The sequence below is a fragment of the Chrysemys picta genome, chromosome 22 (genome assembly GCF_011386835.1).
Source record: "Chrysemys picta bellii isolate R12L10 chromosome 22, ASM1138683v2, whole genome shotgun sequence".
Classification (NCBI taxonomy): domain Eukaryota; kingdom Metazoa; phylum Chordata; order Testudines; family Emydidae; genus Chrysemys; species Chrysemys picta.
Genome location: NC_088812.1, coordinates 21,098,495 through 21,169,746, shown reverse-complemented (window position 1 = coordinate 21,169,746; position 71,252 = coordinate 21,098,495). Strand labels below are relative to the sequence as shown.

At 47.5% G+C, this 71,252-nt stretch overlaps 1 protein-coding gene and 1 long non-coding RNA gene across 4 annotated transcripts; one reads left to right on the top strand and one right to left on the bottom strand.

Annotated features, from left to right (window-relative positions):
• Positions 1–23,715: 23,715 nt before the first annotated feature.
• On the bottom strand, positions 23,716–57,991 carry LOC101937528 (adhesion G protein-coupled receptor E3-like). Of its 3 annotated transcripts, none has more exons than XM_065576413.1 (16): positions 57,842–57,991; positions 47,110–47,175; positions 42,861–44,114; positions 40,730–40,806; positions 40,054–40,143; positions 39,342–39,525; positions 37,464–37,583; positions 36,349–36,548; positions 34,514–34,684; positions 30,655–30,849; positions 29,703–29,938; positions 28,917–28,983; positions 27,446–27,537; positions 25,063–25,231; positions 24,848–24,952; positions 23,716–24,594 (listed from the first exon to the last, which is right to left on the bottom strand). In XM_065576413.1, the coding sequence occupies exons 1-16, from the start codon at positions 57,870–57,872 to the stop codon at positions 24,526–24,528; spliced, it is 3,126 nt and encodes a 1,041-aa protein (XP_065432485.1). In that variant the 5' UTR covers positions 57,873–57,991; the 3' UTR covers positions 23,716–24,525. The 3 variants fall into 3 exon arrangements, with proteins under 3 accessions (XP_065432485.1, XP_065432486.1, XP_065432484.1); XM_065576414.1 differs by lacking the exon at positions 57,842–57,991 and adding an exon at positions 49,297–49,711; XM_065576412.1 differs by lacking the exon at positions 57,842–57,991 and having other exon boundaries at positions 47,110–47,305.
• On the top strand, positions 50,569–66,366 carry LOC135977145 (uncharacterized). The gene is made up of 2 exons (XR_010594501.1): positions 50,569–50,665; positions 63,462–66,366. It is a non-coding gene; the product is annotated as an uncharacterized LOC135977145 (long non-coding RNA).
• The last annotated feature ends 4,886 nt before the right edge of the window (positions 66,367–71,252 follow it).

The following is a 71,252-nucleotide window of genomic DNA, read 5'->3' as shown; positions in this document are numbered from 1 at the left end:
CAGATGGTGCAATGAAGTTTGAGAACTGCTGAGCTGAATCAAATCTAGCTTGGCTATTCCTGCCTCCTGATTGCAGTGTAGACATTCCCTGAGGGGTGCAGGCAAGAGGGTTTGAAGGGGTGTTGGCCTAGTAGATGTGCTCACAAAGACACATGGTATGGGTAGTACAGAAGACCAGAAGCTGCAAACTTGGGAGTGGGCAAGCAGTCATCTCCTGAAAATACAAGGAGAGAAGAATTTTAAGGTCTTCTTTCCCCATAGAAGACAACTAGAGGTAAGATGTCTTCCAGATCCCTAATAGAAATCTTTGTGCTCCACCACTGAGCAATGAGGAGTGGAGGGGAGAGTCCTGTATAACCAGAGCCCAAACTAACAAGGGCGCACAGGGAAAGACCTGTCTCATCCTCAAAACACGCAGTGCTGGGAGAATGAAAAATCACTCAGACCCAGGCCCCTAAGCAATATCAGAGGATGAGACCTGAATGAAAAAAATCGAGTGTCTGGGCTTTAGTCCCCTGTCATTTACATCGGGCTTTTACTGGAAATACTCCTGATCTTATTTACACTGGTATAAATCTGAATGACCTCAGTAACATCGGAGCAACCCCATTGTTTTCAAAAGGTTTTCCCAAATCTAACCTTGTCTACACTAGGAAGGATTTGCTGGTATAACTATTTTAAAGAATCTGTGAGGCTCCTTAGAATGGTACCCGTATAATGTATTTAGGGCTGCCAACGTTCTAATAGCACAAAACCGAACACCCTAACCCCACCCACTGCCCCGCCCCTGCCCTGAGGCCCTGCCCCTGTCCTGCCCCTTCTCCAAGGCCCTGCCTCTCATTCACTCCATGCCCCCGCTCTCTGTCGCTCGCTCTCTCCCACCCTCACTCATTTGCTCATTTCACCAGGCTGGGGCAGGGAGTTGGGATGCAGGAGGGGGTGAGGGCTCCAGCTGGGGGTGTGGTCTCTCGGGCAGGGCCAGAAATGAGGGGTTCAGGGTGCGGGAGGGAGCTCCGGGCTGGGCCAAGGGGTTGGGTGCTGGAGGGAGTGGGAACTCCAGCTGGAGATGTGGGCTGTGGGGTGGGACCAGGGGAGAGTGGTTTGGAGTGAATGAGGGGGCTCCGGGCTGGGGCTGAGGAGTTCGGAGTGCAGTAGGGGATTCTGATCTGGAGCAGGGGATTGGGGTATGGGAGGGGTACGGGATGCGGGCTCCAACTTCCTGGTACAAGTGCTGGAGGAACCGACTAGGAGCCGTGCTCCTCTTGACCTGCTGCTTACAAACAGGAAAGAATTGGTAGAGGAAGTAGAAGTGGGTGGCAACCTAGGCAGCAGTGACCATGAGATGGTTGAGTTCAGGATCCTGAAAAAAGGAAGAAAGGAAATTAGCAAAATACGGACCTTGGACTTCAGAAAAGCAGACTTAGACTCCCTTAGGGAACTGATGGGCAGGGTCCCCTGGGAGGCTAATATGAGGGGGAAAGGAGTCCAGGAGAGCTAGCTGTATTTTAAAGAAGCCTACTAAGGGTGCAAGAACAAACCATCCCAAAGTGCAGAAAGAATAGCAAATATGGCAGGCAACCAGCCTGGCTTAACAGTGAAATCTTCGGTGAGCTTAAACTCAAAAAGGAAGCTTACAAGAAGTGGAAATTTGGACAGATGACTAGGGAGGAGTATAAAAATATTGCTCGAGCATGCAGGGGTGTATTCAGGAAGGCCAAGATACAATTGGAGTTGCAGCTAGCAGGGGATGTGAAGGGTAACAAGAAGTGTTTCTACAAATATATTAGCAACAAGAAGGAGGTCAGGGAAACTGTGGGACCCTTACTGAATGGGGAAGGCAATATAGTGACAGATGATGTGGAGAAAGCTGAAGTACTCCATGCTTTTTTTTGCCTCGGTCTGCACAGACAAGGTCAGTCCCCAGACTGCTGCACTGGAAGCATGGTGTGGGGAGGAGGTGAGCAGCCCTCAGTGGTGAAAGAACAGGTTAAGGACTGTTTAGAAAAGCTGGACATGCCCATGTCCCTGGGTCCAAATCTAATCCATCCGAGGGTGCTGAGTGAGTTGGCGGATGTGATTGCAGAGCCACTGGCCATTATCTTTGAAAACTCATGGCGATCTGGGGGGAGGTCCCGGATGATTGGAAAAGTGTGCTCTTGTTGCCAAGAAGGCTAACGGCATTTTGGGCTGTATAAGTAGGGGCATTGCCAGCAGATCGAGGAATGTGATCGTTCCCCTTTATTCGACATTGGTGAGGCCTCATCTGGAATACTGTGTCCAGTTTTGGGCCCCACACTACAAGAAGGATGTGGAAAAATTGGAAAGAGTCCAGCGGAGGGCAACAAAAATGATTAGGGGTCTGGAGCATATGACTTATGAGGAGAGGCTGAGAGAACTGGGATTGTTTAGTCTCCAGAAGAGAAGAATGAGGGGGGATTTGATAGCAGCCTTCAACTACCTGAAGGGGGGTTCCAAAGAGGATGGAGCTCGGCTGTTCTCAGTGGTGGCAGATGACAGAACAAGGAGCAATGGTCTCAAGTTGCGGTGGGGGAAGTCCAGGTTGGATATCAGGAAAAACTATTTCACTAGGAGGGTGGTGAAACACTGGAATGCGTTACCTAGGGAGGTGGTGGAGTCTCCTTCCTTGGAGGTTTTTAAGGCCCGGCTTGACAAAGCCCTGGCTGGGATGATTTAGCTGGGAATTGGTCCTGCTTTGAGCAGGGGGTTGGACTAGATGACCTCTTGAGGTCCCTTCCAACTCTGATATTCTATGATTCTATGATTCTATGATTCTATGATTCTTAAAAAGGCAAATATAGTGCCCAGATTTTAAAAAGGGAAAAAAGAGAACCCGGGGAATTACAGATCAGTCAGCTTCACTTCAGTCCCCAGCAAAATCATGGAGCAGGTCCTCCAGGAATCCATTTTGAAGCAATTGGAGGAGAGGAAGGTGATCAGGAATAGTCAATATGGATTCACCAAGGGCAACTCATGCCTGACCAACCTAATTGCCTTCTATGATGAGATAACTGGCTCTGTGGATATGGGGAAAGCAGTGGACGTGAATATACTTTGACTTTAGCAAAGTTTTTGATATGGTCTCCCACAGTATTCTTGCCAGCAAGTTAAAGAAATATGGACTGGATGAATGGACTATAAGGTGGACTGAAAGCTGGCTAGATTGTTGGGCTCAATGGGTAGTGATCAACGGTTCGATGTCTAGTTGGCAGCCGGTATCAAGCGGAGTGCCCCAGGGCTCGGTCCTGGGCCCAGTTTTGTTCAACATCTTTATTAATGATCTGGATAATGGGATGAATTGCACCCTCAGCAAGTTCGCAGATGACACTAAGCTGGGGAGAGAGGTAGATACGCTGGAGGGTAGGGATAGGATACAGAGTGACCTACACAAATTAGAGGATTGGGCCAAAATGAATCTAATGAGATTCAACAAGGACAAGTGCAGAGTCCTGCACTTAGGAAGGAAGAATCCCATTCACTGGGGACTGACTGGCTAAGCAGCAGTTCTGCAGAAAAGGACCTGGGAATTACAGTGGACTAGAAGCTGGTTGCATCCCTTCCACCTTCCACTAGGGTCGGGAACTGGGTACTGAACAAAACCACATGTAAAGGTGAGTTCTCCCGCAGCGGGTATCCAGCAGGTCTGTCTGTGGGGTAGATGGAAACACATCAAGAGGTCTATGAAGCTGGCTTGCAGGTGAGGATGGGGTAAGAATTAGTTTCTTCCACCCTCCCAGACAGGGTGCTCTTTAGCGCTGATGCACAGGCTCAAGGCCACCAGCTCCCTTGTGTTTGTCGGCGGTATGCCTTAAATTCCTTCCATCACCTTGTAAAACACTCTGAGCAGCTGAAGGGAGGCAGAAGACCAGGGTCACATGAGGGATCAAAGGAATAGGAGCAGGGAAAGGGAGACAGGGGAGTGTCAATGGAGGGAGAGAAAGGCAGGGGGAGAAGGGGAGGAAGTTGAGAGGAGTTTTGCAGCAGGCACTTAGTAGACTATTGGCAGCACAGGACTGGCATGGAGTCAGAGGGCAGCCTTCACGGTTGGGAAGATAAGGGGATTTTTCCCCCAGTGTGATCTGATGTAAAAGCTCTAATGTCTGTGCCTCTCTTTCCGTTGCTCCAAGTGCCCATCTTTAACTGCAGCCCTGAGTTTGCGGGAGTCATAGAGAGGTGCAGGAACTTCTCTCTGCAGGTACCTTTGAACTGATGATTCATTTGTTGAGTGTTTTGTTCAGCGTTTCTGCCAACACTATGGAAATGTCTAGACTAAAACTTTGGTATTTGTATTACAGAAGTGCCTAGAAGCACCAGCCAAGATCAGCTCCCACTTCTTCTCCTCGAGCGCTTGCAAACCAAATAGAGGAAGGAGGATTACCCTTGCTTTGATTAAGAGGAAACTGAGGTGCAGAAAGATTACAGTATCTGCCCCGGGGCACCCAGAGTCAACAGCAGAGGCAGGAGCTGAACCCAGATCTCCTAAGTACCAGTCCTGAGCCTTACTCACAAAGCCATTGTCCTTCAGCATGGGCCAGACCTGACATCAGGAATTTAAGATTTGAAAGGTTGAATCGTCACTTGGGCCTCTGGGTTGATGAATTTGGGGTCCACTAAGGATTGGTGGATAGCTGACACCTGTGCTCCAGTGTCCCTCCACACAATAAGCCTTTTCTCGCCTACACTGACAGTTTCCCTTCACTCTGAGGGTATCCGGGAGGCATCTGGGCATGAGGATCTTTGGTGTGAGTCGGTGTAACTAACTGTAATCTGTTGGGGTTCTTGGGGCAGTTGGCCTTCACATGCCCCCAGCTTGTTACATTTAAAACATTGTCCAGCTGACTGGTCACTGGGGTGAGGTGGGTTGCTGGAGATAGGTGTGGTGGGACGATAAGGTGTTTGGGGTTTTCCTTGAGGTGTAGGTGGAGCCCTGGGCTGCCCCCGGTGGTAGGGTGTTGTCTCGTTCCTTCTGTTTTTCTTCAGCTTCCAATCTGGCTAATTCCAGTTTCTTCTGGACCTCACTTTCCGTCATCTTTGCTAACCTTCCTTCCCTTAGCCTAGCCTAGCCTGAGAGCTAGAAAAAAAACAACAGCTTGTGAATTCCCTTGCTGTAACTTAACTACTCTGCTGCTCCAGCTTAAAAAAAAGAACTCCAGCTGCTCTCAGCTTAAAAAAAAAGCGTCTCTAAAAAAAAAACACACCTCCCCAGTTTTCAAGCAGCCAAAACAATGTGTCCTTTTAAAATCCTGAGGTCTGTGCTTCTGATTCAAAATGATCACACCTCTCTGCCACCATGTCAGGGTTCCCACACACACACACTCTGAACTCTGAGGTACAGATGTGGAGCCCAAAGACCCCCTAAGCTTTAAAAGATTTAAAACACAGAGGATTCCCCTCTGGCTTAGTTTCACAGTTACAAAAATGGGAATAAAACTACCTCTTAGCATAGGGAAAATTCACAAGCTAAAACCAAAGATAATCTAACACATTTCCTTGCCCTTACTTACAATTTTTGTAATCTTAGATGGATCATTTCAGGTATGTTTTCAGGAGACATTTTACCTGCCTGGTCTCTCTCTCCATCTGGACAGGGAATAAACAAAGAGAGCACCAACAAAACCTCCCCACTCCCACGATTTGAAAGTATCTTCTTTCCTCATTGGTCCTTCTGGTCAGGTGCCAACCAGGTTATTTGAGCTTCTTAACCCCTTACAGGTAAAGATTGAATATAGCTGACCAGGAGGAATTTTATGCTACCCTTATTTGTATGTTTATGACAGAGGTGTGTGGAGATCCCCTTACTTTCCTCCCTGTCTGGGGCTCACCTACTGAGCGTTTGGATTGTGCTGCCTTTCTGGGCTCCCACTGCGTCTGAGACGCGGAGAGACCTCCTTATTCCTGATGCACTGGGGCTGTTTTACTGGGGGAGGTTACGAGGGTTCGCACTGTGTCACACTGGGTTATGATTCACAGTGGAAAGTGCTCCAGGGTAACAGCTCTGCCTGGCTCACCCCTGATCTAGATTAATATGAAAACAGCTTCCTATAGTTCATGGGGTTCAGGGAATCAGCATGAAACAGTGCTTTCTTTGATACAGAAATGAGCTGAGGGGGCAGTTGTACCTCTGCGGTCTGTTGGATGGAATGAGAAGGGCTCAGCCATGTGCCACATGCCCTCTGGTGCTGCTAGATAACAAGGGCTCTCAGGTAGCTCTAAGTTCTCTCTCCACTGTCATCATAAAATGACCCATGGGCACTGGGTGCTGTGTTGGGAGAGCCATGGGGCACTACGTGCCTTTGGGTTTGTTACTGCATGGGATATACACACAATAACAGAAACAACATTGTCTCAGTGATCTTGTGAGGATGATGATGGTGCTATTGTGTTTCCAGGCAAAGACAGCCAAGGAAGAGGCTCTCTGCATCCACTGGAAATTCATCACTGGAAAAGGCCCCTGGTCTCCAGCTGGCTGCACCATTCTGCACACAAAGAGCACTCACACCACCTGCAGCTGTGACCATCCCTCCAGCTTCGCTCTCCTTATGGGTCCCACCACAGTGGAGGTGTCTCACTCTCAGACTCAGCTCAAAGGGCTGGACCCTGAGCCATTGGTGGCTTTGGTGGGGCAAAGTCTCAGTAGGAACCTCAGGATCTCAGGGCTGAGGGGGCTAGACTGGGGTCACTGGTGATTCTCCTTTTGCTGTGGTACAGGAGAGCAACCCAATGACCCTTTCCCTGCTGTGCCTCCTCCTCGCCATCCTCACCTTCCTCCTGTGCTGTTCCATCTGCAACTTCAGCACCTCCCTCCACCTGCAGCTCTGCCTCTGCCTCTTCCTGGCCGACCTGCTCTTCTTTACCCCGGTGACCTGCACCCGCAGTCAGGTACGGCCTGATTCTCCCCTACTCTGTTCCTCCATTCACAGCAGTTCTGGGGTGTGTGGCTTTGCACCCCTTGTTCTCCCTGGATTCTGAGCTGTGCAGGACACGGGGAGGTTCCCTGGGAGGATGTTTCCATCCCCTGTTAGGCTTCTTCACAATGGGCACAGTTGGCCTCAGTCTCCCCATCCCCAGGAGTGTGGCCTGTTCTATCCCTATGTCACAGGAGAGGAATTGAGGCATAGGGAGACTAAGTGACTTGCCCACTATCACCCAGGGAATCTGTGGCAGGGCTGGGAACAGAACCAGGATCCCCTGAGCCCTGCTCCCCTGCTCTAACCACTAATCTCTGCTCCTTTCCTGCATCAGCAATGTGCAGCCGCAGGACCCTCCATAGACTGAGGAACCTGCCATCTCTGGGTCACGGAGCGCTATAATTGGAGGGCTGTGCTAACAAGAATCCCGGTGTGACCCCCCAGGCAGGTCTCCCCCATACTCAGCATTTCCCTTCCCCACCGCAGTGTCCCTGAGCTCTCTGTCTCCACCAGGTGGTGTGTGCTGTCATTGCTGGCTTCCTACACTACCTCTTCCTGGCCTTCTTCACTCGGATGTTCCTGGAGGGGCTGCACCTCTTCCTCACCATCAGGAACCTGAAGGTCATGAATTACACCAGCGCCAGCCGGTTCAAGAAGAGATTCATGTACCTGTTCGGCTACTGATTCCCAGCCCTGGTGATGGCTATTTCTGCAACATTCAATCCAGATGGCTACAGAACTCCCCGACAGGGAGTTCAGACGCGTCGCCCCTCCCCAGTGACACTAAGCTGCCCTGAGCATCTGCCCTATATCTACAGACCTCATCCCACTAATGATCCCAGCTCGACTCCCAGGTCCCAGGATGGGTTTGTAGTTCTGGTGAATAAGAAACAAATGACCTTCTTCCTGTGTACAAAGTCCTGAGAATCCCCTCTGCCTTCTCCCTCCTCTAAAATGAGGAATTTCCACTAAGAAGGGTGTGGCTTCTTCTAGACACTCCAGGCGAGCTCCTCGGATGGTGTAAATCAGCGTAGTTCCACTGCTTTCAATGCAGCTAAGCCGATTTACATCAGCTGAGTCTCTGGCTCTCCATCAATACTGCACGAATCTGCCAGAGAGAGAGTAATCTGCACACTCCGTTGGCACCAGCAGGCCAGACTTGCTCATATCTCTCTCGCTTTATCCCCCAGGTTCTTATTCCTCACCCATCACCATGGTATCTGAGTGTTTACACCTGTGTAAATCAGGATTAACTCCATGGATTCTTATGGAGTGTCTCTGGATTCACACTGGTACAACTGGGGTCCACACCTGGCTCTGGGACTGTGTTCAAGGTTTTCAGTGTAATCCATTTTTTTTGTTTCAGGACACAATCCCCATCTCTGCTCCAGTGGCTATGTCATAGATATAGAGAGAAGGCTAGTATAAAATCCCTCCTTGACAGCTGTACTGAATCGCTCTACCTGTAAGGGGTTAAATAGGTCAAATAACCTAGTTGGCACCTGACCAGAAGGAACAATGAGGAAAGAAGGTACTTTCAAATCTGGGGGGGTGGGAGGATTTGTTTTTCTCTTTGACCTTGGAACCAAACACGACTTTGGGAAATGTTCCAATCTGGATCAGAACTCCATGATTGTCCCTGATCTCTATAATAGTTTAGAACCAGAATCCTAGATCCAAACACTCATGGAAACACAGAAAAATTTCAGATCCAGATGCACATTTAATGATTTGGACTCAGCTCTAAGAATAATTGTTTACCCTTCCCTAGCACCTCCTGTCTAAGCTCAAAACACTTTACAGACAGACATTAAATAGTTCTCAGTCCCACCAGGAGATCGGTCAATATTACAGTCCCCATTGCACTGAGGGGGAACTAAGGCACAGAGAGGGTTAGGAGTTTGCTCAATGTAACCCCACAAATCAGTAGAAGAACTAAGAATAGAACCCAGATTTCCTGACTCTCAATTTCTTGTGCTTTAACCATTAAAACCTACAACCCTTCCCAGCATTGGGAATAGAACCTTTGTCTGTTGTGTTGATAAGGGCAGGTGCCTTGGGCCTATTGGGCTGAGGTGATAATAAAACCCTTTTGTACTGTTACAACATTAAACAGATAAGTGTGATTTGGGGTCTTGTGTTAAGTTATCACTGGCACCTTCTTCTGTTGCAACCACCACCATTAAATATATATATACAGAGAGAGAGAGAGAGAGAGAGAGAGAGAACCTTTTATTAAACACACATAAGAAACAGATCAATAAAATTACAATTTTAAAAAGTTAAATAAAACTTTCATTTAATGAGTTTCCTTCATTTCCCTTTTAGTTATATAGGGCCAGATCCTCAGCTAGTGTAAATCAGTGTAGCACCACTGACTACAACAGACCTTTGCTGATTTACAACAGATGAGGATTCTGCCCATTACCCCCAGCTGACATCTTTATAAAAAGATCCAGAAACATCGTATCTCCCAGTAAAAATTTTATCCTCACTCCCAGAGCTCGCTCTCTCTGCCCTGAGTGGAAACAAAATTAAGACCAAATGTAATATAGCTTCTCAAATTTCCACTAGCTGAGAATCTGGCTGTCTAGCTTCAGGCCCTTTAATAGGATCAGTGAGGGGAGATACTGTGAAATGCTGGGCCTCCTTCTCCTGTCCCTTACACCATATGATGGCCACTGATTTCAGTGCATTTCTCCTGATTTACACTGATGTATGTGAGAAGAGAATCAGGCCCATCATTCTTAGGCTCAATGGCAGGTGGCGGCAGGGCTGGATTTAGGGGCAGGTGACCCTGGTAACCACCTGGGGTGCCAGGTTTGGGGGGTGCTGGGCTCTGGGTGCTGTTTTTGTTTTTAGCGACAAAAGGGAAACCAGGATGTTTGAAGTAAAATGTTTCAGGTATTCCTCATGTGGATTCATTTTTCACTAGCCTAGAATTTTCTGGACCTTTATAGGATCTCATGGAACCTTCCAGACTTTCTGAGAACTACACTTTCATCCAGCCTCCAAGAATGTTGTCAGCCATGCCCTCGCGAGTATATAAGGAGCTGGGTATCACCTAGGGTTGGCAACATTCTAATTGCACAAAACCGAGCACCCTGGCCCCACTCCTTCCCCAAGGCCCCGCCTCCACTCACTCCAGCCCCCCTCCCTCCACCGCTCGCTCTCCCCCCCGCCACCCAGTCACTTTAACTGGGCTGGGGCAGGGGGTTGGGGTGACGGAGCGGGTGAGTGCTCTGGCTGGTGGTGCAGGCTCTGGGGTTGAGCTAGGGATGAGGGGTTTGGGATGCAGGAGGGGGCTCCAGGCTGGCACCAAAGGGTTTGGAGTGAAGGAGAAGAATCAGGGCTGGAGCAGGACATAGGGGTGCAAAAGGGGATGCGGGCTGGGGGAGGGAGCTTGGGTACAGGATAGGGTACAGGATAGGATAGGTACAACCTGGGATAGGGGGTTCAGCGTGGGGGCTCTGGCCGGGTGGCACTTACCTCAGGCAGCTCCCCATTGGAGCCTGAGCTCCCAGCTCCTGCCTGCCCTGGCTCTGCGCTGCTCCCGGAAGTGGCCGGAATGTTCGGGCCCTAGGCAGAGACGCAGCCAGGTGGCTTTGCACGGTTCCCGCACCCGCAGCTGCCACCCCCAGAGCTCCCATCGGCCACAGTTCCTGGCCAATCAGAGCTGCGGAGCTGGTGTTGGGAGCAGCGGCAGCACTCGGAGCTTCGCTGATCGCCTCTGCACCTATGGGCCGGATATGCCGGCTGCTTCCGGGGAGCTGCGCAGAGCCAGGGCAGGCAGGGAAACTGCCTTAGCCCCACTGCACCGCCGACTGGACTTTTAATGGCCCGGTCAGCAGTGCTGTCGGGAGCTGCCAGGGTCCCTTTTCGACTGGGTGTTCCAGTAAAAAACTAAACGCCTGGCAACCCTAGTATCACCAGCTAGTCTTATGAGACAGGGATAAATCATGCATACAAATCATGCATAAAAGTAATGAAATGGGCTACAAATGCAATAAAAAATATGGTATTTAAAAGTTTAACAATTGGAGGGGTGGGGGCATGCCATTTGATCTAGGTCTGGCCCTGGCTGCCGGTCCTCAATGCCTCTCAGGATTTAGCTCCATCTGTAGGATTTCCCAGTGCTTCTAGTTTCTACATGAAATTGATCGTGATCTCAATTTTCATTTGCAAACCTGTAATACTAACAGCTTCTTAAAGGGGAAACTGTCAAAAGGACAGTCCCAGAGTTACTGCTACTTCATTCTCCCTCACTCCTCTCTGACAGACCTCCAGGTACTGCAGTCCAGTATAGGAAGTCTCCAGCTAACTCTTTCTGGCTTTCATAGACTCATAGACTTTAAGGTCAGAAGGGACCATTATGATCATCTGGTCTGACCCCCTGCATGCTGCAGGCCACAAAACCGTCCCTACCCTTCCCTTGACTCTGCTGATGAAGTCCCCAAATCCTGTGTTTTAGTGACTTCAGTTGGCAGAGACCCTCCTGCTAGCGATCCCTGCCCCATGCTGCGGAGGAAGGCGAAAAACCTCCAGGGCCTCAGCCAATCTACCCTGGAGGAAAATTCCTTCCCAACCCCAAATATGGCGATCAGCAGGACTCCGAGCATGTAGGCAAGAGTCTCCAGCCTGACCCTTGTTAGCCATTATACTATTTACCTGCCATTGCTCGGTATTCCTCAGCTAATATGTTTTACCATTAAACCATTCCCTCCATAAACTTATCTAACTTAATCTTAAAACCAGACAGGTCCCTCGCCCCCACCGTTTCCCTCGGAAGGCCGTTCCAATATTTCACCCCTCTGACGGTCAGAAACCTGCGTCTAATTTCAAGCCTAAACTTCCCCACGGCCAGTTTATATCCATTCGTTCTCGTGTCTACATTAGTACTAAGCTGGAATAATTCCTCTCCCTCCCTGGTATTTATCCCTCTGATATATTTAAAGAGAGCAATCATATCCCCCCACAGCCTTCGTTTTGTCAGACTAAACAACCCGAGCTCCTCTAGTCTCTTTTCATACGACAGGTTTTCCATTCCTCTGATCATCCTAGTGGCCCTTCTCTGCACCCGTTCCAATTTGAGTTCATCTTTTTTAAACATGGGAGACCAGAACTGCACACAGTACTCCAAATGACGTCTCACCAGCGCCTTATACAACGGAAGCAGCACCTCCTTATCCCTACTAGATATACCTCGCCTAATGCATCCCAAGACAGCATTGGCTTTTTTCACCGCCACGTCACATTGTCGACTCATAGTCATCCTCCAGTCTACAAGAACCCCTAGTTCCTTCTCCTCTTCCGTTACTTCTAACCAATGCGTCCCCAGCTTGTAACTAAAATTCTTGTTAGTCATCCCTAAATGCATCACCCTACACTTTTCACTATTAAATTTCATCCTATTTCTGATACTCCAATTCTCAAGCTCATTCAAGTCTCCCTGCAGAATATCCCTATCCTCCTCCAAATTGGCAACGCCTCCCACCTTCGTATCATCCGCAAACTTTATCAGTCCACTCCTGCAATCGATTCCGAGGTCAGTTATAAATAGATTAAATAAAATGGGTCCCAAAACTGAACCTTGAGGAACTCCACTGGTAACCTCCCTCCAACCTGACAGTTCACCCTTCAATACGACCCGCTGCATTCTCCCCATTAACCAATTCCTTATCCACCTCTGGATTTTCATATCGATCCCCATCTTTTCCAGTTTAACCAATAATTCCTCATGGGGTACAGTATCAAACGCTTTACTGAAATCCAGGTATATTAGGTCCACCGCATTTCCCTTATCTAGTAAATCCATTACTTTCTCGAAGAAGGAGATCAGATTCGTTTGGCACGATCTGCCCTTTGTAAAACCATGTTGTAATTTATCGCCCTTGCCATTAACCTCAAGGTCCTCAACTACTTTCTCTTTCAGAATTTTCTCCAGCACCTTACACACTACAGATGTTAAGCTAACAGGCCTGTAGTTACCCGGATCACTTTTTTTCCCTTTCTTGAAAATAGGAACCACATTAGCTATTCTCCTGTTTAACGGAACCACCCCCGAGTTTATAGATTCATTAAATATTATTGCTAATGGGCCTGCTATTTCCCGCGCCAATTCCTTCAATATTCTCGGATGAAGATCGTCCGGTCCTCCTGATTTAGCCCCATTAAGGCATTCGAGTTTTGTTTCTACCTCGGATACGGTAATCCCCCATTCTATATGCCCCTCTGTCACGGTGCTAGTATCCCTAATCCCTTCATTGGTCTCAATAAACACCGATGCAAAATATTCGTTGAGATATTGCGCCATGCCTAGATTATCTTTAATCTCCTCTCCAGCTATAGTCTTCAGCGGTCCCACCTCTTCTTTCTTTGCTTTCTTCCTATTTATATGGCCTAGTGACACTATTAAAAGACCTCTCGATGGGACAAAGCTGCAGAAAGAGGTTCTTGTCCACCATGGGACAGAGTATGAGCAGACAAACTGGAATACCCTAAGGAGTGACAGAGGGAGAAAGAGGGAGTGAATGAATAAACAAACACAGAGAAGGAGGAATTATCCCTGACACCCAATCTTTCCTCTTCTCAAAAGTTTGAGATTTCCATTCAGGGCCTGTTTAGAACCTGAGGTGTATCCACTCCTTTGGGCATTCTGCTACTCTTCATGACCCAGATGCAACGAAGCCCCACATTAGAGTCCAGATAATGCTGCTGAGAGCTGCCAAGCCAATACCAGCTTAATTGCAGATAGTCTATATAGGACTCACTTATTATGGGCACAGAAACTTTACACATGGCATTATCTTTCACTAACTGGAGAATTTACCAATTCTGTTTGTCCTCTGGGCACTTGCTGGTGGTAGAAACCAGAACAGTCCAAGGAGGAAAAACACTTGAGAGAAGATGAACAAAACTTGTTTAAAATCTAAGATATGGCAATAAACAACAGAGGGAGATATTACTAAATAAAGGATTCTAAGCACCTTTGTATGAGTCTGACCCTAATCTCAGTTACACTGGTGTAAATTTGGAATGACTCCATTGATTTACTTTTATTGGAGTTACCCTGGATTTATCCTGGGACTTAGAAAATAAGGATTACGATCAGGGCATCGGACCTCATTGATGTGGGGAGAATGGAAGCTAGGCACTGAATTTTTCTATTCTAGTCTCATCCTTTGATGCTCGGTAGGAGGCATCTGGGAGTCGGGAGTCTGAGTGGCTTCTCAATGCCCTGGGGCAGGGTGTCATGGATTCACAGGGTTTGGTCCATGCAGCAGCCTGTAACCAGTCCCTTTGGAGAGATCCCTGTAGGGTGCTGGACCCCAAGGACCTACACAGTTCCATGGGGGCAGATCCGTGGTCTCCAAAACTAGGCCTTTGGGTGCCAGCAATCCCCGTCATTTTCCATGGCTCCCTGTAGTAAATCCAGCAGAGCCAGATTCCAGTGGGAGGTTTGTTCTTTACTCCTTCAGGGAACAATGCCCTCAGTGAGTATTTGCAGTAATGCCAGGCAGCCTTTTCAAAACAAGGTAAGAATGTATTAGCCACCTGGCCTACAGAATCTGACAGCCCTTACTTTAGCATAGAGGGGCACTAATGATCTGGAGGGTGGCATGGACTGCACCCTCAGCAAGTTTGCAGATGACAGTAAACTGGGAAGAGTGGTAGATGCGCAGGAGGGTAGGGAGAGGATACAGAGGGACCTAGACAAATTAGAGGATTGGGCCAAAAGAAATCTGATGAGGTTCAACCAGGACAAATGCAGAGTCCTGCACTTAAGAAGGAAGAATCCCATGCACCGCTACAGACAAGGGACCAAATGACTAGGCAGCAGTTCTGCAGAAAAGGACCTGGTGTTACAGTGGACAAGAAGCTGGATATGAGTCAACAGTGCGCCCTTGTTGCCAAGAAGGCTAACGGCATTTTGGGCTGTATAAGTAGGGGCATTGCCAGCAGATCGAGGGACATGATCATTCCCTTCAATTCAACATTGGTGAAGTGAGGCCTCTGGAGTACTGTGTCCAGTTTTGGGCCCCACATTACAAGAAGGATGTGGAAAAATTGGAAAAAGTCCAGTAGAGGGCAACAAAAATGCTTAGGGGTCTGGAGCACATGACTTATGAGGAGAGACTGAGGGAACTGGTATTGTTTAGTCTGCAGAAGAGAAGAATATAGGGGGATTTGATAGCTGCTTTCAACTACCTGAAGAGGATGGATCTAGACAGGCCTGCACAACTCGTAAAGTGGCAAGGCCATATTACTCCAAAGAAAATAACTGAGGTCCCAACCGCCCCTGCCCTGCTGAAACACACACCCCCAGCGCCACCCAGCCCCCGTGTAAGCAAGCAGGACGCACCCCGGCGGCGCCTCCTGCTGGTCTTCTCGGGAATTAGCTCATCCAGCCGTTGGAGCGCCCTCTGCAGGCTGGTGTCCCACTGCCGCTGGCCCCATGTCCCTCCCGGACCCTGGTGCCCTTTGATCTGGGGTGCTGCCCCCTGGCAATACCCCCACACTCTGCCTCTAGGTCTCCCCTCTCTGGGGAACCCCCAACCCTCTAATCCCCACCTCACTTCAGTATAAGGCTACTGCCAGTCACCAACTAGCCCCTGCGCCCTGGGGCAGACTGCAGTATAAGCCACTCATCACAGGCAAGGTTAGGTTTGGACCTGCTGCCTCTCTCTATAGCTGGGCTGCCCCTCTCCAGCCCTGGTACTGGTTTTAGGCCCTTAGCTAGCTCTTCCCCTTCAAGAAAGGCTTGAAATGTCCTATGTTTTAGTCCTCTAGAACGGATGTAGTTTACAATGGAAACTACCACTGACATTACATGCTCAAATTTTAAGTCTTTGCTACACAAAACCTGCTGATGTACAATGCAGTGATGTTTAGCTATTTCTCTCCCGATAAATTCTTCAAGAAGAGTAACTGCTCCAACATTTTTTCTGCACATAGCTGGAGCACCATCAGTACAAATGGCCACCAAGTTTGTGAAATCTAATCCCAACTTATCATTCATGCACTTTATCACTTCACTGGAGATTTCTTTTCTGGTTGTGCGACCCGTCATGGAGCACATGCCAACAAGTTCTTCAGTAATTTCTAATAAAAATAAGAAGTTGGGCGGTGTCTTTTATGAATAGCTAGGGAGTAAAAGCAGAATTCACTGACTCTCTGCTTTAACTGATCACTTAGATTGGTAGAAATGTCAGATATTCTTCTCTGGACTGTCATGCGTGAAAAACTGATATTCTCAAATATTCCCCTCTTTTCTGGACATAACTCAGATACAGCAATCAACATACACTTTTTAAAAAACTCGCCTTCTGTGAAGTATTTCCCAGCAGCAGCAATTTCCTTAGAAATTTGAAAGCTTACTTTAGTAACTGTATCGTCCTCAGTGCTCACTTTCTTGAAAGTTTGCTGTTGTCCACTAAGGTTTTTCGCTAAACTGGCTCCTTTAATTATTTTTTCATTTGGGTTCAATTTGGCAAGATTGGGATGTTTCGTTTCAAAGTGCCGCCGAAGGTTGTATTCTTTCGGAACCGCTAACGTTTCGCGACACACGAGGCACAGTATTTTGTCTTTGGAAACAGTACGTAAGTATTTATTCATCCATTCAGTGTTGAAAACTCTGTGCTCTGATTCTCTTTTTCTCTTTTTCTTTTCACTCATGGTAGTCATTATGAAGCTCAAGATTTTGTTGAATAAATTCACATACAAGGGAAACACTCAGTCAGGGCCAGCGTTTCCACTAGGCGACCCTAGGCGGTAGCCTAGGGCGGCAGGATTTGGGGGGGGCGGCATTTTGCTGCCCTCTGCGGAAATTTGGGGGCGGGGGTCCTTCTGCTCCGGGTCTTTGGCGGAAATTCGGCAGTGGGTCCTGCACTCACTCCAGGAGTCCCCGAAGACGCGGAGCGGAAGGACCCCCGCCACCGAATGCTCAGAGGAGGAGCGCTGCCGCCTAGGGTGGCAAAAACCCTGGTGCCTCTCGTGCTCACAGTCACACACAAAGAGACAAGATATCTCACGGCGCGTGGCACACTAGCAAAGCACTGACAGTGTGTGGAAGCTTGTAGAGGGGGAAAGAAACGGCGCGCATAGGGTAACCAGATCACAGCAGTAAAATAGGACCTGCCCCCTCCCTGCTCGGCCCCACCATTACACCGCTCTTCAACCCCACCAGGGGTCACTATATTACTGCACACAGCAGTACCAAAAATTAAAATACTGAGAATGGACGCCTCCCTCCAGCCACCAACTCGCCGCTCGCCTCCTCACCCCCCCCCAAGTATAAAGCCTCGCTGCCACTACCTGCCCACACGCCTGCTCTGTTCGGCATCCCCCCATGAAATAAGGGGAGGGGACAAGGGGGACAGATTGAAGGGATTTTCTGGGGCTATGAACTAAGTTAGGGAGGGGAAAGGGGGGCAGTGTGAAGGGATTGGATGTGACTGTCCAACACACAAACACAGGGAGCCCTGCGGGGGGGCAGTGTGATAGGGGCCAGGGAGAGGTAAGGTCCCTGGACCAGGGAAGGGGGCAGCAGTCGGGGCAGGGCAGGTGCAAAACACACACACACACACACACACGCGTCTCCCCTGGGGATTTCCTGGCTGCCCACAGACAGTTCAACCCCCCCCCCCCATCACTACGGAGGCCGCCCTGGGAGCAACCAGCGCAGTAGCCGCAGGGCCATCCAGAGGATTCAGGGGGTCTGGGGCAAAGCAATTTCAGGGGCCCCTTCCATAAAAAAAAGTTGCAATACTATAGTAATGTATTTGGAAATGTAAAAAATAACTAGTGAAATACATTCAAAAAATAATTTGAAAATATACTAAACACATTATTTAAAAACATTAAATGCTTTAATGGTATGTATACATTTGCAATTACATAATGGGCTGTTTCTGGGTGATGGTTGGTGCCAATGGGCTGTCACTGCCTGGGGGTGGTGCTGCTGTTGCCCAGGGCTGGGTGGGTAGCTGGGCTCTGGGTCGGGGGGTGCCCGGCTCATAGGGGCTGGGCTCGGAGCTGGGGGTCAGGGCTGTGGGGAGGATGGGGTCAGGGGGGTACTCGGCTCAGAGGGGCTGGGCTCGGAGCTGGGGGTCAGGGCTGTGGGGGATGGAGTCGGGGGGGTGCCTGGCCCCTTACCATGCCGCTTACCCCATCTCCAGGAGCCTCAGCGCGCCGCGTCCAGGAGCGGCCCCATGGTGTCTCCAGAGGGGCCTGAGCTCCCACTGCTCGGCCGCAGCTCACAGCCCAGCCCCCTTACCAGCTGAGACGCCAGGGGATGGGAGAAGACGGAGGCGGGGGGAGCCTCTGACATACTCCTGGGGGCCCCTGCGGGGCCCAGGGCAAATTGTCCCACTTGCCCCCCCTCTGGGCGGCCCTGCCATCCAGGCGGCCGGCGCGCGGTGCGTGCGGGGCTGTGAGGTTGGCCCCAACACCCCCCCCCAGCAGGGGGTGAACCCGGCAACTGCGCTTCTGACCGTCCGGGCGGTCGGAGCGCGGCGCGTGCGGGTCTTTGAGGTTGGCCCCCCGCCGGGCAGGGGGCGAACATGGCAGACCCTCCTGCCGCTTGCCCACACAGTTCTCAGTGGTGGCAGATGACAGAACAAGTAGTAATGGTCTCAAGTTGCAGTGGGGGAGGTTTAGGTTGGATATTAGGAAAAACTTTTTCACTAGGAGGGTGGTGAAGCACTGGAATGGGTTACCTAAGGAGGTGGTGGAATCTCCTTCCTTAGAGGTTTTCAACGTCAGGCTTGACAAAGTCCTTGCTGGGATGATTTAGTTGGGGTTGGTCTTGCTTTGAGCAGGGGGTTGGACTTCATGCCTGAGGTCCCTTCCAACCCTGATATTCTATGGCTAGGTCTACACTACCCGCCTGAATCGGCGGGTAGAAATCGATCTCTCGGGGATCGAATTATCGCGTCTCGTCGGGACGCGACAATCAATCCACGAATCGACGCTCTTACTCCACCAGTGGAGGTGGGAGTAAGCGCCATCGACGGGGAGCCGCGGAGGTCGATTTTGCCGCCGTCCTCACAGCGGGGTAAGTCGGCTCCGATACGTCGAATTCAGCTACGCAAATGCGTATCTTAAATCAACCCCCGCCCCCCCCCGTAGTGAAGACCTGCCCTATGATTCTAAGAGGGATTTTATAGCACCTGGCTGGCTGGGTGCCCATAAAAGGGAGCTACCCTCCCGCTTTCATTTATCACAAGGGGTAATAATCCTTTTGCTCTCCCACCTTCTGTCCATCTCGTCTACTTAGCTTGTAAGCTCTTTGGGAGAAGGATTGCCTCTTACTGTATGTATGTACAGCACCAAGCATAATGGGACTGTATGTGCCAAGATAATATAAATAAATACTGGTGAACAGAAGTGGTCTGACACAGTCACTGCTCTCAGTTTGGAGAAGTTTATTACGGAAACATGACATCAGCGAATTTCATAGTTTTGTGGGGAAAGCACACTTTGAAAACAAAAAAAGTGGCAGAGCATTTAGAGCATTGGCCTGCTAAACTCAGGGTTGTGAGTTCAATCCTTGAGGGGACCACTTAGGGATCTGGGGCAAAATCTGTACTTGGTCCTGCTAGTGAAGGCAGGGGACTGGACTTGATGACCTTTCAAGGTCCCTTCCAGTTCTAGGAGATGGGATATCTCCATTAATTATTATTAATAGTGGTGCAGTGACAGTGCTGGAGCTAAAAAATCAATTACAGGCCAGGTCCTCAACTAGTGTAATCTAGTGCATTTGCCCCAGATCCCTAAGTGGCCCCCTCAAGGATTGAACTCACAATGCTGGATTCAGCAAGCCGATGCTCAAACCACTGAGCTATCAATCCCTCCCCTTCAATGAGCCTTCTGGGCCTTTGGAAGCAGACAATGTTATATCAATAAAGACCAACAGGATCTTGTAAGAGGGATAAAGCAAAAGCGCCACATTTATTGCAATACAAAACAATAGTTCATTTATGAAAGGAAGCAAAATACAATCATTTATAAAGACAACCCTCTATCCATACATCCATACATGCACACATACACACACCGCCTGCAAACTGAAGTTGTTATAGTTACCTGCCTAGAGGTTGCTCATGCCAAGTTACTGGCCAGGTAGCCTGGACACAAGGGTGGAGCCGAGTTGTTGTCAGATGCGCATCCGATGCCCCTGGAGGGTGGTTGCAGAACCAGACTCAAAATCCCTGAGTTTTTGGTTCTGTTCTTACAGGATTTTGTCCTTATACAAGGCTATGGGAATCACTTCATCATGCTGATGTTTGTTTGAAGTGATAATCAATCAGCAGATGACGATTGAGTGTTACCTTGTTCTTCGAGTCTTCAGCCCTCCATCGGGGGGAGAGGGGCACTTGGGTGGATTCCGGCTTGCCAAGCGGGGTCATCCGGTTATCTCCGCGCTATGCATTCTTCGGCCATGGGATATCACAGTTATAACTCTTAGGCTGGCAACTTAGATTTGCTAATTATTTATTTGCATCACACGCATTTATTCACATTCATTCTTTATCTTTAAGTCACATCTTGCACTTTTGTTTTACTACCTCCTCTTCCTTGATATCCTTATTTTACAATTTTATTTTTCAGATGTGACAGACTCCCATCAATCTATTTAACTTCTCTGATACAGTAGTAGAAAACAAGCAAGGTAATAAACGAAGGAGGGTAAGGGGGGTTCTGCAAGACCAATTCCAGAGCACAGTTGTTACAACAGCTCTTATCACCTCCTCGAACAGACTCTTTGTCTGTGGATGTGCTAGTGCAATTAGCAAGTTGTCCTTGTAACTTTTCACATAGAGATACAGGGAAGATAGTTTTAATTAGCTTGGTCTTGGTGCTCAAGATCCTATATAGCTTTCTGCTGGCTTGGTTTGATTTGGTTTGGGGCCTAAAAGGGGATATATATGTAACCCTTCTGCCAGGCTGAGTTGATAGCAGCAAGGGCTGGGTTCAGTACATAGGGGTCCCCTCCCAACAGCGTAACACAAAACCAGCTCGAGCCCCCACCCAGTGACCTGGGAAAATCTTACAAACACCCCTGGGCGCCTCGAAGAGGCAATACTTCCCCTCTCACAAGCACAGAGTCTCGGTGTAGCAGAAAATGTTTAATAACGTGAGGTAAACGACATAGCATTAAATTGGGAAAACACCACAACTAGAGTTCATAGACCAAACCATGACCAAAGACCCACCCCAGCAAATTGGGCCGTGTCATAGAATCATAGAATCTCAGAGTTGGAGGGGACCTCAGGAGGTCATCTAGTCCAACCCCCTGCTCAAAGCAGGACCAATTCCCAACTAAATCATCCCAGCCAGGGCTTTGTCAAGCCGGGCCTTAAAAATCTCCAAGGAAGGAGACTCCACCACCTCCCTAGGTAATGTATTCCAGTGCTTCACCACCCTACTAGTGAAAAAGTGTTTCCTAATATCCAACCTGGACCTCCCCCACTGCAACTTGAGACCATTGCTCCTTGTCATCTGCCACCACTGAGAACAGCCAAACTCCATCCTCTTTGGAACCCCCCTTCAGGTAGTTGAAGGCTGCTATCAAATCCCCCCTCATTCTTCTCTTCTGGAGACTAAACAATCCCAGGTCCCTCAGCCTCTCCTCATAAGTCATGTGCTCCAGACCCCTAAGCATTTTTGTTGCCCTCTGCTGGACTCTTTCCAATTTTTTCCACATCCTTCTTGTAGTGTGGGGCCCAAAACTGGACACAGTATTCTAGATGAGGCCTCACCAATGTCGAATAAAGGGGAACGATCACGTTCCTCGATCTGCTGGCAATGCCCCTACTTATACAGCCCAAAATGCCATTAGCCTTCTTGGCAACAAGAGCACACTGTTGACTCATATCCAGCTTCTCATCCACTGTGACCCCTAGGTCCTTTTCTGCAGAACTGCTACCTAGCCATTCGGTCCCTAGTCTGTAGCAGTGCATGGGATTCTTCCGTCCTAAGTGCAGGACTCTGCACTTGTCCTTGTTGAACCTCATCAGGTTTTTTTTGGCCCAATCCTCAAATTTGTCTAGGTCACTCTGTATCCGATCCCTACCCTCTAGTGTATCTACTACTCCTCCCAGTTTAGTGTCATCTGCAAACTTGCTGGGAGTGCAGTCCACACCATCCTCCAGATCATTAAACAAAACAGGCCCCAGGACCGACCCTTGGGGCACTCCGCTTGAAACCGGCTGCCAACTAGACATGGAGCCATTGATCACTACCTGTTGAGCCCGACGATCTAGCCAGCTTTCTATCCACCTTACAGTCCATTCATCCAGCCCATACTTCCTTAACTTGGCGGCAATAATACTGTGGGAGACCGTATCAAAAGCTTTGCTAAAGTCAAGGAATAACACATCCACTGCTTTCCCCTCATCCACAGAGCCAGTTATCTCATCATAGAAGGCAATTAGGTTAGTCGGGCATGACTTCCCCTTGGTGAATCCATTAGTTCTTGAAACCAGCAACCCAAAAATCACCCAAAGTCCCAAAAGTCCAACAACCCCCAAAGTTTCTGTCCTTGGTCAGTGCAGCCCCAGAATTCGGGGGGGAGGCGCACAAGGTGTTAAGGGGCACCTTATGTGATCCGAGGCCGACCGGCCACTTCTCCGTGGGGTTCTGCCGCAGCCTTCACCACAAGCCGCTTCACTCCACCAGCCGTCCCGTGAGCCGCTCCTGCCATCCCATGAACTGCTCTGCTCTACCAGTTGCTCCGCTCCGCTCACCGACCTGTGAGCCGGATCCAGCCATCCCCACACATGGCTCTGCCCGCCGTTCCTTGGGCTGCTCCAACCATCCCACAAGGCTAGCTACTCCTCCAGCTGTCCCCAAAAACTGCTCCGCCAGCCGCTTAGCAATATAGCTTCAGGCTCCCCCACTAGTTAATACAACACTCAGTGATCTCAGCTCTTAGTAACTTTAGCTCTTTTGTGATTTCAGCTAGTAGTAGGATAGGCCCAGTGCTGGTGCACTACTGGCCTAAAACAAATTCAGCTCAGCAACCTATAACTAGACTCCGAATGGAATCAAAGTTAGCTCTGATATTCTACAGTAGAGAAGAAATTAGTACTTCAGGCTCACAAAAGGGGCCCACACCACCAGGTACAAATACTTACCCCAACCTCTCACAATACAATGGGTTTTGTAACCCATGCCCCTTGTCAAGTAAGTGCTACTTAGTTAATGGTGAGTCCTTCTGTCATACAACAGTTCCACTGGCCTTGATTCACAGAATCAGGGTAACAAAACTTTATTCTTCCTGCCCCAATAACAGAGAAAATGGGGATCCCACACCAGCCAAAGTAACCACTTTCAGTTGCTGTTGTCTCATGGGTGGGTGTGCCTATGCAAACAAGTTCTTTTCCACACTCGCCATAATTCACCACCAGATGTCAGGGTAGAGCTCATCCTGACTCTGTTACATATATACCTATGAAATCACAAAATCACATATAAAACTATTAATACTCAACAACAATAGCCATGAAGCAGTGTGCTTCAGCCATGCCCTCAGCAGCACCTCCACCCCACCAGTCACAACCCCCATGCCAAGGCTGGGAGCGGGGCTAATGTAGAGATTTTATGCCAGCTCTACAGCAGCCAGGAAGGACTCCTGCACAGGAAGGCTAATCACAGGGCCATTTCTGCCCACTTTAAAGCTCCTTTACACTGCCAGATTGGCATAAAGAGGCTTTAGAATTGGGCCCTAGGTTTCCAGGACAGGAAGAACGTGATAGCAAACCCTCAAACCAAAGACGCAACCAAGGTCCATAAGCAGGTTATTTTATTATTTACACTTTACAGTAAAACAGTAGAGCTAGCTCACACACATAGCACGCAGCAGCTTTGCAAATTGCCCCCCGCAACCCGCATGGTGTGCTTTCCCCAGGAAATAACTGCTCTCTGACCTGGGATCTGGCCCTTTAAATCTGGGAGAGATACCGAGCTACAAGCCTAGGGTGGCCTTTGAATTCAGGAGTTGTGGATTTGGATCAGAGAGAGGATTTGGTCCAATCCCGCTTCCCTTTCCAGGTTTTGTATGTAGTTGCGATGAAGAATGGCAGCTGAAGCACCTGCCCCACTGGCACAGCAAAGCCGGCTGTATGATAAACATCAGTGGTTGGAGACGTGACTGTTTCACGGAGATGAAGTGGAGGGCTCTCCCCAACTCATCTGCCAGCAAAACAAATATACATTAAGTGCCAATCCCATGGGAAAACTCCAGTCAACGTCAATGGGATCAGGACTGGGTCCTCATTCAGGAATAGTGCAGACTCTGTAAAATTCAGCCAGCCTCCACTGAGGTGACATCACTTGCAGGAAAATAACTTAACAAATGTAGACAAAGCCCGCTCCCTTCCCCCACCCATGCACAAGTAAGCCATAAAGTAGCAGTCAATATAGGCTGCTCTAAATAAACCAGAAATGTTCACTTCCAGACAAAGATTGTGGCCTCTCATGCTGGGACTGGAGCAGGGAGATTTATCCAGACATAAGACTCCACTTTCCCTCCAGACAAAACTTCTGGATCCTTTCCCAGTAGAGGTAATGGAGCCAGAGGAAATTCCATGCAGTGCTAACTCTTTGTTGGGGATGGCCCATCTGCACCTTCCCAGCCCATTCCACAGCCAGTGATGCATGGAGCCTGCAAAGAAGCAAAGGGAAGGGAACATGGAGGTGTGCAAGAAAGGAGGAGTTCTGTGCTGGGTTCTAGGAGACCTGGGATTCCCCCTTGATTTGGATGAAATTGAATCTCACTAAGACTCCCAATGCCGTTCTCAGATGGGTTAAAACAAGCATGTGTCACTCAGAGGACAAGGCACCTCAGGAGCTACAACAGACCCGGATGGATGCGACTTTTGGATGCTGGTATTGGAACAGAATAGAGGATCTCTTACCATCTTGGTGCTGGTAGTGACAGTGGACCTGGACAGACTAAATGTTTGGGTTGGGGGGCTGGATTTTCTTGTGCCTTTAATCCATCTCCTGTACTCCTCTCTCACCTGGAGAATAAGGGACATGGTCACTACATCATGTAACTAACACCCTCAGACCAGGCCACTCCTAGGCCCGTGAAGTCACTGGGTGGCTGATGACGCGCCAGGGGCATTACCTGGCGATTGAGGAGACAGTGCACCAGGAAGATGAAGACTCCCTGCAGGCTGTTGACAATGGTGAATAAATACGCCATGACCATTTTTGCTGAGCTGACTTGGAAGAGACCAAGACTCCATGTGCAGCCCAGAATGAATAGCTGGGCGATAGCTTTAAAAGTCAGTAGTCTGGATAAAGGCAGACGGAGAGATCCCATGAGAACGACCCCATGGTAAGTCAGGGGGCTCTGGGTGGTGTGGGGCAAAACAGCTGGCACCCACTTTACTGTGTCTTAGGGTTACTGTCAAGGCGAACACAATGGCAACATATGCCTATGAATCCAAAATACAATATCGTGCCCAACCATCTTCCCAGACACATACTTTCCCCTCTCACAGGTGGTTCTTCCAAAGTAAATGGTTCAATCTCTCATTACGGTTTTGTTTTTAATCAAGTGGGAACAGGATATTGGGCTCCTGGGAACCTATGTATGTTGTTCCATAAATAGACAGGGGGTTGCTACAGAGCAACAGTAAGCCACACTTGCCTTCCTCCTCAATGGATGGCACTTTACCTCGACAGTATCCACAGCCCCAGGGAAAAGAGATGAGTTTCCTCCCTAAGTAGCACATGGCCCAGCTCTGAATAGCAGCACAGACTTGCATTTCTCCTTACAAAGCACTAGGCATGTGCAGTAATACCATGGCTTTCTGAAGCCTCAACATTCTGATCTGGTTCTAAAATCTTTTCCCCTCTCATGTCTCCATCCAGCACTCCCAGTTGGCAGCCCTGATCTTGTTCCTCTCTAAAAAACAGATTTCATAATGAGTTGCTTTAAAGACCATTTGCATGCCACAATCTGAATGTGCCGCAGGACTTACTGCTAGAGCCTCACTGATCTAGCAGTCTCTTCCGTACCATTACTTCCACTGACTTCAGCGGGCTTTGGAACAGACTGCAACTGTCATCTCAATATCCATCCAGGGACCAACATGATGCACATGGCAGAAAAGTATCTCCCATGATGATCCTCTATTGCCGTAGACCTCTCCTCTCTCCTAATCTGACCCTCCAATTGCCACAGATCCCTGGCTGTCCTGTGTCTAATTTAAGGTCCAATACAGCATACATTATTCATGCAAATTGTCCTTATTTTGGCAGATGGTCCCATGGACAACTTTAGGACTCATAGACTCATAGACTTTAAGGTCAGAAGGGACCATTATGATCATCTGGTCTGACCCCCTGCATGCTGCAGGCCACAAGACCCTTCCCTGGACTCTGCCGTTGAAGTCCCCAATCCTGTGTTTTAGTGACTTCAATCGGCAGAGACCCTGCTGCCAGTGATCTTTGCCCCATGCTGCGGAGGAAGGCGAAAAACCTCCAGAGGCTCAGCCAATCTACCCTGGAGGAAAATTCCTTCCCGACCCCAAATATGGCGATCAGTAAGACCCCGAGCATGTAGGCAAGAGTCTCTAGCCTGACCCTTGTTGGCCATTATACTATTTACGTACCATTGCTTGGTTTTCCTTGGCTACTATGTTTTACCATTAAACCATTCCCTCCATAAACTTATCTAACTTAATCTTAAAACCAGACAGGTCCGTCGCCCCCACCGTTTCCCTCGGAAGGCCGTTCCAATATTTCACCCCTCTGAGTAAGGGACTGCTGATGTGACTTGGGGTTTATCAGCTCCTTGGGCAGTGAGACTGTTACTCTCTCATCAAGCAGAAGGTCGCCAAGATAACCTGGAAACCCTACAGTGGCATGTGCTCAGCTATATGGTGGCAGAAATCTGTGGGGAATCCCACAGGAATTCCCATACAGGAGGCTCACTGGACCCTTCTCATACAGGAGTGGGCAAACTACGGCCCATGGGCCGGATCCAGCCCATCAGGTCTTTGGATCCAGCCCGTGGGATTGCCACCCCCGTGGCGCAGCGGGCCCCACACCACTCCCAGAAGCAGCCAGCACCATGTCCCTGAAGCCTCTGGGGGAAGGGGAGAGCAGAGGTCTGCCCAAGCTGCCCCCGCCCCACACCCCCTCCCACAGCTGACATTGGCCGGAACAAGGAACCACATCCAATGGGAACTTCTGAGGAAGTACCAGCAGGTGAGGGCAGCGCGCATTGCCCCCTGCCTCCCCCCCACTCCCCCCGGCCCGGGGCTGCAGGGACATGGTGCCGGCCGCTTCCGGGAGTGGTGCAGGGCCACTCCCTCCTGCACCCCAACCCCCTGCCCTGAGCCCCTTCCTGCACACCACACCCTCTCCCACATCCTGCACCCCAACCCCCAGCCCCAGCCCTACATTCATGGCCCTGCATGCAATTTCCGCACCCGGATGTGGCCCTCAATACAAAAAGTTTGCCCACCTCTGTTCTAGTAGATTTAGCGCTGTCCTACCTGGTGTCTTTGAGAGTGGACACATCTTCATTAAGGGAGGAGAGTTTGTCTCTCAGGATCCAGAGGGTTACAAGAAAAAATGTTAAATTTATCTGTGGAAACAGCATGAAATATTCCTTGTAAAACATGCCAGCCAAGGCCAGTCTCTCTGGTTGAGGCATGGAACAATCCTATGGGATCAGACTGTTGCTGACCAGTGACTGCTCGTCAAGGTGGGTCATACACCATTCCCTGCCAGACCTTGGTCCCAGGACATGCAGGGAACTGTTGGCATAGGCAGGGCTGCAATGCATCACATGTGATCATACAGCCAGAGGGCCACATTCTGCTCTTATCTGAATCTGGAGTGACTCCACTGATTCCAATGGGGTCTGCAGTTATTCCAGATTTAGAGCCGTGTGATTTGGCCCAAAGCTTCTAGATCCTATCTATAGAGTATTCCCTTCAATTCTGAGGCTGAAATTAATTCTTAACTTGCTGCCTGAGATGGAGAGGAATCTGCAAGGACATTTGGTACTTTTATCTCTTACAACACATGCACCCTTCCATCCTCAAACTCCCCACGCTGCAGCCACCTTCCCTTCCCCCATAACCTGGGTTATTTACCAGCCAGGCTGGACAAGGGAAGGGACAAAACTATCCTCATTCCGGCAGAGGTTCCACTTGCTTGCATGGCACCATTGCATGAGTAATGACGTATTATAATTAATCATATTATGGTAGCACCGAGAAGCTCCAACTGAGACTGCACTGGGTTCTGTACTCACACGTAGAAAGGGGTAGCTCCTGTCCTGGAGCATTTGTTAGCAAAATAACAGGGCAAGACCACAGGCACCGGATTCCCCCGGGACGCTCAACCTCCCACTGCGCCCAAAGCCCCACCCCCACCCCACCCCTTCTCCAAGCCCCCGCCTCTTCCCACCCCTGCCCCAACTCTTCCCACCCAGATCCATCCCCTCCCCTCCAGCACCTCCTGCACAACTCAGAACAGCAGACTGCGGCAAGCGGAAGGTGACGGGATGGAGGGGGAGGAGTTAATCGGCGTGGCTGCCAGTGGACGGGAGGCATGGGGGGCGGGATGAGTGGGGGAGCTGGCTGCCAATGTGTGCTGAGCATCCACTATTTTTTTTCGGTGTCTATGGGCAAGACAGACAAAGGGTGGGAGGAGAAACAGAGGTACAGCGAGAAGAAGCTACTTCCCAAGTTAACACAGCAGGCCAGTGGCAGAGTCAGGTCTCCTGACTCACAACCCAGGGCCTGACCCATTCACCCTGACTGACTCCATAGAATGTAGGCTGTTGTGTTAGGGGGAAATCCTGCACTGGCCAAAGAGGGGTGGATGAAATGGGATCTTATAGGACTCTTTCATCTTAAATTCTCTGGGAGATATTCTTCTCTTGGCTCCACTGGAGTCCACAGGGTTGCAGAGGTGAGAGGAGAATGGGGCCCTGTGGTTCTGTGAGGTACCCACCAGGATTATGGCACAGACTGGACCCAGGAAGCTCCAACGAAAGCCTCTGTCCAGGCTTAGCCAGCAGCTAGAGGCAGGAAGGAAGAAGATGGTGACTTTAATGGGATTACTGCCCTTTTTCAGCCCCGGGGGCAGAGAGTGAGTGTCACAGGGCAGCTGGCTCTCAAAAGCAAGATGGATCTCAGCCTGCCTGTGACATGGCCAACTCCCTTGCGGGCAGCAGGCAAACAGCCCTTCCCATCTACCTCAGCATCTCCTGCTTTCAGCCACCACTTCCTCTCCCACCTCCTCAAATGACCCTTTCTGGTGGATGGGCGCAGTATTGCTGGAGGGCCAGACATGCAGCAGATGGACATTGGCCTCGCTGCACTGAAGGAAGTGGAGCTGCCCTGATTTACACCAGCTGAGGATCTGGCCTGGGGTGTCTAGAACACGCCACGCCCTGTTTTAGTGAGTCCCTCACTTTAGAGAGGGGATCCTCGGGGATCTGCACACAGGAAGAAGGTTCATTTGTTTCCTACCCACCAGCACCACAAACCCAGCCTGGGAGCTGGGAGTCAAGCTGGGATCTTTCTGGCTTGTTCTTCTGCATCATCAGTGGGGTGAGGAGTGTAGATGTCTGACAGGTGGGCAACTCAACTACAGTGCTTGGGGCAGCTTAGTGTCACATTCAGCTCCCAGGCAGGGTGAGCAGGGAAATCTAGGTTCAAGTCAGACCTGGGGTGAGCCGGACAAACGCATGGAAGCCACATCTCAGCTCCCCTTTGGGATGGGCGCTGCACGTACTGTTTGGAAGTTCCGTAGCCATCAGGATTCAGCGCTGCCGAAATAACCACCACCAGGGCTGGGAATCCGTAGCCGAACGGGTACATGAATCTCTTCTTGAACCAGCTAGTGCTGGTGTAATTCACGACCTTCAGGTTCCTGACGGTGAGGAAGAGGTGCAGCCCCTCCAGGAACATCCAGGTGAAGCAGGCCAGGAAGAGGTAGTGTAGGAAGCCAGCAATTACAGCACACACCACCTGAGGACAGGATGAGAGAGAGCTCTGGGACACTGCTTCCGGGAAAGGAAATACTGAATTTGGAGGTGGGCGGAGGATCACATAGGAGGATCACATTTTTATTAACACATCTCTCTAGTTATGGAGCTCTCCCAGAGACAATACGTTCTTCAGTCTACGGGGACTTGTCTAAGAGCAAGCTGTCTGGCCCTTTCAATCATTCAGAGTCCAGCCCAGTCCTGATCTCCACTCAGAAAAGATGGTTTCTGGGCGTTGTAATTCCCAAATAAATCGGGGAATTGTTGGATACTGTGAGGAATCCTAGGAAAAGGAGCAGGGACATAAACAAGTTCCCAGTCCTCAGAATAGGGAGAGACCTGGAGGATGTAGGTTCTCTTCTCTATTTCTGCTTCAGGGTATAGGTGTCTTGCGTCTGCCCATCAGTGTGGGGGCAGAGAGGACAGGCAGGGGACTGTGACTCTGAAAATCGGGGTTCCTTTGTCTGAATGATGAAGGAAGGAGCGCACAAGGAAAAGGGAAGGACTGGTTTCATCCATAGAGATTTCTTTTGGATGGGGAGTAAATAATTATTTCTGCAGGACTAAAGAGCATGGAATAAATGTTACCGTCCAGCTGAGGGTATAAAAAGGTGCTGGGGTGAGGGGAGCTTTAGAAATGCTGACAGAGGATCTGGACACAGCTCAATTTTAAACCAAGAATAAAAGTGGATAACAGACCTGAATGCTGGTGCGAGTCACTGCGGTGAGGAAGAGCAGGTTGGCCAGGAAGAGGCAGAGGCAGAGCTGCAGGTGGATGGAGGTGCTGATGTTGCGGATGGAGCGGCACAGGAGGAAGGTGAGGATGGCGAGGAGGAGGCACAGCAGGGAGAGGGTCAGTCCCACGTAGGTGACGATGGTCAGTGGGTAACTCTCCTGTAAAAAAGCAAAGGGAGACTCACCAGTGAGCCCTGGGACACTATATAGTAAATAAGGGGAAGTAAGGACACCCTGGGAAATTACAGACCTGGCAGATTAACTTCTGTACTGGGAAAGATAATGGAGCAGATAATTAAGAAATCAATTTACAAACACCTAGAAGATGATAAGGTGATAAATATCAGTCAGCATGGATTTGTCAAGAACAAATCATGCCGAGCCAGCCTAATAGCTTTCTTTGACAGGGTAACAAGCCTTGTGGATGGGGGGAAGCGGTAGATGTGGTATATATTGACTTTAGTCAGGGCTAGTCTATACAGGACATGTGACCATGTCACATGATACTGGAATCCATCTTAAATATGGTACTTTCCCATTTAGAAGGAAGGGTGTGGACCCAGAGAGACAAAGGATTCCCGCCTTGTGCCAAAGCTATAAAAGGGGGTGGAGCAGAACAAGGAGCGGTCCCAATCATGAGAAAGCCCCTGCTTTTCAGCTAAGATGCCTGCTGGTACTAACAAGGACTGTACCAGGAGAAAGGATTGGCCCCAGATGAGGAAGGAGACTAGTCTGTGAAAGAAGCTTATTAGAACATCTCTAAGGGTGAGATTTACCTGTAATCAGTTTCTTAAATGTATTAGGCTTAGACTTGCATGTTTTGTTTTATTTTGCTTGGTAACTTACTTTGTTCTGTCTCTTATGACTTGGAACCACTTAAATCACTTTTGTTTATTGCTAAAGCCAGAATAAGTGATTCATAACTGGGGGAGCGAACAGCTGTGCATATCTCTCTATCAGTGTTATAGAGGGCGAATAATTTATGAGTTTACCCTGTATAAGCTTTATACAGAGGAAAACGGATTTATTTGGGGTTTGGATCCCATTGGGAACTGGGTGTCTGGGTGCTGGAGATAAGTGACCTGCTGAGTGGTTTTCAGTTAAAGCCTGAAGCTTTGGGGGCGTTGTTCAGACCCTGAGTCCGTGTTGCCGCAGGTTAGCATGTCTGGCTCAACAAGGCAGGGTTCTGGAGACCCAAGCTGGCAGGGAAAATGGTCTCAGAGGTAATCTCAGCAATTCAGGTGAGAGGCCCAAGGGGGTCTCTGTGACCGAACCCATCACAGCACGGCACTGGCGCATTCAGCTCTGTAAATATGGTCCCTGCCTAAGGACACTGCAGCATGTGCTGGGTATGTGGGAACCAACCCGCTATTACCTGCTGTCTTGGGCAGTGGATGAAGCTGCAGCTTGGGGAGGCTAGCCCCCCCAGCCCACCTCTTCTGCCTGTGGCCCCACCCATACTCCACCCCTGCTCTGCCCCAGGCCCTGCCCCCACTCTGCCCAGGCACTGCTCCTCTCCACTGTCTCCCTCCTCTCTTCCCTCCCCCTCCCTGCTCACCTCCTTCCAGCCAATCCTGAACCCAAATGAAGCTAATGACATTAGAAAGAAATTGCAGAAGAGTATTTTTTTTTTCAAAAGAAAATGGAGCATGTTTTCCACTGCATACCAGAAGGTGAAGACCAGACATGCAGACGGTACCTAATTAAAAGCACTACATTTAGGAATAAAAAAATGTCAGTCACAGGTATTTTGGTGTACCCTGAAGTTTGTCAGAGATTTATTTGCAAAAACTTTGTAGTAAGGGCAAGTCAGCTGTCCTGCTGAATACAACATTAAATATTATTGAATATGTGATGAAGCTCTTCTCTGTTTTACATTTTCTTAATCAGTATTTCTAAGCTGATTTTATATTTTAAATGTACTCTTAAGCCTTCATAAAGTAACCATTCCAGATTACTACATACACCTCTATCCCGATATAGCGCGGTCCTCAGGAGCCAAAAATCCCAACCGTGTTAAAGATGAAATCCCGTTATATCGGGGTAGTGGTGGCAGGGTTCCAGCAGTGATTTAAAGAGCCCGGGGCGCCGGTCCTGGGGAACCCTGGGCCCTTTAAATTGCCACCCGAGCCCCGCTGCCGGAGTCCCGGGGTAGCAGTGGCAGGGCTCCAGCGGTGATTTAAAGGACCATGGGCTCCCCAGGTCCTTTAAAGCGCTGCCCGAGTCCCACTGCCAGAGCCCCAGGGTTACCATGCTATATGCGAACCCGTGTTAGATCGGGTCGCATTATATTGGGGTAGAGGTGTATTTAACTCACTGAAACAAAGACATTAGTTTCAATTAATCAGTCACACAGGTTTAATGTGTTCATAACAATGTTCATTGCATTTAGAAAAAGGGAACACTACTTTACTTTGTGTGATCTTCATGACAACAGACATGAAATTTCACCAACTTTAAAAAATATGTTTCCAAAGATTTTAGGCATAACAAAGGATTTTATATCTTACTAAGGTACTGATTTTGCTGGAGTGTTCTCTTAAAACTAGTTCATCAAATAGTCAGAAGTAAAGAAAGGGAAACACATTTGTCCAGCTATATGGAAGGAAAGGGGTGTTGTCCCTTTAAGGGCTAGCCTCTCTTCACCAGGGGCGGGGGGAGGGGGAAGGTGTGACAGGAGAAAGGGATGGACAGAAAGGACCGGAAGACTTGGGAAGCAAGTTTTTTGTACTATAGTAATTAAAATTAAAATGTGTATTTTAGCTAAGAGTGGTCTTCTGAAGGATGTATTTAAAAAAAACTATATGTCTGAATATCCAAGCATTTAAGGCTACAGATGAATACTCAGATTGTGGATTTAAAAACCTATGCAAGGATTTTTTAGAGATGTGATTTTGTAATCTTCAGGAATCTTCTAATGAAATATTTTAAAGCAAATTTTAAACTAAGGTCCTGTAGACTAACATGTTCTGAGTAAATATTACAGTAATGCACAACTGTTTTTGTCAGTAAACTCAGAAACTGACAGTATATACCTTTAAATGCCTGTTAAATGGCTTCATTACCACTTGAATGAGTCTTTAACAGTTTCAATGTTGTGCTAATAGGTCTGGCAGGCTGGAGACTTTTTCACTTTTAAGTTACTAGATCCCCTCCGGAGTAAGAGTCACCAGGCTGCAGCAGCTAGCTGTGGGAGCCTGCAGGAAAGGTCAGAACAGGGAAAGGAAGAGGTGGAAGGTGGACACTAGGACCCAGGGGTGCCCCAAATTTTCAGGTGCGCTACACTGCCGTGTATGCAACTGCATTTGCCTAAGGATAGTTCTGAGTGGATCACAAGCTAAATATGAGTCAACAATGTAACGCTGTTGCAAAAAAAACAAACATCATTCTGGGACGTATTAGCAGCAGTATTGTAAGCAAGACATGGGAAGTAATTCTTCCACTCTACTCTGTGCAGATTAGGCCTCAACTGGAGTATTGTGTCCAGTTCTGGGCACCATATTTCAGGAAAGATGTGGACAAATTGGAGAACGTCCAGAGAAGAGCAACACAAATGATTAACGCTCTAGAAAAAATGATCACCAGTTTTGGAGGAATCTGCTCTCCTTTTTACAGCCTGCCCTGGCCTTGGCATTGTCAGTGTAGGCTACTCTAGGCACCTCAGATCACAATCCCAGCCCAGCCCCCTTGACCCATCCTGTATGGCCACAGATTATACACTGAGGTTCCTACTCAGCATTCATTCAGGCAAAATTCCCACTGATTTTGCCTAGGTCAGGAGCTCAGAGTTCAGCCCTTTGATCTGAGTCTGACAGTGAGATACCTCCACTTCGGTGTGACCCATAAGAAGCGCAAAGCTGGAGAGATGGTCACAGCTGCAGATGGTGTGAGTGCTGTTCGTGTGGAGAACGGTGCAGCCATCCTCAGCCCAGAAGCCTCTCCCAGCTATGAATTTCCAGTGAACGCAGAGAGCCTCTTCCTCTTCTTTCTTTGCCTGGAAACAAAAACACCCCATGATCATCCTCACTGGATCATGGGGAGAACACTGTTTCTTTTGTCACACATCTCTAATAGACAGTAATAAACCTGAAGTCACCACGGGCTTCATGGCTCTCATTGTGCTGCACGTAACAGCCATTTGGGACTTCCCATTGGCAGTGGAAATACAAGTGAGATCCTCCAGCTGCAATAGCACAAGGCCCTGATCCCCGAGCTAAAGTGGTAATTCCCTTAACTCTGAGCACTGTAGGGTCTATGACACACAATTGTGCAGTTCCGATGTGAGTCATTAAAAGGCATTCACACACCCGCCCACAAATACCCACATGCACGCTAGCAAGTTCATTATTTCATCAAAGAAGGCACCATCTCAAGCTGTTTCCCTGAACTCTGCTATCTATAGGGCTGTGGGGCTGCTATCTATAGGGCTGTGGGGTGCGCCCTCCTAGGGGGACATAGAGGGACCTTCAGAGGGACAATTCCCAGGAGAAGGAGCACCACCCAGCCCTTCCCTATCCTGAGTTCTGCTCTGATCCCACCCGTAGCCACATCCCCAACTTCCAGCTCCATGCGTGGCACCGTCCCCAACCTCAGCATGGCTCCACTCCCAGCCCCAGCCCCTTACGGCTCAATTCCCGGCCCAGGGCCGAGGCTGGGGGCAGGGGGCAGGGGAGGGGCTGGGAGCAGAGCTGCACCTGGCCATGGGCTTGGCTGCTGGCTCCCACTGCAGCCTGGCTGCTGCTCCACTCCCGCCCACAGCCTCAGCCCCCAGCCATGGCTCTGGCCCTGCTCATGGCACCAGACCCAACCCAGCTGCGGCCCCAGCCTCAGCCCCCTTACCCTGTCCATGTCCTTTCCCACTGCCCCCGAGCTGCGGCCCCGCTCCCAGCCCTGGCTCAGACTGTTTCCCTGAACTCTGCTATCTATAGGGCAGAGGTCCTCAAACTGGGGGGAGGGAGGGGGGACACAGAGGAACCTTCAAAAGAACATGACTGGTCCTGGGTCAGCCCCCATGGGGTGCGGAATGGAAGCCCCTCCTGCCCCTCCCCACCCTGAGCTCTGCTCTATTCCCACCAGTAGCCGCATCCCCAACTTCCAGCCCCATGTCTGGCAGCGTCCCCAGATTCAGCATGGCTCCACTCCCAGCCCCAGTCCCTTGCAGCTCCATTCCCAGCCCAGGATGGGGGCAGGGACAGGGCTGGGAGCGGAGCCGCAACTGGCCATGGGCTTAGCTGCTGGCCCCCACCACAGCCTAGCTGTTGCTCCACTCCCGCCCCCAGCCTCAGCCCTGCTCCCGGCCCTGGCTCAGGGGGAGGGGTGTGAATGGGCTGGAGGGGTGCGACCCTCAAAAGTTTGGGGACCACTGCTATAGGGAGATGCCTTCCAATTATTCCTGCTCTAAGGGGTGAGCCAGACAATTGTTACTCCTGAGCATTTTACATGATGAATCATAACCCAATCAGGCCTGATGTGAACCCTATGTAACGTCCTCCCCAGAACAGCCCCCATGTCAGGGCTGAAGAAGCGCCGTCTCTTTCTCAGATAACTGTTTCTCAGTCCAGAAAGGCAACACAACTCAGACGCCTTTCAGGAGACTCACCTTTTAAGTGACCAGCTGGAGCCCCGGGCACAAAGCAAAGTAAAAGGATCTACACTCACCTGTCTATGGCGCAGGGTGAAGTTCACAGGTTTGGAGAGGTTCATGAGCCTCCCATCTCCGACAGCCCCACTCACCACCCTGGAATTCAAGTGACAATTCCTCAATTTCTCATCAGCCATTAGATCTCCCTCCTTGAGAAATCTCTTGTCAATGATGGAGTCCAGGGTGAAGTAAGAAATAAAAGCAACAGCCCAAGAATCTGAAAACATGAAATGATGCCTCATCACAGTGCCAGGGACACTGAGACAAAGAAAGAGCAAGCCAGGTGCCAAAGATCACAGCGAGTCTGGGGCAGAGCTGGGAAAAGAACCCAGGAGTCCTGGCTAGCAGTTTGAGCTTTAACTACTAGAGCATGTTGCCTCCTCCCTCTTCTTCCACAGAAGCACTTCTGTGTTGGAAACATCTGGCGTGCCCTATGGGAGTGTGATTCCTAAAGTGCACTAACGTATATTAGAGCACACTAGGGAACCTTTAGTGCACACTAGTAGGGTCTCTACAGACCAATTAATGCACAGTACGTTAGTGCTCTTTAAAAATCATACCCCCATACTGCACATTATCCAGCTAGGTAGACAGCCCGACGTGAAAGGCACTGAGGTTGAAGCCATAGTTTTTCTTGATTAGGAGAGGCAGAAGGGCTTGTTAGTGAGGAGCTTTCCCTGGTGATAAAGAATTAAGAACCAGTCCCAGTTAGGTCATACTGGCCTGAAAACAGGAGTAAAATTGGTAAATATTATCCTGGTTCCATTCCAGGAAGACAGGCACATCAACCTGGGGCCTAGCTGGGCTCATCATCAGAACATCATGTGTCGGGCCAACGGATCTCTGATCTTTCCATTCTCTGGACCAATTCATATCCCATCAAAGCTTCTCTCTCCTCCCTGCCTCCCCTCCCCCCACATTGCTCAGTTTTCATGCTGCGGGACAACCAGGAATGAAGGGCTCTGCAGAGCTCAGTGGCCTGAGAAACACCGGCTCAGCCAACAAGGTCCACACCAGTGTCAGGAAAACAGAGGCAAGCAAGCCAACCTGGGACGAGAGGAAGGGGAGAACTAGGGCTGGGGTTTGGTGTCTGGTTAAAGGGGTGAGTGCCTGGGAAGCACCAGGATGGTACCTTCTGTGGCTGCTTTGGTGACCGTATCGCAGTGAATGTCCATTGTCTCATTCAGAGCTCTCAGTCTGAAGACCTCATCACAGGGACCTGCAGCCGGGACAACGAGGAGCGTCTCGATAGCTGGGGAGGGAAATGGCAAAGCCTCTTGCTGCAAGGGCAAGGCAGGTTTGGAGCTCCACTAGGGTTACCATATTCTGTGCCTCCAAATGGAGGACACTCCACGGCCCCCGGCCCCGCCCCAACCCCGCCCCCTCCCCAAAGTCTCCGCCCCCTCCCCTGCTTCCCGCGAACATTTGATTCGCGGGAAGCCTGAAGCAGGTAAGGGAGGTGTGGGGGGAGGCGCGGCCCAGGCTGGCCCCCCGGCGTTTCCAGCCTGGGTCGGCTCGGGCCCTCGGGTGCCGGCCCCGGCCCCCGGCCGACCACCCCCGGCCCGCCCAGCACTGCCGGCCCGGCGCACCCCCCGGCTACCCGCCCCGCGGGCCCGGCTCCCTGTCTCCCCGCGGGCCCGGCTCCCCGCGGGCTCGGCTCCCCGGCTGACCGGCTCCCCGCGGGCCCGGCTCCCCGCCAGCCCAGCTGACCGGCTCCCCGCGGGCCCGGCTCCCCGCCGGCCCGGCTGACCGGCTCCCCGCCGGCCCGGCTGACCGGCTCCCCGGCCCCGCGGGCCCGGCTCCCGGCCCGGACCCCAGCCCGGCACCGCGCCCCCGGCTCCCCGTCCGGCACCGCGCCCGGCCCGGCACTGTGACCCTGGCCCGGCACTGCGCCCCTGGTTCCCGACCCGGCACCGTGCCCCCGGCCCCGCACCGGCCCCGCACCGCCGGCCCCGGCCGAGCACCACAGAGCCCTCCCGATTTTCCCGGACATGCCCAGCTTTTGGGGATTTCCCCCCGGACGGGGATTTGAGCCCCCAAAAGCCGGACATGTCCAGGAAAATCCGGACGTATGGTAACCCTAGCTCCACTCTCTCGGAATCCCACCACTCCCCACCCCTTTCTCCTCACCTCCATTTCTCTGTGTTTCCCTGAGCCCCTCTGGCTGACCTTCTACGATCCATCATCCCTGCGTCCCCATGAAGATGCCACTGTTCCAAGAGGCAGAAGGCAACTTCTCCCTGCTGCCTCACCTCTGCGCTTTAGCAGAGGAAGCAGCAGGAAGGGGTATTGCTGGGGCAGGGAGTGAAAGGAGGACGCAATGGCAGCTGCCTGTGGCGACAGGACATTGGCATTGCTTTTAAAACCTTCTCAGGCAGCTGCCATTGCTGCAAAGCCCCAGGGCTGGGTTTATGGCTGGCGGGTAGCATAGGCCGGGGAAGGCTGTGCCTCCCCAAACAGCCTGGCATAGCCCCGCCCATGCTCCGCCCCCTGGTCCCCTCCTGCCTGCTTCCAATTCCCTTCCCTCTCTTCTGTGGCTGAGAGACTGAGGCAGGCAGGCTGGGGCTGGTGCTCACAAGGCCCAGGGTTTGGGGGGCTGGGGCTGGGGTCGGGACCTTGCATTGTCATGCTGCCTGCTCTTCCACCCAGCGCTGAAGTTGGGGACGATCCTGCTGCCCAGAGCTCCAGGGCTGGGGGTGCTCCTGCTGCACTGCTCGCCTGGCACGCTGGGGTAGTGCAGGGGTGGGGGGGCCGGGTTGCTCTGGGCTCCAGCGGAAGAGAGGGGGTTGAAAGGGAGAGGTAGGGCCTTGGGCAGAATGGGTGGGGTTGGGGGTTAGTCTCTCTCAATGGTTAGCTTCTCTCAATGACTCGTGCACCTGCTGCCCATGGCTGGGTTATAAACCCTGAGAGATGAGTAGGGAGGCTGCAGTGGTGTTCTGCACTGAAAAGAGTATAACCCCACATCACACAACCGCCACCAGGTGATGTGGGATCCTCCCATCCTCCTCACCCATAGACTCTGTTGTCACGTTCTGGGTCTTCATCTCCGGAGACTTCAAAGCAGCCGTCAGTGCAGCCAATTCCACACTCTGCAGGAGGAACGTCACGGCAGAGGCCACCTCCCTTTTGTTCTCGTTCCCACCAGCACTGAGGGTGGAGCTATTCAGGAAGGGACCAAAGGGGCCAGCAAAATCCTGGGATTGGGAAAGGAAACACCCTGAGAAGGAGGGAGGATTTCAGTGGTTTATGAGCCACATTCTTCAGACTCCCAGGGGAACAATGACCCTCTTAGGGACAAACAGGTTCATAGTGACCTTCCCCACTCAGAGGGACTGCAGCATTCTCAAAAAGGGAGCCCTTTACAGAGCGAGTGAGGCTACTGAGGCTTACTCAGGACTCCACAGTAGGCTGACGTCAGGGTAGGGCTAACGCCCTGTCATTCCCTCCTCATCCCTGGTCCCTTCAGTGTAGGTGCCAGAGAACATTGCAACAAATCAGCAGGCATCTAGGTTCTCTCTGTGTTGCCCCCAGAAGGGATTTGGATCTTCCTAGGACCAGTGGGGACAAAACCCAGATCCCCTGCCACTTAAGCTAGAGAGCATGTGCACACACACCCCTTTTCTGAAGAGCAGCTACAATTCCCCCCAAAGTGAAACTGCTATTCCAGTGCTCAGGGCATTTGGCCATAGAGCGCCCACACACGTAGGGGCAAAACCTCTGACCTCCAATGATACTGCTCTGTCCTGGGCACACATGGTCTCCAAATTCACTATGGTTAAATTCACGAAGGAGCAAAATTCACTGTTGTTGCCCTGCAGAGCAATGAGAGGAAATGGGTTATTTCTGAAAGCATGGAAACGCCACCCAAATTTAAGGTTAATGGTTCTGCAGAGCGATGTTGCTTTGACCTGTGGCTGGCTGGCTGTCCCACTGGAATGCTACAGATTACGACATGTTAAGGCTAAGTGTGGTGAAGCCCACAGACATGCTGATATTTCACATAGTATTGAAGCTTTCATTCATATTAATGAATTTCTCCTTCCTTTCCTCACAGGGGTTTGTAAGGATTATTATCCTCCTTCTACAAGTGGGGAACCGATGCAAAGAGAGACTGAGAAAATTGCCCAAATTCCCACAGTGAGTCTGGGCAGAGATGGGAACTGAACTCTGACTTCCTGTATCTCTGGCTGGTGCCTTAACTGCAGAACTCTGATAGACTGTGGGGGTGTCACACACCATGATAGGGTTGAGTTTTCAAAAGCACTTGGTGTTGGACTGATTCTGCTCCCACTGAAGTCAGTGGTAAACCCTGGATAGACAGAGAATCCTCAGGCTCAAAGTTTTCTGTGTACTCTTTGTGAAAACCCTCAAAAACCCAAATAAACCCCTTCCACGTACCTTCAGAAAGACATCTTTGCACATCTCCAACTGCTTTTGTATCTGTGGAGTCTCAGTCTGGCATTTAAAGGTAACATCTAGCAACAGAAAGAGAGGCAGGGCAATAACATCAGGTCAACATCTGCAGGGCTAAAGTTTTCAGAAGTGTCTCGTGATTTGAGACCTCTTAAAAGGGCCCTGACTTTCAAAAGTGCTGAGCACTCACCCTCTGAAAATCAGGCCCCTTTAAGGTCTCAGGTTAGGCAACCAAAATCACAAGGCAATTTTCTTCCTACCACAATACAAAGTTGATGATCTACCTAAACCCAGCAGGTGCTGTCTCCCTTTAACTCCATTGATCCCTTAAGCTCTGTCTATCTGACAACTTTCAACTGACTCTGTAATCAGTCAGCAATACATTCAGCCTTAAAAGCCTGGTGTGTGTCCACACATCACCTGTTTAGTACTCACTTAAGCTTTGTCTGTGTATCTCATTGATCAGTGTGTGTTATGTGTCCTCTAGGGGCTGGTCCACCGAGGGTCTGGTTCTGCTACAGCTCCTAGCTATGGGAGTTCATCCCTTAGCTCAAACAGTAGTGGGTCATACAGTTACAAAGTCCTGGGTTTCATCCTTGGTGATAACCAAGATGACAGTTGTTACATCTATAGTCGAGAAGTTTCTCTTCCCAGGAACTGTTCTAACCCTGCTATTGTACTTCAAAAAGGCCTGAGTCTCAGCAAGGTATGTCTGCACTCGAAACACTAAAGTGGCACAGCTGCAGCTGTGCCACTGTAGTGTAGACACTGACTACAGTGGTGGAAGGGTTCTTCCATTGCTGTAGTAAATCCACCTCTGAGAGCTGGTAGCTAGGACAAGACAAGAATTCTTCTGTTGACCTAGTGTTGCCTATGCTGAGGCTTAGGCTGGCTTATGATTGACTGAAGTTTCAGGTGTTGAGCAGGCCTCAGTTACACTAAAAGCCTTATGTTGCTCTGGCCTGGAAAAGGTGATTAAACTGGGTGTAAATGGCTCCTAAGAATGCTCCCTGTGGAGGGACTCTCCACAGCTCGTGTGGAACTGGTAGAAGGGCCTTTACATGAACTTGGCTTCATATGCAAGGCAGATCAAGGATGTGGTCAGAATGCACCATGCTACAGCTACTTTCTGATTTTCAGGGGCCATGAGAAGCAGAGGGTAAATTACAGCATCCCTCCATGGTCCCAGAATGCATAGAGCACAAAGGTGGTTTAAAGCTACCTTTTCCTCCACCCTTTCTATTCCCTGCCACAAGCACAGGAGTGGCATAAGTAAGAATTGGGCACAAAATTCTCTTGGGTACCCAGAGGGCATTACAACCAAGTGTAGGAGGAAAAGTGCAACAGTTCTTAAACCAATTCAGAACAGCTGGCGAGCATCTGCCTACAGGGCTGCCCAAAGGATTCATGGGGCCTGGGGCAAAGCAGGGGAGCTGCGATGCTTCTACTCACCTAGCGGCGGTCCGGATCTTCAGCGGCATTTCGGCGGTGGGGGGGGCTTTCAGTCGCTCCGCGTCTTCGGCAGCACTGAAGGGCCCCCCACCGCCGAAATACCGCTGAAGACCTGGACCACCGCCAGGACAGGGCTCGCGGGGCCCGGGGCCTGGGGCAAATTCCCCTCTTGTCCCCCCCTCTGGGAGTCCCTGTCTGCCTAACTGCATGAGCTGGGCTGAAAGTAGATCGGTGCAGCTCACACCCCTGAGAGACTTAGTTAAGGCGTCCTGAGCCCAGTGTCGACACCATTAGGTTGACAGAAGAATTCTTCCATCAACCTAGATACCACCTCTCGGCAGGTGGATTAACTACAGTGATAGAAAAACCCCTTCCATCGCTGTACCAAGTGTCTACACTACAGTGCTACAGAGGCACAGCTGCGGCGCTGTAGCTGTGCTGCTGTCACTGCTGTAGTATGGACACAGCCGGAGTAACTGTGGCTAGTGGTGGCCTAGGATGCCGTGCTGGGCCAAATTCTCAGCTGGTGTAACTCAGTGGAGCCCCATCAAAATCAACAGACTTTACACCAGGCCCATGGTTGCCTCCCTGGTTGTGACACTGTTTTCTTTGCAGCATGGACACAAACTGTGGTCAAAATCGATTTAAAACCCATGCTACTCACTCTTCCTGCAGGAACCCGGAATCCCATAGCTGTCCATGGCGGCAGTGCCAACACTCAGGAGTGCAAACGGAGAGCTGGGATGTTCCACAGCATGGGATCTGTTGGCAGGTACAAGCGGATGTTCCACAGCATGGGATCTGTTGGCAGGTACAAGCGTACGCATGCCCCAAACGAACTCAGTGCCAGGGACTCGGTTCCACACCACATCCCTTACAGGCTGATTGTCTAGGATGATGGCGCCAGTCTCTGCTGTATTGGCCACCATCAAGGCAAAGTTCTCGAAGCCCTCCTGGGCATTTATAGAATACATCTGGCAGTAACTGGCAACATCTGGAACATTCATCAGGAAGGCGTGGGAGGAATTAGGGAGAGGTGCACCCACGCTGTAGAACACCACCTGGATGCCCACATTAGCAGAGATGTAGACTGGGATCCAGGGCTTGACAGGACGCTGGAGTACACTGCCTCCTGCTAGAGTAACAGTCTCTGCCTGTTCCCCTAGTTGATACAACACAGTTGTGTTCCGGGAAGCAGTGATGTAGACTATTTCATCTACTTTCTGCCAGGGTAAGGGAGGAACGATGTATTTTGTACCCCAGCTGCAAACTGGTAGGAGCTGCTCAAAGACATGGTTGCATTTAGTGTTATTACAAAAACACCTCTGGCCAACCAAGATGGCCACTGGTTTTTCTGAGACAATCCTGGTGCCAGACAGATCTCCTATGCCTTGAAACTGGATGCCTTGGAAAGCGTGGAGTTTAATTGTCAGTCTGGAGCCAGTGGAGTTGTCCTGTATTAGGTAATGTAACTTGCCTTTCACATGGACCTCCACGGAGTTGGGCTCTTGGTATGTCATAACAGAGAACTCTGGGTAACTATCTAAGGATTCTGTAGAGGGAGTCACTATGTAGTGTTCATTTCCCAAGCTGGAGACAGGATACAGCACAGTGGTCTCAGGGCTCACATGTTTGTTGCTGACGGACACTACTGAGATATCTTTGTCAGCCTTGACTAGGACCACATTGGAGAAATTGGTAGTGCCCTTAATTCCCACTGACTCTGGTAGGCTGACCCGCACCATCTCTCCCCAATTTACCATAATCTTCTTATCAAACTGGTAATTGGAGATGGAAACAGACACTGAAGTGAAGGCAAAGTAGCCAGTAATTTGCACTTCAAATTGACTAGAGTTCCCACAGTCGTCCATGTAGGAGGTGATGAATTCTCTTCCTAGAGTCTCAGTCTGACATGTGCCTGCAAGGAAAAATAGCAATAAAACATTGCAGGTGGAGAGAGAGAGATAGAGTAAAAGGGGCTGGATCAACTTTGTTCAGGCCAAAAATTAAGGCCCAGCAAAAAAGAAAAGGAGTTTGAAAACCTTAATGCAGCTAGAAATCTTTCCCATTATACTTTTAATCTACATTAAAATATTTTTATTAATAGTAAACATTACTTTAAATAATGAACAAGCACAACTTAGACAACTTAGAACCCAACAAAGGCCATGGAACCAAACATGACTTCGGGGAATGTTCCAATCTGGATCTGAACTCCATGATTGTCCCTGGTCTTTATAATAGTTCAGAACCTGAATCCTGGATTCAAACCCTCATGGAAACACAGAAAAATTTCAGATCCAGATGCACACTTAATGATTTGGACTCAGCTCTAAGAATAATTGTTTGCCCTTCCCTAGCACTTCCTGCTGTCTAAGCTCAAAACACTTTACAGACAGACATTAAATAATTCTCAGTCCCACCAGGAAATGGGTCAATATTACTGTCCCCACTGCACTGAGAGGGAAACTAAGGGACAGAGAGGGTTAGGAGCTTGCTCAAAGTAACCCCACAAATCAGCAGTAGAACTAAGAATAAAACTCAGGTTTCCTGACTCTCAGTCTCTTGTGCTCTAACCATTAAAATCAATGCTGGGAAGAGAACTTTAGTCTGTTGTGTTGATAAGGGCAGGTGCCTTGGGCCTATTGGGCTGAGGTGATAATAAAACCCTTTTGTACTGTTACAACATTAAACACATAAGTGTGGTTTGGGGTCTTGTATCAAGTTATCACTGGCACCTTCTCCTGTTGCAACCACCACCATTAAATATATATATATATATACAGAGAAAGAGAGAGAGAACCTTTTATTAAACACACATAAGAAACAGATCAATAAAATTACAATTTAAAAAGTTAAATAAAACTTTTATTTAATGAGTTTCCTTCATTTCCCTTTTAGTTATATAGGGCCAGATCCTCAGCTCGTGTAAATCAGTGTAGCACCACTGACTACAACAGACCTTTGCTGATTTGCTGATAACCACCTGGGTGCCAGGTTTGTGGGGCCGTGGGCTCAGGGTGCTGTTTTTGTTGTTAGAGACAAAAGGGAAACCAGAATGTTTGAAGTAAAATGTTTCAGGTATTCCATATGTGGATCCATTTTTCACTAGCCTCTAGAATGTTGTGAACCTTTATAGGATCTCATGGAACCTTCCAGATTTTCTGAGAACTATATTTCCCTCCAGCCTCCTAGAATGCTGTCAGCCACGCCCTCACGACTATACACGGAGCAGGGGATCACCTACGGTTGGCAACTTTCCAATTGCACAAAACTAACACACTGGCCCCGCCCCTTCTCCAGCTCTCCACCCCCACTTACTACAGTGCCTCGCTCTCCCTCATCCTCACTCACTTTCACTGGGCTGAGGCAAGGGATTGGGGTACAGGAGGGGGTGAGGGCTCCGGCTGGGGGTGCGGGCTCTGGGGTAGGGGTGGGGATGAGGGTTTTGGGATACAGGAGGGGGCTCCGGGCCAAGACCAAAGGATTTAGAGTGCAGGAGAAGGCTCAGGGCTGGGGCAGGGTATTGGGGTGCAGAAGGGGATGCCGGCTGGGGGAGGGAGTTTGGATTGCAGGAGGGGGTTACATCTTGGGGCAGGGGGTTGAGGGTGGGGGCTCCGGCCAGGCAGCGCTTACCTCAGGCACCTCCCGGTCGGTGGTGCAGTGGGGCTAAGGCAGGCTCCCTGCCTGCCCTGGCTCCACGCTGCTCCCGGAAGTGGCCAGCATGTTCGGCCCCTAGGCGGAGGTGCAGCCAGCTGACTCTGCGCAGCGCCCCTGCCCACAGCTGCTGCCCCCACAGCTCCCATCAACCACAGTTCCCGGACAATGGGAGCTGCGGAGCTGGTGCTGGGAGCGGCGGCAGCACTCAGAGCTTCACTGATCACCGCTGCGCCTAGGGGCCGAACATGCCGGCTGCTTCCAGGGAACTTCTCAGAGCCAGGGCTGGCAGGGCCTGCCTTAGCCCCACTGCACTGCCAACCGGACTTTTCATGGCCTGGTCAGCGGTGCTGTCCAGAGCCACCATTGGCCCTTTTCGACCGGGCATTCCGGTCGAAAACCGGACACCTGGCAACCCTAATATCTCCAGTTAGTCTTATGAGACAGGGATAACTCATGCATACAAATCACACATCAATGTCATGAAATGAGCTATATATGCAATAAAAAATAAGGTATTTAAAAGTTTAACAAATGGAGGCTGGGGGGTGTGCCATTTGGTCTAGGGCCGGCCCTGGCTGCCGGTCCTCAATGCCTCTCAGAATTTAGCTCCATTTGTAGGATTTTCCAGTGCTTCTAGTTTCCACATGAAATTAATCATGAACTCAATTTTCATTTGCAATCCTGTAATACTAACAGCTTCTTAAAGGGGAAGCTGCCAAAAGGACAGGCCCAGAGTTACTTCATTCTCCCTGGCTCCTTTCTGACAGACCTCCAGGTACTGCAGTCCAGAATATGAAGTCTCCAGCTGGCTTTTCAGTATGGCTTAGTGACACTATTAAAAGACCTCTCAGTGGGACATAGCTGCAGAAAGAGGTTCTTGTCCACCAGGGGACAGAGTATTAGCAGACAAACTGGAATACCCTAAGGAGTGACAGAGGGACAAAGAGGGAGTGAATGAATAAACGAACACAGAGAAGGAGGAATTATCCCTGACACCCAATCTTTCCTGTTCTCGAAATTTTGGGTTTTCCCTTCAGGGCCTGTTTAGAACCTGAGATGTACCCACCCCTTTGGGCATTCCGCTACTCCTAATGACCCAGATGCAACGAAGCCTCACATTAGAGTCCAGATAATGCTGCTGAGAGGTGCCAAGCTAATACCAGTTTCATTGCAGACACTCTATATGTGACTTACTTATTATGGCCACAAAAACTTTACACAAGGCATTATGTTTCACTAACCTGAGAACTTACCAGTTGTGTTTGTCCTCTGGGCACTTGCTGGTGGTAGAAACCAGAACAGTCCAAGGAGGAAAAACACTTGAGAGAAGATGAACAAAACTTGTTTAAAATCTAAGATATGGCAATAAACAACACAGGGAGACATTACTAAATAAAGGATTTTAAGCAGCTTTGTATGAGTCTGACCCTAATCTCAGTAACATTGGTGTAAATTTGGAATAACTCCATTGGTTTACTTTTACTGGAGTTACCCTGGATTTATCCTGGGACTTAGGAGATCAGAATTAGGATCAGGGCATTGGACCTCATTGATGTGGGGAGAATGGAAGCTAGGCACTGGATTTTTCTATTCTAGTCTCATCCTATGATGCTCTGTAGGAGGCAGCTGGGAGGCTGGAGTCTGAGTGGCTTCCCAGTGCCCTGGGGCAGGGTGTGATGGATTCACAGGGTCAGGTCTATGCTGCAGCCTGTAATCAGTCCCTTTGGCGAGATCCCTGTAGTGTGCTGGGCCCCAAGGAACTACACGGTTCCACAGGGGCAGACCCGTGGTCTCCAAAACTAGGCCTTTGGGTGCCAGCAATCCCCGTCATTTTCCATGGCTCCCTGTAGTATGTCCAGCAGAGTCAGACTCCAGTGGGAGGTTCCTTCTTTACTCCTTCAGGGAACAATGCTCTCAGTGAATATTTCAAGTAATGCCAGGCAGCCTTTTCAAAACCGGGTAAGAATGTATTAGCCACTTGGCCTACAGAATCTGACAGTCCTTACTTTTGCATAGAGAGAGGCATAGAATCATAGAATATCAGGGTTGGAAGAGACCTCAGGAGGTCATCTAGTCCAACCCCCTGCTCAAAGCAGGACCAATCCCCAACTAAATCATCCCAGCCAGGGCTTTGTCAATCCGGGGCTTAAAAACCTCAAAAACCTTAAAAAGCTCTCATTTCTTTTCCCCAGTTAATAAATCTTTACTTAGTTTATTACAGGATTGGCTACATGCTCTTTCTTTGGTGAGAGACTAGGGCACAATTGACCTGGGGTCCTTTGGGACTGGCAGTAACCTGCATACTGCTGTGACTCTTGGTGTAAGGGACCATCTGTCACAAAGGGAGGCTCCCCTGGGTAGCGAGGTAGATCAGAGTGCCTAAGGGGACTGTCGGTGACTCCATGTTGAGGTGGTTCTAGTGCCTGAGGAGGTCACACTTATACTGGTTGTTGAAATCGAAGTATAGAACTCAGAACCAATCTGGGGTTTGTGCCCCGTTTCCTACCAGTCTGCCCCGAGATTGGGACTTGTGCCCTGGAGTCCCTGCAGGGCAGTTTGACACTCCCAATCCCTGCATTGTCTTTGACTCCTCTCTGGGACAGGTTAAGACATGGTCCATGCTGACCAATGCCAGGGCTCCTATGAGCCAGGCTGCTATGGAAACAAACCATCTTGGCTCTCTCTCACCATCTCTGTTCCTTTAGTTCCAGGTGTGTTTCCTGTGTCTCTGAAAGCTCAGCTCTAAACCCAGCCACCTGTCACCTTTCGCCTTTGTTCTCCCACTACCAATTTAGCTAGGAGGATGGGCTTCTTAACTAGCCCCCAGCCTTCCTGGTCTCTTCCCTTTACTAGGGGTGCATACAAATTTTGTTATTCAAAAACAAATTCAAATCTTTTATTTTTTTGGCTTTGACTACCCTGCTGCAGCCACAACCGTTAAAGACCAAAGGTTGTGGCTGCAGCAGGGTAGTCAAAGCCAAAAAAATAAAAGATTTGAATTTGTTTTTGAATAACAAAATAGTAAATAAAAGATCTGGTAAAAAGAGAGGAGGACAGTGCCCCTGGGTCTGTGTGTTTAAGCTGTTACTTTACTAGGGGTGCATAAAAATTTTGTAAGCACAAAAGAAACAGTTACACCTTGTGTAAAAATTAATGTAACTAGTGTTGTAAAAGTTGAATTATGAAATTTGCATTTTCCCCAGAACATGTGCAGTGTATTTTTTTTACCCCTCCCCCAATAAGGTAGTTGTATGCATTAACCTTATTGGGGGCGGCCAAACTACCTTATTGGGGGCGGCAAAACAGTTCCCCAGTACTGCTCTGCATCTAATCTTGCTATACAGTTAATAAGTTTAAATGGCATAAGCCCAAAAGAAATAAATGGCCCAATGGACAGTCCTTCTCCGACACCCCAATAGAGATTTAAAAAGGTCTCCTACCTCTATTTTGGCACCATAGGGTTCGAAGGGGAACGGTCCGCAGCAGTTGCTATTGTTTTAGCAGGCGTTGCTATTCCAGACAAGCCTCCAAATTGTAGAAGAATAACAAAGTTCTCACTCTTTTGGTTAAATACAGCAAGATTAGATGCAGAGCGGTACTGGGGAACTGATTTGCCGCCTTTAATAAGGTAGTTGTATGCCGTACTGGTGACTATAGTTTGGCCGCCCCAACGAGGTTAATGCATAAGGGAAATGCATTAGGTATGCACCGGTGCTGAGGGGTTTTTACCACTTTAAGAGGGGTTGTTACCGCCTCATAGTGTATTGAGTCCGGACATAAGGTACAAATGCATTGTGGTATTTAGAAATAGAGGCCGTGTGTGTGTGTGTGTGTGTGTGTGTGTGTGTGTGTGTGAATGAAAGTTACCGGAAGTCGCCCAGAGTATTCTGTGAAGTCGTTTGGCTCGTGACCAGAACTACTCTAACGCAAGCCCGGTAACTAGAGAATTTTTAAAAGATCCGACCCACGGTGGCTGACTAGGCCTGGCATTGTCCGGCGAGGAAGCTGCCTGGGTCTAGGAGTGTGTGTACCCATTTTCCCCCCCTTTTTTTGTGTGTGAGCTATTGACAGTTTAATTATCTTGCTGAATGCAAAGAGAGTGAGCAGCGCCGCCTCTCTGAGACTAGCTGACGCTCTTTGCTGAAAAGAGGTGTAGGAGCGTCGTGGCTATTTTTGTTAGCCTTTTTTGTGTGAGTACCCTGTAGGGAGAGATCCTTAGTTTTTGTGCCGCTAGCACGAACAGGGCATTCTCCCTGTGTGTGTGTGTGATTGGAAAATGGGTGGGGGACAGTCTAAGCATTTTCTCTTACCCCCTAAGGGTATCCCAGCTTATTTTATGTACGTACATTAATTGTTTAAATACCTGCAGGTTCTAGGACCAGAAGGGTTAAATTAAAATTCAGCTTGGCCCAAAAATAAAAAAAAAGTTGCTCTGCGTTCAAGGTTAAAACTCAACGCAGACCATCCTAAGTATAAAGAAAAACTGCTTTCGGCCCCAGCTGGCTGTAAAAAAAAAAATAAACAAAGGCAAACCAAACGCAATACAAGTTACAGTGCTGAGATTACATTTGCAAAGCTTAACTGTCCAGTGAAATCCAACAGTCTGCCTTTGCGACCCTGGAGCCGGCGTGGTTAGGAAACGCTGAAGAAGCCACAGGCAGCCGGCTTGGACTGGAATCTCTAAAAAAACACCACAAAAAACCCCAGGGAGTAAAAAAACAGCCCTCTCAAGAGCGGAAGCAAGTTGAAAATTGCACAGCGCCTTCTCTGGACGTTATACACAGACGTGGCCAGTCTGGACGTATGTATGTAAGTATAAAAGTGGCTTAAAGCTTGGGGCATTAATGTTTTTTTTTTCCTGAGTGATGTGGGAGCATTTCCAACACTCTCTGTTATTGGTTTATTATTTTATTAATAAAGCTTTAAAATTCAGTCATAATGCACACCATCTATTTATTTTGCCCTTGTTATTTTATGTTTGCTTTCATAGAATCATAGAATCATAGATTATCAGGGTTGGAGGGGACCTCAGGAGGTCATCTAGTCCAACCCCCAGCTCAAAGCAGGACCAATTCCCAAGTAAATCATCCCAGCCAGGGCTTTGTCAAGCCTGACCTTAAAAACCTCTAAGAAAGGAGATTCCACCACCTCCCTAGGTAACCCATTCCAGTGCTTCACCACCCTCCTAGTGAAAAAGTTTTTCCTAATATCCAACCTTAACCTCCCCAACTGCAACTTGAGACCATTACACCTTGTTCTGTCATCAGGTACCACTGAGAACAGTCTAGATCCATCCTCTTTGGAACCCCCTTTCAGGTAGTTGAAAGCAGCTATCAAATCCCCCCTCATTCTTCTCTTCTGCAGACTAAACAATCCCAGTTCCCTCAGCCTCTCCTCGTAAGTCATGTGCTCCAACCCCCTAATCATTTTTGTTTCCCTCCGCTGGATTCTTTCCAATTTTTCCACATCCTTCTTGTATTGTGGGTCCCAAAACTGGACACAGTACTCCAGATGAGGCCTCACCAATGTCGAATAGAGGGGAACAATCACATCCCTCTATCTGCTGGCAATGCCCCTACTTATACAGCCCAAAATGCCATTAGCCTTCTTGGCAACAAGGGCACACTGTTGACTCATATCAGCTTCTCATACACTGTAACCCCTAGGTCCTTTTCTGCAAAAAAAATTAAATAGTTAAATGCCAATGGGCCATGCGTTTTGCTCAGATAGCAAGCTTCACAAAGAAGAACTTGGATAGCCTTGTGAGTAAAAATGTTTAAGGGAAGAGACCAGGAAGGGTGGGGGCTAGTTAAGAAACCCACCCTCCTAGCTAAATTGGTAGTGGAACAAGCCGGTGCCCATGGAAGGGATGGTTCAGCGAGAAAAGCAGAATCGGACCCAAGCGGGCAGGCAACAAATAGAAAGATTGGAAAACAGGTTAAAAACTTAAATCCCCAAGACAATAATTAAAATGGTAAAATATAAGTTGATTAAATGTCGTTTTAAAAAACAAGCAAGTAATTTTTTTTTAAAAAAAGTAAAAAGTTAACTCTGTAGTTGCTAAAAAAAATCAAGAAGTGAAACTTGGTAAAAATGTCTGTAAGTAATCCAGGGAACAGGTTATTTAAGTGAAATTATTCAACTATGAATAAGTTAGTCGAATTTGCTGAAGAACACTCCTGCTGTGTACAATCTGTATTTTATAAGTTTAAAATGAATTGGTATTTTTTAAAGTTGCAAAACCAAGAATACTTTTGCCAGACACAAAAAACTAGTGTTGTTTAATATGGTATTTAGCATTTAATCCTTAAGGTGACTTAATGCTTTACAAAATGTAAAATGTTTTAAATAAAGATCAAATGTTGTGGCTGCAGCAGGGTTGTCAAAGCCAAAAAAAAAAGATTTGAATTTGTTCTTGAATAACAAAATAGTAAATAAAAGATCTGGTAAAAAGAGAGGATGTGTGGTCAAGCTGTTACTTTACTAGGGGTGCATAAAAATTTTGTAAGCACAAAAGAAACATTTACACTTTGTGTAAAAATTAATGTAACTAGTGTTGTAAAAGTTGAATTATGAAGGAAATGTGCAATTTCCCCAGAACATGTGCAGTGTATATTTTAGCAGGGGTAAAAAATACAGATTGTACACAGCAGGAGTGTTCTTCAGCAAATTCGACTAATTTATTCATAGTCAAATAATTTCACTTAAATAACCTTTTGCCTGGATTACTTACAGACATTTTTACCAAGTTTCACTGCTTGATTTTTTTAGCAACTACAGAGTTAACTTTTTACTTTTTTTTTTTAATTACTTGCTTGTTTTTTAAAACGACATTTAATCAACTTAGATTTTACCATTTTAATTATTGTCTTGGGGATTTTAAATCCCCATGCTTATAATTACTTACTTTTTTTTTTTAACTATGCCCTTAAAGTTTTTAACCTGTTTTCCAATCTCTCTATCTGTTGCCTGCCTGCTTGGGCCTGATCCTGCTTTTCTCGCTGAACCATCCCTTCCATGGGCACCGGCTTTTTTCACTACTAATTTAGCTAGGAGGATGGGCTTCTCAACTAGCCCCCCCTTCCTGGTCTCTTCCCTTTACTAGGGGTGCATACAAATTTTGTTATTCAAAAACAAATTCAAATCTTTTATTTTTTGGCTTTGACTACCCTGCTGCAGCCACAACCTTTGGTCTTTATTTAAAATGTTTTAAATAAAGACCAAAGGTTGTGGCTGCAGCAGGGTAGTCAAAGGCAAAAAAATAAAAGATTTGAATTTGTTTTTGAATAACAAAATAGTAAATAACAGATCTGGTAAAAAGAGAGGTGGACAGTGCCCCTGGGTCTGTGTGGTCGAGCTGTCACTTTACTAGGGGTGCATAAAAATTTTGTAAGCATAAAAGAAACAGTTACACCTTGTGTAAAAATTAATGTAACTGGTGTTGTAAAAGTTGAATTATGAAGGAAATGTGCATTTTCCCCAGAACATGTGCAGTGTATATTTTAGTAGGGGTAAAAAATATATACACTGCACATGCATCTAATCTAATTAAATGCAAACTTACCATGCTATTTAATTAAAATCCTATTGGGCTCTAAGGGGCACTATAAGTAGTGTTTTCTTTCAAATCACTATGTGTTTAAAAGCAAAAGTTAAAAGTTAAAGGCAATCAAAAGTCTGGGAAAGTTAATTGTGTCCCTTTTTAAGTAAGAATCTTTAAGCTGTGGATAGCTTTGGATCTGGAAGCAAGCCAGAAAGCATCTGTATTAATGCAATTTTCTAACTAATAAGGTAGAAGCCACTGAAACCTGGGCTGCCTATAAAACAAATACAAGGAAATATGGGGTAATTCCTCTGTTTTTCCTAAATCAACAAAAGTATTTGAATATAAAAAAAATATTTTAAGCAATGACTGACTGCCCAGAAGGGTAGACCTCTGTTCTTTTGTCTTTCAAATAATCAGAGAAAACTGATGCCAGCTGAACAACATTCAACATACCATGCATTTACGGGCACAATAGGAATTATTTCTGTGTTCTGTGTCCTGTCTTGTGGTGTTTGTCTTGTGGCCAGAATTGTTATATTTAATATTTTCATAGGACATTCTAGTTCAAAATCAAATAGAACGGTTAAATCAAAATGCAAATATTTGTTCTATTCAACTTGAAATACAAAGTGTTTGGTTAAATCAGGAAAATGTGATATACCAAAGTCTAATACATTTGCTTGGAAGCAAGAACATGAAAGGTTAACCCACTCCCCATATTGCACATGGGATCCTTCTGGTTACCTCAAATTTCTAGCCAGAGGGCTGGGGAAAAAGGAAAGCTATTGGACACCAAAGGTTGTACCGAGTGGACTCCTCAAAAGTGGGTGTGCTTGTCCTGGTTTGTTGCTCCAAAGCTCTGTATATAAGTTATTTTACTAAAAAGGTGTATATAGCATACACTAAATAATAAAACTAATGTACTGTATAATGGCAATATGTATGTGTTCATTATTTAAAAAAAAGGATATAAGTAAAAAATAAAACTTTCCTTTGTAAATTAAAAAAAGCCAAAACAAAAAAAAAAGTTAACTAAAAAAAAATAGCTAGCAAGCTCAGTCCAAAGATAAGACGCTGGCCCCATTCAAAGACACTGCTTACAGCTAAGACTTGGCTTACAAAACCATTACTGGGTGATGTGCTAGTAACCTTTCCCCTGTATAATGCTGAACCACGACTGGTTCAAAAAAAAAAAGAAGAAACACTCGCTCCATTGAAACCACCAAAGTCCAGGGATTCCTAACTACAAAAAACATTAAGAACTGACCCTGGTGAAGAAACAAAGAATTATACACTGGCAGGAAAAAACTTGTGGGACCCATGCTTGGGAATGTGGTATTGATTGGATTTGGGGGTTTATTCTACAGGCTGTGCCCTGTGTTTTGAATATGTCCTTCAGCATGTATTGCCCTCCCTAACTGGATTTTGAATGACAAGTACCGAAGGCACCTTGTTGCCACTGCCCCTGCCATCTTCTCCATTACACTATTACCCCGTAACACATCCAAATACAGACAATGCCATATATTTAATAAAACCAATGGCCAAGGCCTTCACACTTTAGTGATTTATTTAAATTTTGTTTAAAAAAATATTTTTAAGGTTCAGAATATTTCATATAAGCAAACAATTAAATAAAAAACAAATACATCAGTAAAAATAAAAGTATATAATATCACTACAAATAAACCCCAAGAATCTGTAATTGCAATTAATGGGTTCTATAGCGAAGCAGATATGATGGCTGTTCCTGGAATTTGCACTGTGTTAAATGAGAGAGGCCCTTATTGTTATTTGGTCACCCAATTAGTAAACAATCAAACGAATACCCAAAGAGTTTGTTCTGCCACTGGAAATTTTACCTGCATAGAAATTATTCCAGTGAATAATAATGTTACCTGTTCCTTATTGCTATACACCCCCTCTTATGCCGTTAGTATTAATGCCTCCCTGAAGTACATAACCAAGAAATGTGATATAGTACTACACCAAAAAAATGTATTAAAATATCGATGGACTGTAATTAACACTACATTAGGGACTGTTAAATTTTCATTGCCTTTATACATTTTCCAGATCACCTCTACATACCCAAATTGTTCATGGGGGGCTGCCATTAAATTAGCACAACAGAGGTTATTTCTTCTAAAAAAAAAAAAAAAAGTAAGCAGATCTCTATGGGATGGGGCCAATAGTGCGGCAGCAGTTTAAAATATTTTTAAAAACCAAAAACATAATGAAAAATTGGGGCAACTAAAGAAGACCACTGGCCTGAATTCTGGGGCACAGCTATCCCACGTACAAGCTAAAGTTGGTGAGTTACATATTATTTCCGCCCTTGGTTCTATGACCTAGAAGTTGCTGACAGAGATGGTACTGAATATCACTGAGGCTGGGAAGGCATTGCAGTGGGATCTAGCATGCTCAGAAATTCAGGATTTCCTGAATGACCAGCTAAGGGCCATTTGGAATGATCTAGAGCATCAGGCTTGGCCCACTGCCCTTACAGACACATCAGGAGTACCATCTGATCTGTGGCCATAAAGACATACTTGGAGACTTTCTGGGTGGAAGTGCGGACATTCTCAGTGCTCCTTCCACGCATATGGACCGGTTGGGCGGGTGTGGGCTCCCACATACCGAATCCTGCCGGGTCCATGAAAAAAATGCATGTGGAATTGGGTAATTCACCAAGACATCTCAGAAATTAGACTACCTGGTATGCCCAATCAATTTTTAGTTAGTGCTCCTGGAATTACACCTGACATTTAAATGGGGTTAGAAAGCCAATAGACATTTTGGCCATTAGAACCCCCACATCTTCAGTGTATCCGTAAACTAAAGCCAAAAAAAGTTGTCACTGTTCATGACAGGACAAAAAACTACCCTGACAGGACACTTACTTTTTCAAGCTAATAATAGCTATGTGTATGTTAAAGCCACCACATTGCAATACATATATTTTAATCTCAGCACCACTGCAGACAATCATATTATTTCCTGGCCTGCAAATAGAATTTTGCAAGTAGCCCTTAGGTTCCAAATACCCTTTAATTGGACTAGCATAGTGCCTAATCGATTTCAAAATTTGCTTTCATTGTTACCAAAGGTTAAAAAAATCTCTAAAGTAGAAGGGCAAATTCACATGCTTCAAAAATATATATCAAGTTGAAAAGAATGTCTTTCATACAGCTTATAAAGTATCTATTTTATGCACTAAGTATAATGTATTGTGCTTTATAACTAAAACTGTACAACAACCCCATCATATTATCATTATGAAAATGTTATTGCTTGTGTTATTATTAGTTAGCTTAAAATTATGTTATTGTTATTGTAAAAAATGTAATAATAGTAATTTCATGTTCATGCTAATCATCTATTGTCATTATATCCAATCAAAACTCCTAAGGTTAAAGCATCTAAAGTAGAATCTAAATTCCAAAACTTAATACAAATAAAAATTTGAAAATGTTTGTTGTGCTAGTAATACAAAACGCGGGGTTGTGGAAGCAGAGCAAGGTCTGACAAAAATGAAAAGGGAATTTCAAATGCCATCAGTCTTTTTTAGCAAGAGTTAGGCTAACTGTAACCCTAATAACGCAAGATTTGTAAAAACAAGAATTATGTAAGGCGAGTGGAAAAAAACTGTAAGAAGTTGTTGCGACCTTGTGTAAATAATGTGTAGGCAACATGGTAGACTAAAGTCTAAATAAATAAAAATATATATATATCTGAATGACCTATGTATAAACAAAATGCAGCTGTTGCTTATTATTGTCGGTAACAAAAGGTATAAATGCTTGCTGTAATTGTTTACCTGTTAAAAGACCTGCCTAGGAGGAGGCGACCCTGTGTCCTAGTGCACTCTCTCCCTTTACGCAATTGCTTAAAAAAATAAAGTATCTAATTTTGCTGTACCGAACAAAAAGAGTAAAAACTCTGTTATTCTCCGACACTGTCAACCTGTGAAGCCCAACTGGTAACAGAATGTACATCTACACCGCGCAGCAGCCTGCAGCAGCAAGGCTCAGAACCAGCTCGACAGACTCGGGCTCGTGCGACTGTGCTAAAAGTAGCTGTGTACACAGAGCTTCTAAGTTGTGACTTGGACGGGAGGTCAGGCTCTGAAGTGTAGGGAGGGGGATGGACCTCGGCTGGTCCAAACCACAACTTAAAAGTGTGTCTGCACACCTATTTTTATCATGGTAGCACAAACCCGAGTCTGTCAAGGGTCCCTGTCACAGGCTGTGTAGATGTATCCTGATAGGCCAGGGAACCTTCGAAATACCTGAGGACAGAACCCTTCTAGCTTCCCCTCCCTGGCATCTCTAATAAGTTGCCAGCTGGCTACTCCCAGCTATTCCGAGGAGAGCGGCTTGCCTGCCACACTCTCCCCTACATCATGGCTCTGTCATCACTAACTGGGTTCTACTTACCTGGAGGAAATGCGAAGCCTCGGCATCCCATGGCTGCTCAGAAGACAAGCTCTGGGATTCTGACCCTGGCAGCTTCCTTATTAACCAGAAACAAGACCAAAAGCAGAACTGACACACACTCAGTCACAGCATCTTCCTCTTTAGTCCCTTTGTCTCTGGAAATAGAGTCTTTGAGCCAAGTTCACCTCACTGGAGTCAGTAACTGATCCCACTAAGGGGATGGGCCCTTTATTATTTATTATCTTCCCTAACCCCTGCAGTGTGCTGGGTGCCCTCACAGGGAAACAGGGAATCAGACAGTCCTTATGCTCCATATCTCTTAGCTAAAGGGGTACAAGGCTCATGCTTTTAGTGCAGAAGATTTTAGGTACAATCCCTGCTGATGACCCACGGTGGAATGTGTCTTAGGAGGAGGCCCAGAGGAGGGAACTGGGGAAGGAATAGTGGGGGTACAGGAATGTCTCCTCACCAGTCACTCAGGGCAGAATGCCCAGGATACTAGGAGAATGGCTGGGTCAGCATCTGTGCACCCAGGCACTCAGCCTGTGACCCAGGTTTTGAGAAGGAACTGTGTAACTGACCTCCTGGAGGGGAGCAGTCACACAGCTGACTTCTCAGGGTCAGAGAAAGGGGTGGCGAAGGGTACCCCAATCCAGGTCCCAGTTTTTCAGGAAGCTATTTCTGATAAGCTTTTGGAAAGTAACTGTGTCTCTGTAAATCAAGATGCAGCCCCAATGCCTGTGATAACAGAGGAGATTGGACAAGGAAATTGCCAGGTGATAGTCTTCCAGAATAAAAATGACCCAACTGACAGAGAAGGGGGTGTTTTCCCCTAGGCTGGTGAGAGACAGGGAGCAATTATGGGAAAGCCGCTGGGAGAAGGTGAATCTGATCAGATGAACCTGCTTCATCAGATGCATGCATATAGCCCACAAAAGCTTATGCCCAAATAAATGTGTTAATCTCTAAGGTGACACAAGGACTCCTCGTTGTTTTTGCTAATACAGACTAATACAACTACCCTTCTGAAACCAATTTCCTTTAATATGTTCATTGTTCAACATTATCCATGGAATAATTTTGCTGAATGACTTATTCGATGTTCAGTTCTCAAGCTGTTTTAATTGATTGCTTAAGTCATCCAGTCTTATTTCAAACTCTTAAATTCTGGTGCCTAAATCCCCTACAGTTACTATTTTGATACTCACTTCCCACTAAAGCTACAAAATTTCAGCCAGCTATGTAGTTGCTCAAAAACTATAAAAACATTGGCATTTTTCCTCCCTACATTTTCTCCCCTCCTCTCCCGTTTGTTGAAATTTAAAATGTTCTTGATTCTTCCCCCACTCCTTTTTTTTCAATGCATTTGTGATAAATGAAGGGGGTGGGGTAACTCCCTTTTAAGGACACCCAGCCAGCCAGTTAGCTGTAAAATCCCTCTTGGTGGCTGTTCTCTGCTTGCTTTACCTGTAAAGGGTTAACAAAATCCCCCAGGTGAAGGAAAGGGAGTGGGCACCTGACCAAAAGAGCCAATGGGAAGGCTAGAACTTTTTAAAATGGGGAAAAAACTTCCTCTTTGTGTCTCTGTCATTGTTTCTCTGGGAAAGAGGGGAACAGGGAGCAGTTATGCTATGAGAAGCTTTAAGCCAGGTATGATCATAAATCATCAGATCATACCTAGAACTACTTATTTGGAACTCCCAAATGTGTAAGTAGATCAGGAATGTTTGGAAAGATGTGATTAGGGTTATTTCTTTTTATTTCTTATGGCAAATGGACTCCTCTGTGCTAACCCCAGATGCTTTTGTTTGCTTGTAACTGTGGAAGCAGAGAAAGAACTGACAGGAAGGGGATTGCAATGCATGACAGTTTGTTAGCAAGAGTTAGGCTAACTGTAACCCTAATAACATGAGATTTGTAGAAGCGAGGATTGTGTGAGGCGAGTGGGAAAGAACTGTGAGAGAAGTTGTTGCGACTTTGTGTAGATAATGTGCAGACTATATACAATGTAGACTAAGAGTCTACATAAGTGAGAAAAACAAGATATCAGAATGACCTATGTATAAACAAAATGCAGCCGTTGCTTTTCATTGTCTGTAACAAAAGGTACAAATGCTTGCTGTAATTGTTTATCTGTTGAGAGACCTGCCTAGGAGGGGGAGACCCTGTGTCCTAGTGCACTCTCTCCCTTTACGCAGCTGCTTGAGAGAATAAAGTATCTGACTTTGCTGTACCAAACCAAAAGAGTGAGAACTCCGTTATTCTCTGACAATTTGGGGGCTCATCCGGGATGGCAACGCCTACTGAGACAGTGGCAGCTGTCATGGACCGTTCCCCTTCGAACCCCATGTCACCACAATAGAGGTAGGAGACCTTTTGAAATCTCTATTGGGGTGTCGGAGGAGGACTGTCCGTGGGGCCGTCTGTCCCTGTTGGGTTTACGCCATCTGAACTTATTGACTGTGCAGCAAGATCAGATGCAGAGCGGTACTGGGGAACTGTTTTGCCACCCCCAACAAGGTTAGTTAAAGTGGTACTGAGGACTTAGTTTGCCATCCTCAATAAGGTAGTTGTATGCAGTACTGGGGACTATAGTTTGGCCGCCCCCAACAAGGTTAATGCATAAGGGAAATGCATTAGGTATGCACCGGCGCTGAAGGGCTTTTACCGCCTCAAGAGGGGTTGTTACCGCCTCATAGTGTATTGAGTCCGGACATAAGATACAAATGCATTGTGGTATTTAGAAATAGAGGCCGTGTGTGTGTGTGTGTGTGTGTGAATGAAAGTTATCGGAAGACGCCCAGAGTATTTTGCGAAGTCGTTTGGCTCGTGACCAGAACTACTGTAACGCAAGCCTGGTAACTAGAAGATCTATAGAAGATCTGACCCATGGTAGGCTGACTCGGCCTGGCATCATCCAGCGAGGAAGCTACGTGGGTCTAGGAGTGTGTGAACCCATCTTCCCTCCCCTTTTCCTCTCTGTGTGAGCCGCTGACAGTTTGATCATCTCACTGGATGCAACGAGAGTGAGCGGCGCCGTGTCTCTGAGACTAGCCGACGCTCTTTGCTGAAGGGAGGTGTAGGAGGGTCGTGGCCATCCTTGTTAGTCTCTCCTGTGTGAGTACCCTGTAGGGAGAGATCCTTAGTTTATGTGCCGTTAGAGCGGACAGGGCATCCTCCCTGTGTGTGTGATTGGAAAGTGGGTGGGGGACAGTCTAAGCATTCCCTCTCACCCCCTAAGGGTACCCTAGCTTATTTTATGTACATACATTATGGTCCTAAAACCTGCAGGTATTTAGAGAATTGAAATCATTACACGCATGCAAATCCATCTAAACAATGCCCACTAGAAGGTACCTTCAATCTAGATAAGATCATACATCTCAGAGGAGCTTTTAATCACTAAAAAGCCTCTGACACACAATGGGCCATGCGTTTTTGCCCAGGTGGCAAGCCTCACGAGGGAGGACTCGGGTAGCTTTGTAAGTAAGAATGTTTAAGGGAAGAGACCAGGAAGGGTGGGGGCTAGTTGAGAAGCCCACCCTTCTAGCTAAATTAGTAGTGAAAAAAGCCGGTGTACATGGAAGGGATGGTTCAGCGAGAAAAGCAGGATCAGGCCCAAGTGGGCAGGCAACAGATAGAGAGATTGGAAAACAGGTTAAAAACTTTAAGGGCATAGTAAAAAAAAAAAAGTAAGTAATTATAAGCATGGGGATTTTATAAATTTAAAATGAATTGGTATTGTTTAAAGTTGCAAAACTGAGAATACTTTTGCCAGACACAAAAAACTAGTGTTGTTTAATATGGTATTTAGCATTTATTTCTTAAGGTGACTTAATGCTTTACAAGATTTAAAATGTTTTAAATAAAGACCAAAGGTTGTGGCTGCAGCAGGGTAGTCAAAGCCAGGAGAATAAAAGATTTGAATTTGTTTTGGGGTAACAAAATAGCAGATAAAAGATCTGGTAAAGAGAGAGAAGGACAGTGCCCCTGGCTCTGTGAGGTTGAGCTGTCACTTTACTAGGGGTGCATGGAGAATCTGTAAGCATAAAAGAAACAGTTACATCTTGTGTAGAAACTAATGTGACTAGTGTTGTGGAAGTTGAATTATGGAGGAAATGTGCATTTTCCCCAGAACATATGCAGTGTATAATGTAGCAAAGGTAAAAGAAATGCAAACCTACCAATATAGGTTGTGTTGTTTTTTTCAGATCGCTGTGTGTTTGAAAGCAGGATTTAGAAGTAAAAGGTAATCAAAAGTCTGGGAAAGTTAATTGTGTCCTTTTTTTAAGTAAGAGTCTTTAAGCTGTGGATAGCTTTGAATCCAGAAGCAAGCCAAAAAGCATCTGTACTAATGCAAATTATCTAACTGATAAGGTAGAAGCCACTGAAACCTGGGCTGCCTATGAAACAAATACAAGGAAATATGGGGTAATTCCTCTGCTTTGCCTGAAATCAACAAGAACATTTGTATATAAAGGAAATATTTTAAGTAATGACTGACTGCCCAGAAGGGGTAGACCTCTGTTCTTTTGTCTTTCAGATAACCAGAGAAAACTGATGCCAGCTGAACAGCATTCAACGTACCATGTATTTACTGGCACAATAGGAATTATTTTTGTGTTCTATGTCCTGTCTTGTGGTGTTTGTCTTGTGGCCAGAATTGTTGTGTTTAATATTTTCATAAGACAGTCTAGTTCAAAATTAAATAGAAGGGTTAAATCAAAAAGCAGATACTTGTTTTATTCAACTTGGGATACAAAGTGTTTGGATAAATCAGGAAAATGTGATATACTAAAGTCTAATACATTTGCTAAAGTAAGAAAAAGAAACTTCATTGGCCAGATCTTTTAATTGAAAAAACTGTTGTTAAAATTTGCATATCAACAGTCTTTGGAAGCAAGGACATGAAAAGTTAACCCACTCCCCATATTCATAGAATATCAGGATTGGAAGGGACCTCAGGAAGTCATCTAGTCCAACCCCCTGCTCAAAGCAGGACCAATCCCCAGACAGATTTTTGCCCCAGGTCCCTAAATGGCCCCCTCAAGGATTGAACTCACAACCCTGGGTTTAGCAGGCCAATGCTCAAACCACTGAGCTATCCCTCCCCCCACATGGGATCCTTCTGGCTACCTCAGATTTCTAGCAAGAGGGCTGGGGAGAAGGGAAAGCTATTGGACACCAGAGGTTGTACCGAGTGGACTCCTCAAAAGTGGGTGTGCTTGTCCTGGTTTGTTGCTCCAAAACTCTGTGTATAAGTTATTTTACTGGAAGAGTGTATATGGCATACATTGAGTAATAAGACTAATGTACTGTATAATGGCAATGGGTATGTGTTCATTGTTGGTAAAGGTGTATGAGTGAAGAGTGGAAGTTTCCTTTGTAGGGTAAAAGAAGCCAAGAAGGGGAGAAGGAAAAAACAGAATGAGTTAACTGGAAAAAAATAGCTATCAAGCTCAGTCCAAAGATAAGACGCTGGCCCCATTCAAGGACACTGCTACAGCTAAGATTTGGTTGACAGCCAAGAAAAGGGGGGCCTGAATGTGCCCAAGCAGCTGTAAAATCTGCAAAACACTGCCAGGCATTAATGAAATGTGTTAGGTTTCTTTTCTCACAGATAAAAGAAGTGCTACCCAAAGACCCTAGCAGCCCTGCCATTCATTGAAACCAGGAGACTGAGTCTATGTAAAGTCCATCAATGAAAGACTGCTTTGGCTCCATGCTGGAAAGGCCCTTTCCAAATCCTGTTAACCACCAACACTGCTGTGAAGTGCCATGGACTACCTGCCTGGACCCATGCTTCTCACTGTAAAAAGACCCCTCCACCTCGGGAGGACTCTCCGACTGATGATCAGCCTATTTCTCCTTCTAACTCTGCTGTGCCTTCTGGACAGCAGGGGAAAAAAGACAAGGTGAAGTGCTAGTAACCACTCCCTTGTCCACTGACAGACCTACTGTGCCTTTGGATTTTTCTAGAAGAAGCAAAACCATTACAGGGTGATGTTCTAGTAACCTCTCCCCGTATGATGCTGAACCACGACTGTTTCAGGACAATAGAAGAAGGAACACTCGCTCCATTGAAACCACCAAAGTCCAGGGATTCCTGACTACAAAAGACATTGAGAACTGACCCTGGTGAAGAAACAAAGAATTATACACTGGCAGGAAGAAACTTGCTTGGGAATGTGGTATTGATTGGATTTTGGGGTTTATTCTACAGGCTGTGCCCTGTGTTTTGAATATGTCCTTCAGCATGTATTGCCCTCCCTAATTGGATTTTGAATGACAAGTACCGAATGGTACCTTGTTGCCACTGCCCCTGCCATCTTCTCCATTACACTATTACCCCTGTAACACATCCAAATACAGACAATGCCATATATTTGATAAAACCAATGGCCAAGGCCTTCACACGTTAGTGATTTATTTAAATATCGTTTGAAAAAGAAATTATTTTTAAGGTTCAGGATATCCCATTTAAGTGAACAATTGAATGGAAAACGAATGGATCTTTGGAGATAAAAGTATATGATATCACTACTAGTGAACTCCAAGAATCTGTAATTGAAAATTGATGGGTTCTATAGTGAAGTAGATATGATGGCTGTTCCTGGAATTTGCACTGTGTTAAATGAGAGAGGCCCTTATTGTTATTTGGTCACCCAATTAGTGAATAATCAAACAAATACTCTTGGAGTTTGTTCTGCCACTGGAAATTTTACCTGCATAGAAATTATTCCAGTGACTAATAATGTTACCTGTACCTTATTGCAATACACCCCCTCTTATGTCATTAATATCAATGCCTCCCGGAAATATATAAAGGTGTTCAACCAACAAATGTGGTATAGTACTACACCAAAGACAGATGTATTAGGATATCGATGGACTGTGATTAACACTACACTAGGGAGTCCGCCCTTAGTTCTATGACCCAGAAGTTGCTGACAGAGATGGTATTGAATATCACTGAGGCTGGGAAGGCATTGCAGTGGGATCTAGCATGTTCAGAAATTCAGGATTTCCTGAATGACCAGCTAATGGCCATTCGGAATGATCTTGAGCATCAGGCTTGGCCCACTGCCCTTACAGACACATCAGGAGTACCATCTGATCTGTGGCCATGGAGACATACTTGGAGACTTTCTGGATGGAAATGTGAATGTTCTCGGTGCTCCTTCCAAGCATATGGACCAGTTGGGGGGTGTGGGCTCCCACATACCGAATCCTGCCGGGTCAATGGGGAGGATGCATGTGGGATTGGGTAATTCACCGAGACATCTGGGAAATTAGATTACCTGGTATGCCCAATCAATTTTTAGTCAGTTCTCCTGGGATTACACCTGACATTTGGATGGGCTTAGGGAGTCAATGGACATTTTGGCCGTTAGAACCCCCCCAGCTTCAGTGTACATGTAAACTGAAGCCAGGGGAAGTTGTCACTGTTCATGACAATGTTTGCTGGGAGGGTAGGGGACAAGGAACTACCCTGACAGGACACTTACTTTTTCAAGCTAATGATAGCTGTGTGTATGTTAAAGCCACCACCTTGCAAGATATACATTTTAATCTTACTACCGCTGCAGGCAAAATTATTTCCTGGCCTGCAGATAGCATTTTGCACGTAGCCGTTAGGTTCCAGATACCCTTTAATTGGACCAGCTTAGTGCCTGATCGATTTCAAAATTTGCTTTCACTGTTACCAGAGGTTCAGAGAATCTCTGAAATACAAAGGCAAATTCACATGCTTCAAAATATATATCAAGTTGAAAAGAATGCCTTTCATACAGCTTATAGAGTGTCTACTTTATGTACTAAGTATGATGTATTGTGTTTTGTGATTAAAACTGTACAACTCCATCATATTATTACTGTGGGAATGTTACTGCTTTTATTGTTGTTATTTAGTTTAGGATTATGTTATTGTTGTTGTAAAGGACGTAATAATAGTAATACCTTTCATGTCCATGCTAATCATGGATTGTCATTACATCCAATCAAAACCCCTAAGGTTGAAGCATCTGAAGTAGAATCTGAATTCCAAGACTTAATGCAAATAGAGATTTGAGAATGTTTGTTGTACTAGTAGTACAAAAGGGGGGTTGTGGAAGCAGAGAAAGAACTGACAGGAAGGGGATTGCAATGCATGACAGTTTGTTAGCAAGAGTTAGGCTAACTGTAACCCTAATGACACGAGATTTGTAGAAGCGAGGATTGTGTGAGGCGAGTGGGAAAGAACTGTGAGAGAAGTTGTTGCGACCTTGTGTAGATAATGTGCAGACAATATGGAATGTAGACTAAGAGTCTACATAAGTGAGAAAAACAAGATATCAGAATGACCTATGTATAAACAAAATGCAGCTGTTGCTTTTCATTGTCTGTAACAAAAGGTATAAATGCTTGCTGTAATTGTTTATCTGTTGAGAGACCTGCCTAGGAGGGGGAGACCCTGTGTCCTAGTGCACTCTCTCCCTTTATGCAGCTGCTTGAGAGAATAAAGTATCTGACTTTGCTGTACCCAACCAAAAGAGTGAGAACTCTGTTATTCTCCGACATAACCTTTAAGCTGAACCCCAACAAAGTTTGGGTGCTTAATTTTTGGAATCTAGCAAAAGCCTAAGTTCCAGATCTATTTTTCTTTCTTTTTTCTTTTTAATAATATTTACCTTTTTTTAAGAACAGGATTGGATTTGTCAAAGTTAGACTCAGGACTCATAGTTTGTCAGACCACTCTGTTTTATTAGCACAGCGCTCTGCTAATACATTCAGATAATGTGAGCCTCCATGCAAGATTCAAACAGTCTTATTTATACAGATAAAAGGGTGCGAACTAAACCAAGGGACAGAGAGAGCAAAATTGTAAAATATGCATGGAGCACAATATGCATATCCTGCTTCCTTGTTAACTCTTATCGATCTAAGACTAATGCTTCACCAATTGCCCTTAAGTGGCAAGTTAAGCAGTTAATGTCTGCTTTTCTGCCCCCCTGGCTTGCAGCATTTCTCATTTCTACTTAAAGGTACATACAGCATTCTTTAATTCATTCTATTTCTTTAATACAATTCATTTCACTTTCACAGATTCTTGGTGTCCTAAGAGGTTTGTGCATATGTTGTTTAATTAGCCGGTGGCAACAGCTAATTTCCTTTGGCTTGGTCTACACTAAACCCCCAAATCGAACTAAGGTACGCAACTTCAGCTACGTGAATAATGTAGCTGAAGTTCGAAGTACCTTAGTTCGAACTTACCTCGGTCCATACGCGGCAGGCAGGCTCCCCCGTCGACTCCGCGGTACTCGTCTCGCCGAGCTGGAGTACCGCAGTCAACGGCGAGCGTTTCCGGGTTCGACTTATCGCGTCCAGACAAGACGCGATAAGTCGAACCCAGAAGTTCGATTGCCAGCCGCCGAACTAGCGGCTGGGTATAGACGTACCCTTAGTTTTCTTTCTCAGCCCCTCCCCGGACGGGGGAGGGGGTGAAAGGGCTTGAGGGTACCCCACAGGAAAGAATTCCCAAGTGCATCTTCCTGGGTTCCAAAAGGGGTTTTGCATTAGAGTGGTGGAAGCATTTACCAAACCAAGGTGAGAGAGAAGCTGTAACCTTGGGAGTTTAATACAAGCCAGTATTAACTTTTAAAATCCTAGTGGGCCCCCACCTTCTGCACTCGAAGCCCAGAGTGTGGAATCAGCCTTGACAGCATTTTTGTCAAAACTTTGAAAAAAGTCAACCAGCTCTATTGTCTGCTGGTATTCTCCAATCTTCACCTTCAACTTGCTCTTTCTGTACTGCGCTGTCCATATTAGAGCTCCCCAATGCAGTGATGAGACTGCTATTGTTACTCAAGCTAGCTTTTATCTCCTCAATGCAGTGTAGACATTCCCTGAATGATACAGGACACATATGCAGCAGTAGCAGGACCTGGGAGTGTTTCTAGCTATGTTCCTATAGAAAGAGGGGTGCAGGCAGGAGGGTTTGAAGGGGTGGTGGCCTAGCAGATGTTCCTCACAAAAACACATGGTATGGGTAGCGCAGAAGACCAGAAGCTGCAAACTTTGGAATGGGCAAGCAGTCATCTCCTGAAAATACAAGCAGAGAAGAGTTTTAAGGTCTTCTTTCCCCATAGAAGACAACTAGAGGTAAGATGTCTTCCAGATGCCTAGTAGAAATCTTTGTGCTCCACCACTGAACAATGAGGATTGGATGGGAGAGACCTGTATAACCAGAGCCCAAACTAACAAGGGCGCACAGGGAAAGACCTGTCTCATCCTCAAAACATGCAGTGCTGGGAGAATGAAAAACCACTCAGACCCAGGCCCCTAAGCAATATCAGAGGATGAGTCCTGAATGAAAAAAATTGAGTGTCAGGGCTTTTACTAGAAATACTCCTGATCTTATTTACACTGGTATAAATCTGAATTACCTCAGTGACACCGAAGCAACTCCATTGTCTTCAAAAGTTTTGCCCAAATCTAACTGATTGGAACTAAGGCCTTGTCTACACTGGGAAGGGTTTGCTGGTATAACTATTTTAAGGAATCTGTGAGGCTCCTTAGAATGGTACCCATAGTATGTAGTTAGGGCTGCCAATGTTCTAATAGCACAAAACCAAACACCCTAGCTCCACCCCCTGCCCTGCCCCTGCCCTGAGGCCCTGCCCCTCTCCCTCCCCGTCTCCAAGGCCCCGCCTCTCATTTACTCCATCCCTCCCTCTCTGTCACTCGCTCTCCCCCACCCTCACTAATTTGCTCATTTTCACCAGGCTGGGGCAGGGAGTTGGGATGCAGGAGGGGGTGAGGGCTCCAGCTGGGGGTGTGGGCTCTGGGGTGGGGCCAGGGAAGAGTGGTTGGGGGTACAGGAGGGGGTTCCAGGCTGGGGGGGCTGAGAACTCTGGCTGGGGGTAAAGTCTCTGGGGTGAGGCTGGGAATGAGGAGTTTGGGGTGCAGGAGGACCAAGATACAATTGGAGTTGCAGCTAGCAAGGGATGTGAAGGGTAACAAGAAGGGTTTCTACAGGTATGTTAGCAAGAAGAAGAAGGTAAGGGAAAGTGTGGGACCCTTACTGAATGGGGGAGGCAATATAGTGACAGATAATGTGGAAAAAGCTGAAGTACTCAATGTTTTTTTTGTTTGCCTCGGTCTTCACAGACAAGGTCAGTCCCCAGACTGCTGCACTGGACAGCACAATATGGGGAGGAGGTGAGCAGCCCTCAGTGGTGAAAGAACAGGTTAAGGACTCTTTAGAAAAGCTGGACATGCACAAGTCCCTGGGTCCAGATCTAATGCATCCAAGGGTACTGAGGGAGTTGGTGGATGTGATTGCAGAGCCATTGGCCATTATCTTTGAAAATTCATGGCGATCGGGGGAGGTCCCGGATGATTGGAAAAAGGCAAATATAGTGCCCAGATTTAAAAAAGGGAAGAAAGAGAGCCTGGGGAACTACAGACCGGTCAGCCTCACTTCAGTTCCCAGCAAAATCATGGAGCAGGTCCTCAAGGAATCCATTTTGAAGCAATTGGAGGAGAGGAAGGTGATCAGGAACTGTCAACATGGATTCACCAACGGCAAGTCATGCCTGAGCAACTTGATTGCCTTCTATGATGAGATAACTGGCTCTGTGGATATGGGGAAAGTGGTGGATGTGATATAGCTTGACTTAGGAAAGCTTTTGATGTGGTCTCCCACAGTATTCATGCCAGCAAGTTAAAGAAGTATGAATTGGATGAATGGACTATAAGGTGGATAGAAAGCTGGCTATATTGTCGGGCTCAATGGATAGTGATCAATGGTTCCATGTCTAGTTGGCAGCTGGTATCAAGCAGAGTGCCCCAGGGGCCAGTTTTGGTCAACATCTTTATTAATGATCTGGATGATGGGATTAATTGCACCCTCAGCAAGTTCACAGATGACACTAAGTTGGGGGGAAAGGTAGATATGCTGGAGGGTAGGGAGAGGGTCCAGAATGACCTAGACAAATTGGAGGATTGGGCCAAAATAAATCTGATGAGGTTCAACAAGACAAGTGCAGAGTTCTGCACTTAGGAAGGAAGAATCCCATGCGCTGCTACAGGCTGGGGACCAACTGGCTAAGCAGCAGTTCTGCAGAAAAGGACCTGGGAATTACAGTGGATGAGAAACTGGTTGCATCCCTTCCACCTTCCACTAGGGTCGGGACCTGGGTACAGAACAAAACCACATGTAAAGATGAGTTCTCCCCCAGCTAGAAGAGGTGTCTGTATCCAGCAGGTCTGTCTGTGGGGTAGATGGAAACATATCAAGAGGTATATGAAGCTGGCTTGCAGGTGTGGTAGGAGGATGGGGTAAGAATTAGTTTCTCCCGCCCTCCCAAATACAGCACTCTCTAGCGCTGATACACAGGCTCAAGGCCAGCAGCTCTCCTGCATTTCTAGGGGTATGCCTTAAATTCCTTCCACCACCTTGTGAAACACTCTGATCATCTGAAAGGATTCAGAAGACCAGGTCACATGAGGGACCAAAGGAACAGGAGCAGGAAAAGGGAGACAGGAGAGTGTCAATGGAGGGAGAGAAAGGGGGGGGGGGAGGAAGTTGAGAAGAGTTTTGCAGCAGGCACTTACTAGACTATTGGCAGCACAGGACTGGCATGGAGTCAGAGGGCAGCCTTCGCGGTTGGGAAGATAAGGGGATTTTCCCCCCAATCTGATCTGATGTAAAAGCTCTAATGTCTGCGCCTCTCTTTCCGTTGCTCCAAGTGCCCATCTTTATCTGCAGCCCTGAGTTTGCAGGAGTCATAAAGAGGTGCAGGAACTTCTCTCTGCAGGTACCTTTGAACTGATCATTCATTTGTTGAGTGTTTTGTTCAGTGTTTCTACCAACAGTATGGAAATGTCTGGACTAAAAGCTTTGGTATTTGTATTACGGCAATGCCTAGAAGCACCAGCCAAGATCAGCTCCCCATTGTGCTAGGCCCTCCCAAAGACTGAGTCACAGACACTTCTTCTCCTCGAGCGTTTGCAAACCAAATAGAGGAAGGAGGATTACCCTTGCTTTGATTAAGAGGAAAGTGAGGTGCAGAGAGATTACAGTATCTGCCTGGGGCACCCAGAGTCAACAGCCGAGGCAGGAGCTGAACCCAGATCTCCTGAGTCCCAGTCCCGTGCCTTACCCACAAAGCCATTGTCCTTCAGCATGGGCCAGACGTGACATCAGAAACTTAAGACTTGAAGGGTTGACTCATTACTTGGGCTTCTGGGTTGATGAATTTGGGGTCCACTAAGGATTGGTGGATAGCTGACACCTGTGCTCCAGTGTCCCTCCACACGATAACCCTCTTCTTGCCCACACTCACAGTTTCCCTTCACTCTGAGGGTATCCGGGAGGCATCTGGGCCTGAAGACTTTTGGTATGAGCCGGTGTAATGAACTGTAATCT

Excerpts from the sequence above, each read along its gene's own strand:
- LOC101937528 (XM_065576412.1), bottom strand. The coding sequence starts at position 47,242 with ATGTCTCCCTGTGTTGTTTATTGCCATATCTTAGATTTTAAACAAGTT. Across the intron at positions 29,939-30,654 it reads TGACTCGCACCAGCATTCAG|GTGGTGTGTGCTGTAATTGC; the intron begins GTCTGTTATCCA and ends TCCTGTCCTCAG. Across the intron at positions 25,232-27,445 it reads TCCACTCTCAAAGACACCAG|ACTACTGACTTTTAAAGCTA; the intron begins GTAGGACAGCGC and ends GCCTTTATCCAG.